This window comes from Pistacia vera, unplaced genomic scaffold, assembly GCF_008641045.1.
Source record: "Pistacia vera cultivar Batoury unplaced genomic scaffold, PisVer_v2 Contig342, whole genome shotgun sequence".
NCBI classification, from domain to species: Eukaryota; Viridiplantae; Streptophyta; class Magnoliopsida; order Sapindales; family Anacardiaceae; genus Pistacia; species Pistacia vera.
Window position 1 is genome coordinate 405,097 of NW_022196160.1, and position 69,889 is coordinate 474,985.

General features: G+C 37.2%; 8 protein-coding genes and 1 non-coding gene across 15 annotated transcripts; 4 read left to right on the top strand and 5 right to left on the bottom strand.

Annotated features, from left to right (window-relative positions):
- The first annotated feature begins 1,948 nt into the window (after positions 1–1,948).
- Positions 1,949–8,230, top strand: LOC116138553 (protein DETOXIFICATION 45, chloroplastic). 7 transcript variants are annotated; one of them, XR_004129310.1, is made up of 16 exons: positions 1,949–2,095; positions 2,603–2,953; positions 3,239–3,411; positions 3,646–3,789; positions 3,894–4,057; positions 4,324–4,459; positions 5,065–5,161; positions 5,258–5,358; positions 5,502–5,665; positions 5,894–5,965; positions 6,104–6,220; positions 6,350–6,445; positions 6,544–6,665; positions 6,802–6,859; positions 7,033–7,112; positions 7,981–8,230. XR_004129310.1 is itself a non-coding variant. In XM_031424268.1 (15 exons), the coding sequence occupies exons 2-15, from the start codon at positions 2,622–2,624 to the stop codon at positions 7,033–7,035; spliced, it is 1,779 nt and encodes a 592-aa protein (XP_031280128.1). In that variant the 5' UTR covers positions 1,949–2,095; positions 2,603–2,621; the 3' UTR covers positions 7,036–8,230. The 7 variants fall into 7 exon arrangements, 6 of the variants coding, with proteins under 6 accessions (XP_031280128.1, XP_031280127.1, XP_031280123.1 ...); XM_031424268.1 differs by having other exon boundaries at positions 7,033–8,230; XM_031424267.1 differs by lacking the exon at positions 7,033–7,112 and having other exon boundaries at positions 1,950–2,095.
- Positions 8,231–8,382: 152 nt separating this feature from the next.
- LOC116138555 (probable flavin-containing monooxygenase 1) lies at positions 8,383–10,536 on the bottom strand. The gene is given in 5 exon segments (XM_031424269.1): positions 8,383–8,824; positions 8,916–9,274; positions 9,363–9,538; positions 9,622–9,859; positions 10,024–10,536. Coding segments are annotated over 5 exon segments (1,578 nt in total). The 5' UTR covers positions 10,462–10,536; the 3' UTR covers positions 8,383–8,457.
- A 5,223-nt stretch (positions 10,537–15,759) lies between these two features.
- TRNAT-UGU lies at positions 15,760–15,831 on the top strand. Its single transcript has one exon. It is a non-coding gene; the product is annotated as a tRNA-Thr (tRNA).
- Positions 15,832–16,926: 1,095 nt separating this feature from the next.
- On the top strand, positions 16,927–19,567 carry LOC116138574 (CAX-interacting protein 4). Its single transcript, XM_031424289.1, has 3 exons — positions 16,927–17,013; positions 17,289–18,327; positions 19,229–19,567. Exon 2 carries the CDS (start codon positions 17,316–17,318, stop codon positions 18,309–18,311), a length of 996 nt encoding a protein of 331 aa, XP_031280149.1. The 5' UTR covers positions 16,927–17,013; positions 17,289–17,315; the 3' UTR covers positions 18,312–18,327; positions 19,229–19,567.
- Positions 19,568–20,699: 1,132 nt separating this feature from the next.
- Positions 20,700–22,661, bottom strand: LOC116138580 (mitochondrial import inner membrane translocase subunit TIM9). Its single transcript, XM_031424294.1, has 2 exons — positions 22,455–22,661; positions 20,700–21,149 (listed from the first exon to the last, which is right to left on the bottom strand). Exons 1-2 carry the CDS (start codon positions 22,547–22,549, stop codon positions 20,963–20,965), a joined length of 282 nt encoding a protein of 93 aa, XP_031280154.1. The 5' UTR covers positions 22,550–22,661; the 3' UTR covers positions 20,700–20,962.
- Positions 22,662–27,855: 5,194 nt separating this feature from the next.
- LOC116138577 (outer envelope pore protein 16, chloroplastic-like) lies at positions 27,856–29,336 on the top strand. Its single transcript, XM_031424291.1, has 6 exons — positions 27,856–28,124; positions 28,229–28,280; positions 28,362–28,393; positions 28,636–28,669; positions 28,811–28,878; positions 29,086–29,336. Exons 1-6 carry the CDS (start codon positions 28,011–28,013, stop codon positions 29,224–29,226), a joined length of 441 nt encoding a protein of 146 aa, XP_031280151.1. The 5' UTR covers positions 27,856–28,010; the 3' UTR covers positions 29,227–29,336.
- A 947-nt stretch (positions 29,337–30,283) lies between these two features.
- On the bottom strand, positions 30,284–32,240 carry LOC116138633 (pentatricopeptide repeat-containing protein At1g07590, mitochondrial-like). The gene is made up of 2 exons (XM_031424335.1): positions 31,899–32,240; positions 30,284–31,691 (listed from the first exon to the last, which is right to left on the bottom strand). Exons 1-2 carry the CDS (start codon positions 32,229–32,231, stop codon positions 30,435–30,437), a joined length of 1,590 nt encoding a protein of 529 aa, XP_031280195.1. The 5' UTR covers positions 32,232–32,240; the 3' UTR covers positions 30,284–30,434.
- Positions 32,241–34,522: 2,282 nt separating this feature from the next.
- On the bottom strand, positions 34,523–35,462 carry LOC116138561 (metallothionein-like protein type 2). Its single transcript, XM_031424277.1, has 3 exons — positions 35,346–35,462; positions 35,148–35,228; positions 34,523–35,048 (listed from the first exon to the last, which is right to left on the bottom strand). Exons 1-3 carry the CDS (start codon positions 35,408–35,410, stop codon positions 34,958–34,960), a joined length of 237 nt encoding a protein of 78 aa, XP_031280137.1. The 5' UTR covers positions 35,411–35,462; the 3' UTR covers positions 34,523–34,957.
- A 2,300-nt stretch (positions 35,463–37,762) lies between these two features.
- Positions 37,763–38,579, bottom strand: LOC116138562 (metallothionein-like protein 1). The gene is made up of 3 exons (XM_031424278.1): positions 38,445–38,579; positions 38,247–38,327; positions 37,763–38,144 (listed from the first exon to the last, which is right to left on the bottom strand). The coding sequence occupies exons 1-3, from the start codon at positions 38,495–38,497 to the stop codon at positions 38,054–38,056; spliced, it is 225 nt and encodes a 74-aa protein (XP_031280138.1). The 5' UTR covers positions 38,498–38,579; the 3' UTR covers positions 37,763–38,053.
- Between the last annotated feature and the right edge of the window lie 31,310 nt (positions 38,580–69,889).

Sequence of the window (69,889 nt, forward strand, 5' to 3'; positions counted from 1 at the left end):
TCTAGTAGTCAATCTTAGGGTGATCTCAAGCCTGCCTTCAAGTGGATACCATCAAACTCGATCCTACATTGGATCGATAGCGAAGTACTTGTGAACAGTATCAGTGAATAATACTCATGAATAGTACCCATGAAAAGTCCAGTGAACAGTTCCGATGAACAGTGCATGAACAATACTGAAAGTTATAATCTAAAGAAGGAGTCGCCAACAGGAGGTATAATCCTATCCTTGTATGGGTTAATTTATGTAGGTTAATATATCGAAATCGTGATCTTGGGTAATTGAATCATGGCATGGCGAGAATTTTTTTTTTTTTTTTTTNAAGTTTAATAGTTTAAATAAGAGTTGGAATCTTAGTAGGACACTAAGTCCTATTTTGGGAGATAATCCCTATCATGAAAGAGATATGATTTCTTGACCTTATCAGATCAAGTTTAATAGTTTGAGTAAGATTTGAAATCTTAGTAGAAGAGGAAATAGAATGAGATTCTGATTTCCTATTTATACTCTGTTGCAGGCTAATGGGCTGAAACCCAATTTAGCTTAACTTATAGGATAGCCCAACTCATAGAGTGGGTAGGTCGCAAGGTGATTTTAAACGTGGGCCCCATCGGGATTGGGTTGAGGCCTTGGGCCGTGACATGTTTATTTCCTTATTGGGCTCCGTCAAGCCCAAGACGATTTTTGGCCCTAACAGATACCATCAGACTCGATCCTACATTGGATCGATAGTGAAGTACTTGTGAACAGTACCAGTGAATAGTACTCATGAATAGTACCCCTATGAACAGTGCATGAACAATACTGAAAGTTATAATCTAAAGAAGGAGTCGCCAACAGGAGGTATAATCCTATCCTTGTATGGGTTAATTTATGTAGGTTAATATATCGAAATCGTGATCTTGGGTAATTGAATCATGGCATGGCAAGAAATTTTTTTTTTTTTTTTTTGTTATTATTCTACGCTTGCCACGACATGAAGTTCTGGATGCATGTCATGGGATGCATTCAGGCATCCAAAACTAACAAATGAAATATAAAATGTGATAACTGTAAAGAATCGATAAATAAAATGACAATTATAAATAGACGCGTCCATGAAGGCGGTATTTAACAATAATAAATAAATCTGACCATAAAGATGAAATTTAACAGTAATAAATATATCCGACTATAAAGGCAGATTTTAAAAGTAATAAATAAATCTAACCATGGAGGCGGAAATTAACAGTAATAAATAAATCCGACCATGGATGCGTAATTTAATAATAATAAATAAATCCGACTATGGAGGTGGAATCTAACAATAATAAATGAATCTAACTATAAAGGCGGAAACAAAGATTAAAGAACACATGTGAGATTGAAAATACGCGGAAGTTAATGATAATAAATAAATCCAGCCATAAAAGCAGAAACAGGGATTAAATAATATTTATAAGGTTGAAAATACATACTTTCAGTAGGCCTACACCGTTATAATTGATAAGCTAGTCGTGTTGATAACGTGTTATAGTTTAGTGATGCAATTCAGTAATAATTCAGGAAGGATAAAGTGGAGAAAATAAAATAAAAGGGATGAAAGTGAGAGTTGTGCGAGGTGTTTGCTTTAATCTTGGATGGAGTGAAGAATGAAAGGGATTGGAGGGGTATTTACAACCAATAGCCTTTAACCGACTCAAGGTTACCTCCACCACTAGGTAAATGGTGGAGGTTCACCTTTTTATAATAGTTGAAGATATTTATTTTTATATAATTAATCTAAAGTGTGTAAAGGGAATTATGGGAATGTAGTTAGGCTCAATCCAACTTGCGGCCCATTTACTTTACAACAAGACTAGACTGAGGCTGGGCCGTTCAGACTCGGTTTACTACTTACAACCTTAGCATGCAAGCCTATTAGGCCATAACCATAAATCTGCATAGCGAGTTAGCGACTGCCCAGACTCGGGAGTAGAAAACGCGAAGTTGCAAAACAGAAAACAAACCCCAGAGTTGAGTTCGGTTTCTCATATATGAAAACTTAAAAACTCACCATGTGCATCTCTTGAACTCAACGACCCAACCCGTGCTTTCTCTATTTCTTGGCATTCACGTAACGGGTTCTTCTTCCTCTTTCTTTGTATTTTGTTTCTATTTATCTTTTTTGTTTTTTTTTTTTTTTAGAATTGTAAACGTTACAGGTTTTTCTTTCCTTTTCTGGGTTTCTCTCATTTTTCAGGAGAAACAAACACTCTCCCTCGTTTATCAACTCTCTCGTTTTCGATAAAGTTCTTGTTTTTATCCATTTTAATTCTTGTTTGACTCTTTAAAAGTATCTTTTATTCTTTTATACTTGAGGTTTGTGATGCTTTTTAACTCTGTTTTCTGTTCTGTTTTGTTATGTTAACCCATTACAAAACCACAGTTTAATTCTTGTTTTACTATTTAGGTATCAACCTATTTGATGGCTATTGAGCAATCTTTTCTTTGTAATAACAAAAATATGGGCAAAGACTAGGGCTTTAATTAAGTTCATAACTGATTATTGATATGATTATGAACGGTTATGTTTCAGCTGCGGATTCTGATGTTTTGCTTTTGCATGTTTGTTGTGTTACAGTGTTAGAACATTTTAGATAATGATGATTACACAACTTAATGGTGGTAGACTTTCTAGTGGACTGAGAACTAGAAATAGACATCAGAATTCAGTGGCCAAAGCAATTACATCAAGGTTTCTATTGCAACAAGGTGGAGTTCGTGATTCTTGTGTAGCATTTGATAGGAATTGCCGCCTGTCCTTGGAGCATAGAAGTAGTGTGCCATTCTTGGTTACTCGTGGTAGAAATTCTAATTTTCTGGTGGCTTATGATCCGCTGAATTCTGATTTGAGTGTGGATTCTGCTGATGGTGAGGAGACGTTTTTTTTAGAAGATGACAGTGGTTTCAACTGTTTGTCCGGAAAATACCCGTAAGACTGAAAACACAACATTTGGTTGTTTTTTTTTTTTTTTTTTTTTTTTTTACTTTAGTTGCATTTTTTGTGTTTGGGTTGCATTGTGCATTTGTATGTGAATAACGTGCATGTAATTTTGTATTATATTTATGTTCCTATTCTGCTTGGTTGAATGAGTGTAGTTCTTACTATTCTTGAGTCAGTTCATTTGTATATGAAAAGATTATGATTGATTTTTGAATATTGCTTGGTGTTAGTGCATCTATGGCTGTGTCAATTTTTTTGTAATTTTGTCTGCAGCAAGTTAGAAAGGATACCTATCGGTGATTATCTAGATTCCAAAAGCGAGGTTGACACAGCACATTCTCTAGATATCAAGCGTGAGCTTACTATGCTTACTTTGCCTGCAATTGCGGGACAGGCCCTTGATCCCTTAGCACAGCTGATGGAGACTGCTTATATTGGTAGAATAGGTAGGTTTGATGATATATACATTTGTTTGATTTTCAATTTTTTGCTGGTATATATATATTTGTTGTTCAATTTTTTGCTGGTATTAAAACCTTTATTGCATTTGATCTATTAACACCAATTTTGTTTTATCTAAGACGTGCTTTGTTCTGATTCATTATATTAAAGCTGAGCTGGATTGCGGTTCTTTAGTTTTGCCTATTGTTTTCTTATGAAAGCTTAATTTGGTGCTGTAGGTTCTGTCGAGTTGGCTTCTGCAGGTGTTTCTATATCGATCTTTAATATTATCTCGAAGTTGTTTAATTTTCCTCTCCTCAGTGTTGCTACTTCTTATGTTGCTGAGGAAGTTTCAAGTAATGCAATTGAAGATTTAACATCAGGTCAATATAAACTGGCAATCTATTGCATGATGGTCTTTATTGAATTTTAGAAGATTCAACATTTTTACATTCACCACATCTAACTGGGTTTTATTCTTGTGTAGTAGGAGGCGGTGGTAATAGAACACGTTTAACTGAGACGAGCAAAAGAAAGCAGTTAGCCTCAGTGTCAACAGCTTTACTGTTGGCAGTTGGGATTGGCATCTTTGAGGCCTTAGCACTATTTTTGGGTTCTGGACCATTTCTAAACTTGATGGGTGTACCATTGTTAAGTCTACAGCACTAAGTTCATGTGTCATTGCTGATAATCTTATGCTTCTCTGTCTTGAAGTGTGTTTTAATTTATGCTTCTCTTTCTCTAATTTTGTCTTTTGTTATGCGTGTGTATATTATTATCTTCATATTCTTTCTCTTTGTTGGTTTAATCTTGCAGTTTGACTTATTACTTGATTTATTCTTGAAGGATTTCATTTGATTATCTTTCTCTACTAAGAAATTTGATATTCTATGCTCTTGCTATTTTTTTTTTAACAGGCATCTGAGATGTTTGCTCCAGCTCAAAGATTTCTCAAGCTCAGAGCCCTTGGAGCTCCAGCAGTAGTAGTTTCCTTGTCTCTTAATGGCATATTTCGTGGATTTAAAGATACAAAGACTCCTTTTATATGTCTAGGCAAGTATTTGCTTTAACTTTTGGATGCATAAAATGGTAAGGGTAGGCTGGCTTGAGTTTTGTTCCCTAAGCATTTCTGAATTTAGTGATCACATAATTTTATATATTAAAATCTTTGGTTTTCCTGTCACTTAGATCTCTATGTTTGGTCTTGTTATGTTTCAAACCTTTATATTATTCAGCGTTTTACAATGTTTTCTCAATGAAGAATTTGAAAAGCTCAGTATGTGTGCTCCTGTGAGCGTGCACGCATGCATGCAGGTTGTTGATTTCTGTTTTTGCAAAAGTTGGATGGTGTTGGGTGTGATTTTGTGTCTTAACCTTTTTTTTTTTTTTTTTTTTTTTTTTTTTTTTTTTTTTTTAAAACTCTTTGTTGTTGAATACATGGAAATTGGAACATTTGTATTTACTATGTTATCTACATTTATAAATTTTATTGAAGTGATTACTATTGTAAGATTGGTTGATTTATTTCCCTTTGTAGTTCATTAATTTTCTTCTTCAAATTCTTTTTAGTTTTCTTATGATAAAAAATTAAAATTTTACAAGCTCATGTTTATTTCTTTTCATTCTCTTCTGACTATTTTCAGCTGTTCCATATGCAGGTCTTGGTAACTTGTTAGCTGTATTCTTATTTCCCATATTTATCAATTACTGTCAGATGGGTATAACTGGAGCAGCAATATCGACTGTGATGTCTCAGTATGTGCCATATGAATTGGTTTTGTTCTTCCTTGAATATATTTATATATATCTTTTTATTTTAAAGAATACTTGTGATAAAACGTTATGTGTTAGGTACATTGTTGCTGCTGCAATGATCTGGTATTTGAACAAGAAAGTTGTGTTACTGCCTCCGAAGATGGGAGCTCTGAAATTTGGTGGCTATATAAAATCTGGTATTTTTCTTCTCTAGCTGTCTTTATTTTCATTTTAATATCTTTTCATTGTTCAAGAAATACCAGCTAATTGCTAGACGCAGTTATTGCTGCTGTTGTGGTAGTTGCTTATACACTTCTCTTACAATCATTTGCTTCTGCAGGTGGCTTTCTTTTGGGAAGAACTCTTGCTGTTCTAGTGACAATGACACTGGGGACATCAATGGCTGCTCGCCAAGGGCCAGATGCTATGGCTGCACATCAGATATGCATGCAAGTCTGGTTGGCTGTATCTCTTCTAACTGATGCACTAGCTACATCTGGTCAGGTACAAAAAAATTATTAATGCCAGTTACTTTTGCATGTTTGGTAGTGTTATTTATATCAACTTGTTTATCTTTATCGTTACATTTTATTCTCATAGACAATTTTATTGGAAGTCAAGTTGAACATTGTTTGAACACAGTTGATTGTTGAAAGTTTTACCAGTTCACGATGCTTTAACATGAGTTGCTGTTTTTATTGACAAAAAAAAAAAAAAAAATTCTAAATGTAGGTCTTGATTGCAAGTTACATATCTAAAGGTGACTTCAAGACTGTCAGAGAAGTTACCAATTTCGTGTTAAAGGTAAGCTTTCTGTATGATTTCTCATTTTGGTTTCTGGTGCTGAAACTATCAGGTTTTAGCCTAGATTTCTAGGTTCATGTGCTGGATGTGCAGGATTTTATATTTATTTTAAAACTTGATGTGCATTTCCTTTTTCAGATAGGAGTAGTGACAGGTGTTTCCTTGGCTGCAATTTTGGGGGTATCTTTTGGATCGTTGGCCACTTTGTTCACCAAAGATCCTAAAGTTTTAGGAATTGTTAGAACTGGAATACTGGTATGTATTAGAAATCGACACTCAGCTATTCTTTTCAACTTCATTTTCCTTTTCTTTGATTTCACTGTATGTATTTATAGGTGCCAATTTATATATATTGTTTAATGATTTCATCTAAATTTCTCACAGTTTATCAGTGCCACTCAACCTATTACTGCATTAGCTTTTATTTTTGATGGCCTCCATTATGGTGTTTCTGACTTTCCATATGCTGCTTGCTCTATGGTAAGCCACTCCATAAACTCGAAACTTCTGATAGATGTCTTTATTTTGATTGTGAAAACTTCACTTATGGCTTAATGTGTGTGTTATGTTACATGTAGATGTTAGTTGGGGCAATTTCATCTGCGTTTTTGCTATATGCTCCTCGAGATTTTGGTCTTCCTGGGGTTTGGTCAGGCTTGGCACTCTTTATGGCCTTGCGCATGGTGGCAGGATTTGTCAGGTACTTGGAAATAAACCATCTAGTGGGGTTCTTCACGTCCTAAATAGTGTTCTTCTGCTTATGCAGATTCAATCTTTGCATATTCTGTTGTGTGTTTTAACATATATATCTGCTGATAATTCTTTTATGTTTTCAGGTTACTATCAAAAACTGGTCCATGGTGGTTCCTCCACACTGACTTAGAGAAAGCCAAGGTTGGTAGATATTGATGATTCTGATTTTAGTTCATGGTTTGCTATTCTTTTACATGCATAACATTGATTTTACATTTTACCATATAGCATTATTCGATTGTTTGCTTATTATCAATTTAATGATATTTTATTTTTTGCCATTGGTTCCCATAAAAACTATGCTTCACATTCAGTAATTGATGCTAGTCTCTATTGACTCCAAGTGCTACCAATGATATGAGTTTTTATCTAATGGAACAAGACATTATTTACAGTAAGTGCTACTAATGATACGAGTTTTTTATCTAATCAAACAAGACATTTTTTACAGTAAGAAACTGTGATTAAAATTAATCAGTAATCTGTCTTTGTTTTTGTTTGCTCTTATAATTGTTCCTGATCTTTGTTTTGTGTTTGCAGTTACCTAGTAAATCAAATGCAATATCCTAGAACATGTTTTTCTTTCCTTTTGTTTGTTTCTTTATCATTTCGTTTATTTTGTGGTGGGGCTTCACTGTTAAGAGCAGTCAATGGAGGGAATATTCTTAGGAAAGCACTTGAAACTAAAAATTCTAGTAAGTGAAAGAAATTGAGCATGGAATTACTGAGGCAATGCTCGAATGGAAGTGAAGCTTAAGGGTGTTATGTGAGTCTTGAACTCTATGGCCTGTTGTTACTATAAAATAGAGAAAACCATTCCCTTATGATAGCAAAGTGAGAAGCAATGATTTATCTGTGAACATTACTATAATAGAGTCATTTTTCCACCAAAGGATAAGAAATTGACTACAAAATATTACTCCTCTAATCACACTTGAGATATTAGATCCAAAAATAGTTGTCTGCCAACCTTAACTGAATTCTTCTCCATAAAAAGAGGCTCTGATCACTAATTAGCATAAGTTGTAAGAATCTGTCATCTGGTAAAAGAAACATTGTTGTATTCAAGCAGTGTTGAGTAAGAATAGATTGGTGATTACAACCCCTTTATTTTACTGCAAATTTATTGCTTTATTGGTTTTTGTTTTCCTTTATTCTTCTCTTTGAGACGGGTACTGCTGATTCAATCAGGTTTATATCATATCATCATTTCCTCATTGGTTTTACCTTCTCGTTCGTTGTAGCGTTTATTTTCTTTTCAGATTTAATTGTTTGGTTCTAGAACTACTTAATCTGCTTCTTTTTCAGCTGGCCTGAAATCAGAGCAATCTTGAGGACACCGGTCACTGAGTTTGACTAATCTCGAAGAAATCTCAGTGGTTTTTATTTTTGGTTGATAAATTAATTACTTTGCAACATTGAATTCGTTGTAGCTTGTAGAAATGTTAGGAAACCTTAAACCACATGTTTATCTTATTGATTTATGTGAATGAACTAATTGCCTTTTGAATATGAGATTTGTCAACCCCGATCAGTACCTTCTTTCCTAATCCAGGTGCTTCAAATTGCATAATCTTCTGAAATAATATCAAATGTGGAGAGTTCGATTATGTTTGCATTGAAATTAAAAAAAAAAAAAAAAGGATTCAAATGTAAAAGGAGAATGAGTTGAAAGACACAAACTTTAACAATTCCAAATAGTCATCGTGCTGAAATTTTGAAAGTAAATACAGCAATATTCAAGACTCAATTGGTTTGCTTCGTGAAGATGAAACATAATCCATTGGTCCATATGGCTGAAACAATTCAGTAAAGAATCCTTTCTTTCTCTTTGGGTTCCATCCCATGTCCTTGCAGAGTTGATCATTGTACCATATTTGTTGGACAGCTAAACATGATCTCCTGTAGTAAGGGCCAGAGTATTGCTTAATGCATTTATCCCATTCCTTTGTATCCATATCCATTTCTTTTCTGCTTGGTAGCTTGAATGTGCCGTGAAGAAGCTCCGCTAGCCATCGAGATCCCATCTCTGAGACTAGCAAGTTTGAAAGACTTTCTGAGAATCCAATCACTGCTAATTGAGGAATTTGGGGATGAATCATTTCCCTGATCAAATGTGGAAAAGTATAAAAACATTAAATTACCTTGGTAAGTTTGAAGACTTGAGAATACATGAAACATAAAGCTTTTTATGTACCTGTAGAGCGGTAGTTTTTCATTTGGAGAGCCTGCTATGTAGTCTTGAAAAGTCTGGGACACAAAAATGTCTTTGAGCTTTTTATCACCTCTGAATCCTGTAGCCAATATGACCAAATCTGTCTTCAGAGGTGGAGTCTCTCCGTCAACCAAAATGCCATTTTCACAAAAACTAAAGCTTTGAGATTTCTTCAAAACGATGCTCCCCTCCTCAACTCTGTCATAGAACTTCTCAGGCACTATTGAGATCAAACATGAGCTTATATCTTGAAGGAAACTGTGTTTTGGCACCATTCCATACTTGCCCAACTGAAGCTTCTTCTAAATGTGACTTTCAACAAATTTTGCATATACCCATCTCTGTCATTTGTACAGTAAGTAAATTAGACAGGAGGAGAGATGTTTATTTTTTCTCAAATGCATTTAAAAAGGAATAAGTATATAATACCAGTGGCGAAAGCATTGTTGCCAAGAGATTTAGAAGGAATCCTTCTTCAGGTTTATGAAGCAAAAGTTCTGAGAATCTGTTCATGTAAAAGTATGCTAAAGACACCCCCCAGGGAAAGTAATCAGGAACATGCCAATGTTCAGTTTTGTATATAATTGTACATGGATGTTCCACTCCTGGAATTCAATGAAAATAATAAACATGCAGAAAATTTTTAATGATAGTTGAGGATGATGATGAAATATTTAAGTAGTCTCACCGTTTGCTGCTGTGCATTCCATTGCAATGTCCATTGCAGATTTCTGGAACCCAACAACAGTAACTCTTTTCCCTTTGACTAAGTTTGCAGCAACTTCATTATCCATGTTGGCATAGTCCATGGAGTGTATCACCTTGCCATGAAATGCTCCAGGACCCATGTCTGGAGGAAATTCTGGGAAGTGTGGAACATCGCTGAATCGCCCCACACAGAGAACTACAAAGTCAGCTTGGTGAACCTGCATATCAATTTAACTTTCAGATTGTGAGATACGTGGTGGACAATCTTGAGTAACCGACTATTTTTAACTTGCTTTCTTAGCCAAAACCCTGAAATTATCTCAAAAAAATTACAAAAAAAGTTTCTCTAGAAACTATCTTAGACTCTTTAAGTAATAAATACCTCAGTTGATTGTTTCTGTATGTCTTCTACTACAACCTTCCATTTCCCTTGAGAACTAAAGGGTTGACCATTGCCATTCCATAAACTCCAAGACTCGATCTCTTCATAGGATGCACCTTCATATTCAATGCCGACAACCTTGGTATTGAACTTGATGTGCTTAAGCAAGTCAAAGTGATGCGCATAAGATTGAAGATAATCAAGGACTTGATGTTGGTTGGGGAATAGATCAGTGACAGAAGATGGCCATGGAAAATCTGAGAATTGAAATGCTGGTGTAGGAGATTGTAGCTTAGTAGTCTCTATAGTTTTGGTCCAAACTCCTCCAACACTACTTTGAGCTTCAAAAACAATGGGATGGAAACCTTTTGACAGGACATACTTACAGGCAAGAAGGCCACTGATACCAGCTCCAACAATGGCTATTTGTTTCTCCATTGCCAATTAGGATTTCTTCCTCAAAGTACATCTGCCTAATATAATCCTTCACCCCTGCCAAAGGTTGGCATTGTATTTTCGTGTATCATATTTAAAATGTGATCTCAGATTTGTAACATTTAACAATATATTAATTAGAAAAAGCCTTTAGTTGGGGTCATTATTCAATTTGAATTGAAATTATTTATTCCTAACAAATCGTATGCTTACACTATTTCTGTATATGATATTCTCATGTAGGCCTCAACTCCTGAGGGAGTGATCTTATTGTAATCAAAGTTTAAAAATCCTGCCAGCTTTTGTCAGTGTCAACTAAAGCAATATTTTAAAGAGCATGATAAATAATATATCTTATTTAAATGCTAGATGTAACGTTTATATATAATTTATGCGAATCCCAGCCCCATTGTCGGTGGTTGGAGGATGAAAAAAGTATTTGCCCAAAGACAATCAACATTATTATCACATCAAAATTAATTTTATCGTGCTAAAGTCTCAATTAATGCATTCCCTAACTTTTTCAAAGTGTGATGTGAAGTGTCCCACTCTGATATTGCAATCAGCCTCAGGTCGTGTTCTCAACTCAAACCAAGATCAGTTCTTAGTTATAACGTTGCGGCCAGCTGCTAGCGTCAGAAAAAACGCATAAAAAACTTAAAATAACCCTGAAACATGTCGAAACGGTAGATTTTGGCCTCTAAAATGGTCCCAATTGGGTCCCCCAATTATCCACGAAGTAGAGCTTGGAACAAGCTTTCCGTGAATATCTTACGGGCTCCAAAACTCCTCCCGAATCAAAAGTTATGGCTGTTTTAAGTTGGCTTATCCGTTTAAGGCCTCCAAGCCGTGTGTTAGGGCTTCTGACATTAGCTTCCTCTAGGAATTTATCTACTGGACATTTCATGTCAGCTATTAGATTGTGCTCAGCTTCGGATCGCTCCAAGCTCTCAGATCACAGTTCTCGCTCTCAGCAACCGATCGCGCCAGGTATGGTTCGAGCTCTTCAGTTCGAGACTGCAGCCTATAGTGCGACATCCATTCAAATCAAATACCTAAGTTTTTGAAGCGCGCACGATTACGCACTCCAAAAATTGGGAGGCTTTTGTTATGCCTAAAAAGTCACGCTGATGTCAGCTCAATAAGTGCTTAAAAGACAAATTATACTTCCTGCAAGCCCATACCGCCTCAAAGATATCTTATACCAACCCCATCTTATTGTAAGAAAAGAACGGATGAGAGTTGTCCATGTGTCAAGGCAACTTGCAATACACTCGTCACATTGACTTCAGAGGTGTATAAATTGGCATTTCTCTTCACGAAAAAGAGGGGCTGGGCAGATGAGAGTTAGGCATAGATCTGAGCTTCATTTCATTATTTCTCTTTGTAATCAAAGCTTTTCTCCATCTTTGTATGCCTTACGGGCAATATCATAGAAATAGTCAGAGAATAATAAAATAACAGTAGACATAAGATTCGCTTTTCAGCATCCGAACCACTATAAAAACCCCTTCTTGCCAATCTTTTATTTATGTTTCTGCAGCATATATAACCTTAGCATCATATCCAAATCTCATGGATCCATCACGTGTAATTTCTAAGGCTCTCTTAGCATTTTGCACGTGCGAGTCATTGGCGTCCAAAATCAAGCGTCACCAAGTACCAAATTGAATAGGAAACTTACTGCGCCCAAATACTTACATCTTGCGGATTCGGACGCTAAACTTAAGTCTGATTTCCATTTTAGAAACGGTCAAATAATATATAGGTGGTTTGGAAGATTACTTGCAATCTGGTTAAAGCATATAACTCATGATTCATGAACACCTTCTTGTATTAGAAGTTATACAATATATAATGTAAGCTTTCAAAAACCCCTCATTATTAACCACTTACAAAAGAATTTAATGAATCGACTGAATACTAATACAACCATTACAAGAGTTTATCAGAAGACGTGCCTAATCCTTATTATGATATCAGAGTTTTCAGAACACATAGAGCCACGACAGAGAGGGCAAAATCTATGCTTGGATTTGGCCAGCCACTCATCGACGCAAGCTTTGTGATACACATGGTTGCAGTTTGAACGAACCTTACAGTCATCTCCATCTCTGAACTCCGTCAAGCATATAACACACTCGCTATGTAATGACTGCTTAATACTAGGATACTCATAGAAATACATCAGTAAAATACATGTATTGTGCTAAAACTAGTTGGGCCCGAAAATTTTCTTTTATTACATATAAACATTCTTTATACAAACTAGAATATCATTTACAAAATGCCATTAAAACAGTGGACAGTGTAGCTATTGCTCCTCACTTGCCGACGCCCATCCGACCGCGTTCTCACCTAAATCCTGCAACCACAAAGAAAAACAAGGGGGTGAGCACAAAATAATGCTCAGTAAGTAAATCCTTTACTCGACTGTACCCGTAACTCTTTCTCTTAATTCTTTCCTTACACTTTTTCTCATCTTATTTATTTTCTCTTTCACACAATTCTCTTTACTTAACTTCTGCTATATGTCACGACCTCATCTTACCGGAGGCACGGCCGGGTGAAGTTCACACAACATCAACCCACTCTTCGTGACTTTACTCGTTCTCTATTTGTTCTTTCTCATGTTTACTCATTCCTTCTCACTTGATGTCACGGCCTCATCTTACCAGAGGCACGGCCGGGTGGAGTTCACAAAGCACCAATCCGCTCTTAGTGACTACTAGGTAGAGATCACAAAGCACCAACCTGCTCTTAGTGACTACCGGGAGGAGATCACAAAGCACCAACCTGCCCTTATTGCTCTTCTCATTCTCTCTACTCTTAGAGTAGTTCATTCACACAGTTCTTTACTCTTTCTCAAGCCACTTCTCAATGCACAATTAATGTATATGGATGGTTCATCTCCACTAATGCACTCATGAAATGCCAACATGCAATGTTGCAAGAATTAAAGTTTACTACTCACGATTCTCTTAGGCATTTCATCAAACAACTGGTGTGCATACATAAACTCTACTTTATCTATAGTTCTATCCCTCTCTTGAACCATCCAAAATGGGAGAAAACTCCCTCACCAAGCTATAGTTCCTATCATAACATAACACTTCCAAAGAGATTTCTCAATCTCCTCCAATTTCATCTCAAACTACATTCTCATCACACATCACACTTCTCATAATTGAAGTGTATTTAACAACCACAAAGCAGTTATTCATCTCCATCTCAATTCTCAATAACATATCATCTAACATGCATACACAATTTCTATTAAATCTCTACTCAAAAGAGTTCTCAAATATCAACTTGGATTGGGATTTACTTACCTTGTAATGGAGAGATCTCACTAGCACTTTCCTTTCCTTTAGATTGCTTGTCTCTTCTCTACCCTTTAAACAATAACACCTTCAGACTTCAATATACAAATATATGCAAAACTTCACATCTAAAGCAAGAATCCTTACCTTAGGATGCCCTAGATTAATTTTCTATCCCAAACTACTCAAAAAGCCCTCTAAAATTCTTGAAAGGTTGAAGGACAAGTTGAGAGAAAACGGAAAATGGAAGAGGCGGTGGAAGATGAAGAATGAAGGGTTTACTAAGCTTAACCCCTTTTTAGCTCAAAATATCTTCATTCATTCCCATATTGCCCTTGCTCTTTCTTGAAATTCCATCCTTGTCTTTTGATTCATTACAATCACACCCCCACTCTAACATATTCTCCATAAAAGTTTCTTACAATTCACTCCCCACTTTTCTTGCTAATTAGGGATAGAATGGTCATTTTGCCCCTATGGAAAAATATCTTCATCAAACTTTTCAGCCAGCCCATCGCCACGGCGAAAAACTTTCCGTCGCCCCGACGAAGAATTACAGAACCGACACCGCAAATTACAAAGCCGACGTCGCCATTGCGAAGACTATTCTTCGCCCCGGCGAAGACCGAAATTCCAAAATTCGCTAAAACTCAACCAAAATCAAGGCAAACACTCAACCAAGGGTCAACCAACCAAAATAATAACATGCAAGCTCAAAAGAGAACACAACAATAAACATTCAAGCAATACAACACAATTTATCTACGTACCTCAAGTGGGGCGTTACACGCTGTTTTCGTTGTTTTCTTCTTTATGATAGCAGATATCCTAAAAGTCTGGGCCGGCTGTTCTTCCCATCTCATGGCAGCTCCTTGTTCCATATCATAAAAGAGAGGAATTGTATAACCTACAATTCTTGTTTGTTTACGAAGATAAATATATACCATAATGCTCTTTTTATTGCAACTTTAAACTCATAATATATGAAGTTAAATATGTGACTCTAATTGATCATCACCAGATAATTTGATGGTAAAAGAGTAAAGGAGAATCTAAGTTTATCCGGTCTCTCGAATTTGAGTCCCCATAGTCACTGGAGCTCTTACACTGCTGCTAATTCTAAGGTCTCGAAAGATTAGTTAAGGTGCGCGTAAACTAACCCGTAAACCAATATTTATTTATCAAATCTGAAAAATTAGGTTGTCCATCATTGACATTAGGCCTCAAGAACCATGACTTCATATAAGTTCCCTGTTTTAACTCCATACTTTTAACAAACACTATCAATTACATGCATGGTATCGACCAGACCACCGCAATTGGGGAGGCCTTGTATTTTATCAGACATAGATTTTATTTAGGCAATTTCTGTTTCAGGGAAAGGCCACTGCAGGTGCTGAAGCCCCCTTTTTTCTGAGGCCTCCACAAAACAACAGGTCACTTGAGAGACAGTTGAGTGGTGTAGCCCCCATGAATCACCAATAATCGTCGTTAGTGAGTCGCCAGAGCCCGGTTAGTAAAACCGGTTTCGGTTTCCATATTCTCCCAAACTAGTAATCGAACCGAAAATTTGGTTTTTTATTTTCTTTGAACTGAAACCGAACTAGTTTTTCTAATAACCGAAAATTCAGTTCGGTTAGCGGTTCAGTTCGGTTTTTGAATTTTTTTAAACACTTCTAATTATAACAATTAATCGTAACCAACTACCATTCTCTGTTTTCGACTAAGTTGAGTTTAATCGCAACATTTGTTCCTTTACCACTCATTTTATAATTACAGATTGTTCCTTCAACATATTATAACCAAAGTTGTAAATAAGTATCTGTTAAATCATTTATGAATCTTATTACGCATAAAGCAATCCCTTGTTTTGGTTCATGTTTACTGTACATTTTGAAGCCCAGGCAGGATTCATAGGAACTACTTTCAAAACATAGATTATTTTATAATACAAGATGAAAAGGTTGGAGAAATACGAGCCCCTATAGCTCAGTGGTAGAGCGCCAGTCTTGTAAACTGGAGGTCTGTAGTTCGATCCTGCATGGAGGCATTTGATATAATTTTTCGTCTGAGGAATAATTTTTATGAACCAATTCATGTGAGCAATAAGTAAATTTTGCAAGCCATTACTGTTGTTAAAGCCTACAGCAGTTGGTTAAACTTATTAACAGAAGATTCAAAGTGGTTTTATCTCCCATGCTAAAAGAATATTTTGATTAATTAAGAAGAAAATAAAATGAATATGTATTTGATTTGCTTATAAAAATCATTAACAAAGAAAATTGTACAAGTTAAACCATCCTAGAGGAAATTATTTAATCTATTGTTCTGTGTAAGGAAAGGAAAGGTTTGAGAGTAGTCAAGTTCAAGCCCGGTCAGTCGGTCACCCAAAAAAAAAAAAAAAAAAAAAGGTTCAAGCCCTGGAGATTAATATAATTATTAAAAAAAATTGTATTCATTATGAATAAAATGTGTAATAATTTTATATTACAAAATTATTCTTCCTTAAATTGCATTTTATTTTTCTTTAAAAAAAATCAAATTTCTAAATTTAAATTTAATCCGCACTGTTGAAAGTGACGTCATGACAAACAGTTGGGGATACTACATGCATGCAACCAACTTCACACAAATTAAAAGTCAATAACAAATATTTATTGAAAAATAATATTCATTTTTTAACAAAAATAAATATTCGAAAGAACGACAAAACTCACCGCCGCACGCACTAAAAAACCGGAGCTCATTTTTCTCATTATATTTTCTTCTTCATTGTAAAAAACCAAGCATAAGCGACACCGTTCTCTCCTTTTCCGTTCTTCTTCCAGCTCCTCTGTATCACCGCCGGTCCGCACCATTTACAGGTAATTTTTTTGTTTTTTATTCTCTTTGAATTTTGTCTTCCTTGTTCCAAAACCTTAAGTTAATTCGTCTCCTTCAAATTCAAATTAGTTTTGTTTTTTTCTTTTTTTTCAGTTCCAACAATCCTTCTTTATCCCCACTTTCTTTGCTGTTATTTTTAGAGTTGATAAATTACGTAGCTTTTGAGAAACAATAATTACATACGGTGTCGTTTTTGTTTTTGAAACAAAAACGGCACCGTTTTTGCCTGGCTGCACCGACTTTTGTTTTGGTTTCTTATAAAGTTGCCCAATCGGATAAATGTCATTACTTTTTGAAAACAAAACTCTGTAGCTCTTGTTTTAGGGATTTTGAATCTATCGCGACACAGGTAAGTTCGTCTTCATGCCAATGCTTTTTCTATTTAATTAAGTTGAGACCCTTAATTCTTTATAAAATTTCCTTTTTCGCGGTTAAATTTGAATTTCATTGAACGAGAGATGTCTGATTTAGTTCTATTTTGTTTCATTATTAGTTGACATGAAATTGAAATCAAGTTGATATATAAGTAAAAACCCTAATTTGAAACTTTGCGTTGATATAGATTTTTGAAATTGTTTACTTAATTTTAAAATCCTAATTGGTAATAAAATTTTCTCTATGCAGGGTTTGATATCAATATATATCTACAAGATGCCGGCCACCGCTGGACGAGTTCGCATGCCGGCGAACAATAGGGTGCATAGTAGTGCGGCCCTGCAAACTCACGGCATATGGCAGAGTGCAATTGGGTATGATCCATATGCGCCCAACAAAGATGAATCCAAGAACACCTCACAGCCCAAACCATCAAATGACGAACCTGATGCTGAGAATCCATACAATAGCTACCAGGGTCTTTTAGCTCTTGCCCGCATAACTAATACCAATGCTGATGAGGCCCGTGGTGCTTGCAAGAAGTGTGGCCGTGTTGGGCATTTGACTTTTCAGTGTAGAAACTTCTTGAGTGTTAAGGATGATATTAAGGAAAAAGACTCAGAAGCAATTCAGGCTGCAGTTTTATCTGAGTTGGATAAATTGAAGGGGAAAGTGGGGAAGTTGAATGGGAAAGGTAAGGCTGAGATTGAGGGGGCAAGCGAGGAAGAAGAAGAAGAGGAGAGTGACAGTTCAGATTCAGATGCAGATCCTGAGATTGAGAGGATTATTGCGGAGAGAAATGGGAAGAAGATTAGTAGTAGAGGCAGATCTTCCAGGAAGAAAAAAACCGATGTGTCAGATGAAGATGGAACAGACTCAAATTCTGATTCAGGAAAGAGGAAGAGAGGGAGGTCCAAGAAGAGGAGGATTGGGAAGAGGGAAAATAGTGACTCAGAGGATGAGGATGAAGGTGGAAGGAAGAGGAGGATGGAAAAGAGGAGGAAGAGGGATCGGTCCTCAGATGAAGAAGATGAGTATCGACACCGTAAGAGGAAGAGTAGGAAGGAAAAGAGGAGGAGAAGAAGTCATAGACATTCAGATGATTCTAATTCAGATGTGTCTGAAGATTCTAGTGGACATTATGAAAGGAAGGGCAGAAAGTCCAGATTGCCATCTGACTCTGATGAAAGTGGTTCAGATGATTCCCGTGGAAGGCGCACAAAGAGGTCTAAGAAAAAGAGCAGGAAACGCCATCATGAAAGGGATGAATAGAGGCATTGCTAGGAAGGTAACACATCACTTATTCTACAAAGTTCTTTATATTCTTGTAGTTTATGTGGTATGCTGCACTTTGTTTGATTTTGATTATGCATGCTGTTATTTAGATTACTTAATCTGCTTGTTGGGGCTTTGATTATAGGCTTGAATGTGGTGATGCTGTTTTATTATGCTTGGTATCAACCAAATTTATTTTGAGGAGGAAATATAATTTGCACGTGAAACATATATGGGTTATGTTGCCTTTGCAAATCATTTTACATGCTAACTACTAATAATAACTTCTTGGTTCTTTTTGTTGTTTTTCATTGTTCAGTTATGCTTACAGTTTTTATTTCTTTATTTATTTTGTTTTCTATTAACTTCCATCATGGTTCCTTCTTGGGGTGACATTATTGGTTAAGTAAATGTGTATCTTTTGTTTTCTCCTTTCTTCTGCATTAGTATGTATTAAGACTGAATAAAATGACATTCTTTTTCATCGATTATTTTGTTTAGAATCTTGGTTTTTCGGTGGATCCTGTCTTTTCAATTATTCTTCACGCCCATGAAGAATCAAAGGGCGATCTAGATAGTGGGCTGGCTGTTGTTGCATTAATTTGCTACTCTTGAAAAGAAATGCATCATCTCTTTCAGGATTCTCTTGATGCTATTGACATGTTTTTTATCGCATTTGATACAAAAACATAATCAATTTTATGCAAGTTATTCTGAAATTAAAATTTTGAATCTATTTATTTATAAACAAATGCATTATACTATTTGCTTATCTCTTACTGTTTCTATCCTTAGTAAATAAATTTAATCGCAACTAGGAAACTCTGGATGGTATCAATCCTGAATTCCATATCTCACCTTTGGAGAATTCTTACAAGTCATTTGCTTATAGTTAATTTTTGTTGGCTTTGCAGGCTTGCAGACAAGTGGATTGTAATGATTGTCCCCAAGATTCTTACATATTAACTATCATATTAGGCGAGCTTCAAAAAAAAAAAAAAGTTGCTGTTGATTTGTGTGCTTCAATTTAATCTTTGTTCTCCAAAAGGAAAAAAAAAAAAAAAATTGTAGGATATAAGAAAATTTGGCGGTAGTGTCTTTGTGTTGTGTTTAGACGACCTGTGAATAAGTTGACTTGATCAATCTTCCTACTGGTTGATGTTCCAAGTTTACCTGTTGTAACTTTCTTTTTCTTTATCTCTTTGTATTTGCTACTGGATCCGGCATTAATATATCTTCTGAGTTTGGGCAAATATCATGTCAAGTTTTGCAATCGTTAGCTTAGTGTGTTTACTCCATTTAGTTGCTGAAGTTATGGTAGACATGTGAATACCTCTGCATAATACTTTATAATTGGGTTTCTGGAGGCTGTTGCTACATGTTCCATATTAGTATCTGACAAATTTTAATTCAACACAGTACAGTAATTTGTAGTTAAAGTACGGTATAACTTTCACGTTGGAAGAAAGGTAATGTTTTAAAATCCAGCCTGGCCTGGCCAGTTTAATTGGGACCCGGAAGCTTTAACAGGTTAGGTTTATATTTTTTCTATTCACCCAAAACCTTAGGATTTGAGAGGATGATCTGTAAACAATTAACGGTCGGGATGTTGAAGCTTTTAAAGAGAAAGTGTCGGTGAATGCAATAGTGGTAACGGAGTTGATTTTCGGTGAGTAAATCAACCGGAAATTGAACAGAACTGGCGGCGGCAACAATTGGTTTTTGCCTGTGATTGACAAGGTTAACGAGGGTGGGGTCAAGTGGGTTTTGGTCGGGAGGAAGAGGAGAGTAATTTCTGGGTGATGGGAAGGGTTGTCAACGTCGACGTCGATGAAATCTAGTTTGGAATGTCGACATCGGCGTTGGTGAAATCTGGTCGAAATTGAACCTATTTTGGCCAGATCTTGGATATATTTTAAGGGGAATGAGTTCAAGGGATAATTGGGGTTGCATCTGAGGAGTCTCTGCTGCTAATCAGTTGTCAGCCGATTTGTATTTGGGATGTGTTTGCTAAATTTTAAATCTATAGGGACTTAACAGAATTTTAAGGTGTATTTGTAAATTTTAAAAGTTTTTGTCCACTGGGATACAGCAACTTTGTCGGGTTTCTACCTCAGGTTGGGTTTTAAAACATTGTAAAAGGGTTTAAGAAGAAACTTGTAGTTTAGGTGCCCTTCTATCTTCTTGTGTATCAAAGTCGTTTCAAATTTTTGCATAAATTAATTTTGTGTCCAAAGCAGCGTTGGTCCCTACCCCTGCTAATTAGAGACCATAAAAAGCTGAATGAGATGTGTTCGGCTTAATTAAGAAAACGTTGGCATATCTTAGATACATTCCTCGATCCAAGAAGAAGCTATGAACTTGGCCTCGAAATTCTCTGACATCAACAACCAGAGGCAGTAGGCCAGTAACCAGTAATGCATATTTATCAATTCAATTATTCAATTTCTAGAGAGCATAAATGTGTTGCGATTCTTCTTCAGAAAACAATGAAGATCATTAATCCTGCCGCAACTTGGGGGGTTTTCCTTTTAGAGGCAAATGCAGAAAAATAAAAATAAAGAAACCCTACTTTTATCCAAAAAGGAAATTCTACATGAATAAACAAAATGGTTTCTTGACCCCGTTTATGGTTTTTCCTTTTGGGACTATTCTTGTGTGGGTGCTTGTGAGTTGAGCTCTGCAAACCTCATGCCAACACGCATTGAATGCTTCAAAAACTTCTCAGCACATCGCATGACGCAGGTCTCCTCTTGTTTCTGTAGATTTTTGCGTGTGAAGTTATCCACACAGTCGTTGAAGCATCTCTCCACAAGGGAATTGTACATCCTCAAACTACACTTCCAATTCATGTAAACAAATAATAAGGACACTTGACAGAAATAATTATCAACAGGGTAGCATTAAGGAAACAAACGTAGATGCTTCTAAAATAATTCATATTACTAAACCACTTGCAGAGGAAAAAACTATGGAAGGAATCATGACAGAAGTAATAAGAGAAACAAACCAGTTAGAACACACATTTAGCATCCCAACAAATGTGTAGCCTCGCTACTAGACATGTGGCTCGGCCTACAGGCATGCCATGCATCTGGACCAGGTGTTCTTGCAGTTTAGTTTAATTGTTTATGAAGTGAAATTTTAGGATGGATGCTCAAGAAGTAACCCTCTTTTTCCTCACAGAAATTTGAAAGAAAAAACTACTGGAAGGAGAAAAAGTACAACAAAGTAAATTTTGTTCCCAAAACGTCCAAATACCGCATAACAAATGCTGCATTGGTTTTAAGGAGAACTACTTCTCGCTTCACTTAAAAAATGTCACAGATGTTAAAACCAATCGTGCAACCATCATTAAGAAGTGAAGCCATTGGAGAAAAGAAAAAAGAAAAAAATGGGCATAATGACTTAGCATAATAATATCTAAACCCTTAAAAGCACACTTAATACATTCAGCTAACAGCCAAAGATCAATATGTGAGCAAAGAAAACACAACATTTAATTGCTTAACCAAACCTATTCAGCTCTGACAATTTATTCAGAAACTATTCAGCCCTGAAACGACCCCAAAAAGTACAACACAATGACACTTTCAAGCTATAAGCTCATGGGCACATCACCGCAAAATAAAACGTAACACAAATTAACTTAGCATATGCATTCATAAAGCTAAGATGTATAACTTGAATTAGGCATACTAAAGATCTACCTTCTATGAAAATGAAAATCAATGTAAAATATTAAAAAAAATACTAAGCTGGTGTTCCCAAAACGTCCACTTGCAACACAAACGCTACATTGGTTTTAAGAAGAACATCAATTTACTTTAGCTTCACTTCCATCAACCAAGCCACAAGTTCACAAATTCGACCTACAACTTGCATTGCACAAATTTGAAAGCGAAGCCACAAGTGGAAACAAAAAACTCAAACCCACTTAAAAAGAAATCTTAAATGATGATTAGAGTTACAGCTTGATAGTTTCACATTAGTGTCCCAAATTACTTAAAATGAAGCAAAAACAAATAAAGGTAAGCATCCTAGTTGAAAAGTTAATAGAGGTTTGATCTGATACTGATGAACAAGAAGCAGAGAATTCGAAATAAGCGAATCTAAAGGGAACAAAAATGTAAAAAAAACCTGTCGCGCAGTTGAAGATGATCAATCATAGAAGTCATTCGGGCCTTGTCTTGCTCAGGAAGACCCTCGAGTCCTGCTAACATGTTCTTGTCCATACTGGATCCTGTGTCCTCCGCTAATCACCTCTCTATTTCTTCTTCTTGCTCTTGTTTCGGTGAACCAAAGGTAGAAGTAGGGTTTATTGAAATGGGGCTTTACGCTTATATTTTATACTTCACTTGCTAAAGAGCCGCCGTGTGGTCTTCTTCCTTTAAAAGGCCTATTCGAGACATACAGGGCCGTGAACTGGGCCTAATCACAGAAATTGAAAAATTACTATTTCACCCAAATCATTTACGTTATTTATGCTATTAGTTTGATATCTTTATCTTGTTTTTATTTACTCCATGATAATTTGAACTAATCTTATACTCCCTCTATTTTCAAATAAATGTCGTTTTAAATTTATTATTTTTTTCCCAAATAAATATTGTTTGACCAAAAAGTTGAGCAACCCTCTCTCTCTCTTTCTCGTTTTATGGTCATTGTCTCCTCTCTTTCTCGTTTTATGGTCCTTGTCTCCTCTCTTTCTCTAGCCTTCGTCTCCTCTCTCTCTCTCTCTCTCTGGCCCCTCGTCTCCTCTCTCTCTTTCTCTTTCAAACACCATTTAACTCTTCACATTTCTCTCTAATTTCAGATCTGGGACACTGCTGATCAAGAGAGGTTCAAAACTGTTACTTTTGCTTGTTATAAAGGTGTTGTTGGTGTACTCGTTGTTTATGACATTACTAGAAGAAGTAGTTTTGATAGCATTAACGTTGGCTTTAATAGTTCACTAGTAAGTAGCTTTGATAGCATTTAATTGTCTTGCCTCCACTTCTACTATGACATTGTTCAGCCCTGGTGAGTAGTGAAAAAACAGAGATGATAGAGTAATACACTTTAACACTTTTACATAGGCGGGAAAACTAAAAACCACACTTTGACAGGGAAGAGTAAATAAGAGATGGAGTATGAGAGGGAAAAATTGTTTACATTAAAAAAGTTTAGTACATTAAAAAGTGTGCAATTTGCTAAAATGACATATTTTGAAATGGAGGGAGTATAAAACCATAATTAACTATATGTATGAAATATGATCAAGAGTATAAACCCTAAGGGGGCGTTTGGTTGAGGGTTATATAGGATTACTAGGGTTATGTCATCTTATATTACTTGATTACCATATTTGGTTGTCAAGTAATATTACTTGATTACCATATTTGGTTGTCAAGTAATATAAAATTTCGGTAATTTTTTAATACCAATAGTAGTTACTGTTGGTAATATTGGAGGTAATCTGATGGAGTATAAGGGGGGAAAATTGTTTACATTAAAAAAGTTAGTATATTAAAAACTGTGCAATTTCCTAAAATGACATATTTTGAAATGGAGGGAGTATAAAACTATAATTAACTACATGTATCAAATATGATCAAGAGTATAAACCCTAAGGGGGCGTTTGGTTGAGGGTTATATAGAAAAACTAGGATTATGTCATCTTATCTTACTTGATTACCACGTTTGGTTGTCAAGTAATATAAAATTTCAGTAATTTTTCAATACCAATAGTAATTACTGTTGGTAATATTGGAGGTAATCTGATAACATCTATTTTCTTAAGTATTGTAAGATTACCAAGGTAATTTTATTTTTGTTACAATTCTATCCCTTATTAATAAAATTTTAGAACAATAATACCCTGATTTTTAAATTAATTTACATGAATTTGGCTTTTACTATTTCACCCCAATTAATTAACTTTATGGACAAAATTACCCTTGAATTTAAAACAAATTGCAGCCCACCTAAACCACCACCCCCACCCCCACCCCCACCCACCTACTGCTGTTGGAAGTCGCCAAGAGTCATTGAGAGACTCCAATATGGCCATTTCATATCGAAGTAGATTTGGTCGAAAATGGCCAGAATAGTTATAGCCATTTTGGGCCAGATCTACTCCGATATGACATTTTTTTGCCATCAATATGGCCAGAAACGACCATATCGGAGCCTCTCGGTGGCTCTCGGCTACTCACGACGATGTCTAATGACTTTTGGCGACTTTCGGCTGTAGGTGGCGAGCAGTGGCTTGGGGTGGTGGGGGTGATTTTATTATAAATTAAAGTTTTATATAAGTATGGGTGTTTTAGCTAAATTTGAAATGCTGGGGGTTAAAAAATTTATTTAAAAATCAATAATAAAAATAATATTATATTAATATTTAAAAAAAAAAACAGTTTAATAATTTAAATAGCAGAACTATCAATTTATTCCTCCAAACTAAACATATTAATATAATATCTCCACTAATTTATTCTAACTAATTAAACATATTTTCTTAAAAATTTCAAATAATTTTAAAGACTATTAATATAACATTTTGAGTAATCTAAATACATTTTTTTCCGTAAAGTATTATGAAAAATGATAGAGTTACCGAAAGTTACACATCGAATTTGTACACCGAATAACGTGACAAAATCCTGACCGTTAATTAATATTAACTTATAATAAATTAACGATTAAGATTTTGTTACGTTATTCGATGCACATCTTTCGATAACTATAACATTACTCAAGTATTATATACCCCGACATCAGTTAAAAGTGCATCGAGTCTGTTGTTCTGACTATTGAATTTGTCCAGAACTCTTTGTGATTCTATTATACCCTTCACATGTTAAATTTAACGGAAATTTGATTAGCAAACAGCTGTACTGCTTGTACTGGGTGAATAAAATTAAGCCCGTAAAAAATCTAAACAAATAGAGCTACTTTTATTCCTAGAATCTCTACTAAATCCATTCACGGTTAAATACCAAAAGCCCTGATTTCATATCTCTTCTTTATCTCCAAAAATCTTGATTTCTGTAACCCAATGTGGTACCTAAGTAGAACACCTCATGTCTCTTCCAATACAGAACCGAATGATCTTTCCATTTTCACTTTAAATAATTCTATTTTTCCAGTATCAGACAGTGGCATTTTTCAAAACATTTCAATCGTTCAAGTCCCGAAAGAGCTTCAACAAAATGATGATCAAAAGCAACAACACAGGTGTTGGTGCAACTCATGGGAGTGGTTTGCATATCTATGTTCTCCCATGCAATTCCACTCTGTGGCAGTCCCTCGAAATCCATTGTTTAGAATTCAAGTTATTGCGGTACTGTCTGAGCAAATTTTGTGCGCCAAGCTGCCTCTTGGTATTCATCTTCATGCTACATTATGTAGTTATTCGTTTGAAGGCAATATGTTAACAGATGTCCCCAAAATGCAGTGCGGGGATCGGAATCTAATTGGTGCTTCTGGTGCCATTTTTGATGGGTGGTTCTACCTAGCAGGCGGGTTTAAGGGGAGCCCTTCCGGTAAGTGTATACTTGATTTCATGTGTATATATTTTTTAAGACTGGCCCTTTATGATAAAGATTACTGTAATACTTAGTATTTTGGGCAGAGCCATTGATGAATTAACAAGTCCATCATTGATGAAGATCTCTTAATTCAAATCAGTTTACATCAGGGGTAGCCTGCAAAGAACTTTCTATTCAATTTTCATAGCATTGCAAAAAAATTTCCTTTATGTTATACCCAAAATAGTTTCATTGAAACCTGAATAAATTCAGTATTTCATAATATGATTACTTAGTCCTTTAATATGAAGATTTTTAGTCTTTCAATTTCGCCATAAATTAATGTATACTAAAATTTGGAAAAAACCATAATTTCGCTAACTCTTTTTCAAGGTGAATTTCCATCATCGAGGTCAAGTCTAAGCACCTTTTTATTTCATTGGTTTCTACAGATGTTGAACCTGCAGAGTATCTAAATTTGGCGGAGAAGTTGAACCTGAAGACGTGGGAATGGCAAGCACTACCACCAATGCATATACCAAGGGCTTTTGGAACAGGCCTTGCTCTCAATAACAAGTTCTGCATCGTGGGTGGTGGCACAACCCTCAAACGCTCAGCTGAAATTTACGATCCCAGCAAAAACTCATGGCAGTTGTTGGAATCATTTGTTCCTAAGGAGGCTGATGGGTTTGCTGTGGCATCATTGAACTCCCGTTTGTTACTGCTCACTTGGTCAAATTGGCTAGGAGTGAAACTCTGGATGTGGAATAAATTGATTAATCTGAACATTGGAGGGTGGAGACTGATTAGTTTCTTTCCGAACCAACAAGTCGAGAGGTTAAGGGTGAGGCAATATGGAGCAAGAATGGTGAGAGTTGGGAAGGAGGTATGGGTTTTAGTTGGAGAAAATGAAAGTGTTCGTCAAGTGGATGGAGGCAGTGCTTGGCCAGTGTTTCCGGCGCCCATGTTCAGGCCTGATAATGGGCATGAAATTGTGCAGAAGGGCCATATCTATGCATTCCACTTCACGGCTGGTGGAAGAATTAGTTGGAGACAAATACCCGTTTACTCAATTTGAGCTGCATTTATTTCATGGATGCAATCTCTTGCTCTGTAAGAATTTACTGCATAATTTATGGCAGCTGAGTTGATTTAGATTGTTCCTCCAATGTCAGAAATCTTTCATTGAATCTAAGAACAAAAATCATAAGACTGACTAGAAATTTTATAGTACTCAAAACAGAGTAAAAAGTAACACAAGCATCAAGATTGCATTAACATGATCAAAGCTGAGCCTGTAATGAACCATCTTCATTTCATTTCAGAATGAATTATAATATCATGAAAAATGCTACGGCTACAATACAATCTTACAATCCCAACGTGATAATAGTTTAACACTATTACATCAGCTCCCACCACATCAAAACACTAGCAAAAACAGATGTTTATTCCTTTATAGGGAATTGCTATTCTTTAAGAAACAACCAAAGAAATGGTTAGGAATAATCACCTCTTTCATAAGGAATAACTGTTAATGGTTGGACGATTATTCTTTTTACGAGGAACAACCGTTCCTTATGAATTCTTTAATCTAGTCAAAATCATTTTATTAATATAACAATATTAACTCACGTTAAGATTATGAAAAAAAAATTGTGGGCATATCATTACTCTAATATCATTAATCAAGGATGTAATGATCTTATATTACAAATGTCATATAAATTTAGAACTTGCTATAAGAAGCCAAAATGCTTTATCGCATCAATTGATAAAGCAGGGTATAAAAAAGGTTAAATGGATGTGACAACAAAAGCTCATACAAACCGATGAAAATTATACAGAGGATCCAGGTCCCAGACAAAGCTATCATTTACCACCTGAATCAAATAATTTCAACGATCATGTTCAGTTCCCACTTTATCGTCTATCGGGATTCAAAACAAAAATTCAATTTTTAAATGATATTTCTGAATGCTTTATCAGATATTACAAAAGGGTTTATATTGAAGAAAAAATTCAAAGAAAATACCGTGACAAATGTAGCGTCCTAATAACAACCACGTTTCAACACCGTCCTTTATAAGCAAACAAACATGGTATTAGTAGGATCAGGTTAACATTCAGAAGAGAAAAATATCAGAGCAAAGTGAAAGTGTGAGTGAAGAAAAGAACAAGAAAGATGCCGAGCAGCAGGTTTTCAGGTTCTTTATCAGCCCCGAAAGTTGATGTGGCTATAGACATGGGCAATCCATTTCTCAATGTCACCGTCGATGGTTTCTTGAAGGCTGGAACTGTAATCTTTCAGTTATTTTCTTCTATTTCTTGTTTATTTTTCTTTTAATCTTCATTCATTGTATCTTTTAAATTAATCCATCGATCGGTGTTTGGTGTTTTCAGGTGGCAGCTGCAAGATCAGCCGCAGAGGATGCATTTCACATCGTCAAAAGCGGTAATCTTTTCTCTCCTTTTGCTTTAAACAAGGACATTTTAACATTCTTGAGACTCATCAGTTATTTTCGGCTATTTTCAGGGAGTTTTTCGAGTCACAATTTGGAGAAAAGTGTGAGTATTGATATTTTGAGATTATATTTTTGCTTCGAAGGAATTCTAGAGATTATTCAGAATAGTTGATTGTTAAATCCATGGATTGCCTTGTTTGATCCCATCTCACCGCTCGAAAATACTTTCCTTTTTAATCAAAAGTGTTCATTAGTTTTTTGACACAATAGAAACAGTATTGACATCGGAAAAGCATAAAAAAAAAATATATATTATAGTTCTAATGGAAAATGCTGTTATTGCAGTTGAAGAAGATGTGTAAAGAAGGTGCATATTGGGGTAAGGGTATTGTATATATCGTATTGTCACATATAAAAATATGTTCTGTCAAAGATTTTGTAACGTTCCTGGACAAATTCTTGGCATTCTTTATTTTAAGAAATGAGGAAAGCTTTAATATCTTAATCTGTGCAACAACAGGAACTGTAGCTGGAGTTTATGTGGGAATGGAGTATGGAGCAGAAAGGCTTCGTGGAACCAAAGACTGGGTATGTTCACTGTATTTGGCTGAACTGTATTTCTTCGTCGCTGTTAGTTATAAGAATGTTCAATCTCCCGTTGTTTAATTGTTGTGAAATGTGAAGCATTGGTTAATCATAAGTACTTGCAAATTTATTTGATGGATTTCTCTCTATATCTATTTCAACTAATAATTCTAACTCCCTCTATTTTCTGTGTCTTTGGATAAATTGCAGAAGAATGCCATGGTTGGGGGTGCTTTGACCGGGGCTCTGATCTCAGCAGCTACCAACAAAAGCAAAGACAAGGTTGTGATAGATGCCATCACAGGAGGAGCCATTGCAACTGCTGCAGAATTCCTCAGTTACCTCACCTGAAACGGGGAATTGAAGTTCTTTCTTTATCTCGAGTAGTTATTTTATGTTTATGTTTCTCTCATCTCTTCATAAGAACCATAATAATGTCAAAATAACGAAGACATTTCTCATCTGGTTGTAAAAGTCTTTGCTTAAAGGACAGAGATGGTCTGCTGAGTTGAAAAAACCAGCAGTGACATATTTTTTTTTTTTTTAAAATTAGAATTTTTTACCTTGGTTAAATAATATCGTTTTATTATGATGAAGGGTTATAATAACTTTCTGAAGCAATAAAAAATACAGTTCAATAGAAGGTTATCATGCCACTGGTAAAGGACAGGGACCTGAAAAAATTATCACACTGATGTTTATGAGCAGTAAGGTGCATCATAATAGTTCTCATTTACTAAGGCTCATGCCATTGTTGTTCACATTCTTTGAGCAAGAGGTTTTAGAAATGCGCTTGAATGTTATTTAGACCACCCCGTGGAGCACAAAAATACTGAAATCCGAGACTAAAAGTGAAAAGGCTAATTGCTATCATATAGGAGATCAGAATTGTCTTCTTCAAAACCAGTTTTTTCCAGTAAATTATTTAATGGTTCTATTCTTCACACTTCTACCTGTTTCCTCAAAAGCTGGCTACTTAAAAGAATAGAAACTGCATCGATCATGAAGAAACTGGCTATACTAAAGTTAGAACTGCATCGATCATGCACCATCCGAAAGTTTAATTGATTGCCATATACTCATAAACTTAGCAGATGCGAATGTTATCAGAAAATCAAAGCTGCAGGCTCCCTTATTTCCACAGCTTCATGGAATATCCATGCATGCCGAAATCCCACCTACCCACCCATAATGTAAACCCATGTTCGGATAACAAGTAATTGTCACTGCAAGTAGCCAGTAAGGGCCCATGATTTAAGAAGTTTTCAATTCTCATAGATAGCTGCAACTGAAAGGGTTCCGCAAGGAGTTTTACCCTGTTTTACTCTCAGCAGTCAGCTCTGAAGGGAAAACCAACTTAGCAAGTAGCAGACATACATTCAACAAAAATTTCAAGACCATCTTTCCCCATATTTAACACGATAATGCTACCAAACTTTTTCCATCTTGTTTATCATATTTTCTTCAACTACAACAATAATACATTAAAAAAATCTATGATATTTCTACAAGAAGAATCAGTCAATAAAGAATAAATAAAATTTATCAGTCATACAAGTTTATCTTCTGATTTGAAACTGTTCAGCAAGTTTCAATAAGCTATAGGTTTCAGAATCAGGCCTCGCCCCTCCTAGAATCATCCTTCTCAAAATATTTGGGTCATAAATTTTGGCCTTCACGTAAGCCTTTATCAAAGTATTGTACACAAAAGTATACCTGGTATAATTAGCTTTCTTAAGTTCATCAAATAACTTCTCAGCATTCCCAACATCACCCCTCTCTGCAAAAATCTCAATTATTGAAAGAGTGGTCTCCAACCATGGAGTTGAATTCCTGACCTTTTTGCTTGTTGTCAATTCCATTCCCAATCCCAGAGTCTTCATCCCTTCCTTGAATATATCTACTTTGAAGCAACCCAAAGCAAGATGTCGATAAGTTATGGAATTTGGCTTGCACCCATTCAACTCAATTTCCTTGAGAAGCCCATAGGCTTTATCTACTAACCCATGTTTGCAATATACTGATATCATGGAATTGAACTGCTCAGTTGCTTTCAACTTTTTCATTGTCTTCATTTCTAACCAAAGCTCTTCAGCCCGATTTAGCTGTGCCATTCTACCAAATGCTTCAATTGCCAATATGTAACTTTTAGACCGAACATTAGGGAGTTCTCTCACAATGCCCCAAATCCTCTCTAGATCCTCTCCTTTCCCCATATATCCGTACAATATGATAAGAACATCCAGGGTTGACCAATTATTCCCTGTCATAGACTTCTCCACTGCTTCAATATAGGCTTCAGCCACAGTGTACAACCTTGCCACTGCATGTGCAGTAGCCAATATGCAATAAGATACTTCACTTGGTTCAACCTTTTTATGCTTCATATCACCAAAAACCTTCACCAACCCTTCAATATTATGGTCATTAGCTTCAATTTTCATTAGAATGTTGTAGGTGGACACATGTGGCAACACCTTATCAGCCTTCATTTGCGTGAGAATTTTCGGGATGGTTTTCCTCCGGCCTGGAGATGAGTGGAGGATTATTAGACGGTTGAAGACCAAATATGATATGGAATAACCCAATTCCCTCATTTTCTTCATGTATGCAAGAGACAGCTTTATCACGCCTTTGTCCAAGCAAGCGATAACAAGATTGTTATAAAGCAACTCATTCTGAAAATCCGACGGTACACAGCAAAAGAGCTTCTCACCCTGTGATATCCCGTGAAGTTTAATAGTGAATTCCAACAGATAAGAGTAGTCTAATTCTTTAGGCATATAGGGTCTCTCTCTGATCACCCATTCCATCACCTGTCGAAGTAATAAAACACTTAACATACATTTTATTTTATAAAAATTCCATCAAATTTATGACAGTTTTTGAAAATAAATAATCCAAATAACGTATCTATGCACCTAAAAGAATTCAGTCAAACATTTAAACAAACATGTTCATTGCTTTATAAGTTTCCGCACAAATATATTCAAAAGCAAGCAAAACTGATTAAAACAGAGTACCTCAAGAGCCCGTTTGTTCAGTTTAAGCTTTCTCAGACGATTAATAGCGTGAAAAATGTCCCCTCTGTGTATGGGAAAACCCTCACCCATCCAGCTTTGAAATGCGGACCCAATTGGTTCGCCTCTTGGTAGCCTTTCAATTCTTAAAGACAAGCACTTGGTTTGTTGTTGTTGTTTTTCCTCAAAACTTTTCTCCGGGACGTCATTGGTTGGTTGGGTGCAAAGAAAATTGAAACCAGTAGCTGTTTGGTTGGAAAATGAAGAGGTGATTGAAATTGTTCGACGTATTGCCTGAATGAATCTTCGTTGGCCCAAAAGGCCGAATGTTTGCATGCTTTTCCTCTTTTGATCAGTTAAAGAAACTTAATTTTGATTCAATCAATTTAGAAGGACAGAGAAATCAATCCAAATATTTGGCTTTGGGACAAAGACAAAGGCAAACTACGAGAAGTAATATTTCATGTTCACTGACTTGTAATATATACCCTTTATCTATTATCATATTGAAAACATAATAAATCACTCCTTCCAAACGATCTCAAATTTATATTTTAAAATGAGTAAACGACATTTTCCCACCCAAGGTTTGCCTTAATGACAGTTTCCCACCCAAAGAGTTTCAAAATACCAATTTACTACCTAAAGTTTATATTTTGGCCAATCACCGGCCAATTCCGGCACCGTTACGACCGCACACCATCACCATTCTCTTCCTCAATCATCACTCAACAAAACCCTTCAAATCTTGCTCCCACTAACAGGGGCGGATTCAGCCCCTTTGAGGGTAAAACTTTTAAGACTGAAATTGTTGAAGCTTTCACTATTCAAGATGTCACAATTAGCTCTGTTTTCTATTTTATCAATTTTATGTATGTGTATTGCTCATTTCAATTTGGTTTATTTTAGGGTTGAATCGTGCATTTTTTTTTTTTTTTGAGGTTTTTTATTCTAATTTGAGGGGAAAAGACATGGATCTTGTGAGTTTATTTTGTATTTTGTGTCTAAGAATGAACTTGTTTCCCCAAATTAAAACCTTAATTATATTTTAAAAGACGTTATTCTTCACCCTTTACCCATCACTTTTCTACATTTCAAACATCACCATCCTACTACTCAAAATAAATAAAGAAATTTGAGTTACTATCTATGTTTATATCAAGATTTTTTTTATTTATTAATTCATATTAAAAGTCAATGCAATGTTGACTTGATTTAAATTTTGGTTGACTTTAGCTTAGGTTATGTTTGGTCAAAGTTATGATAATTTATATTATAATCTTTGGAAATAAAAAAAATAAATAAATAAATTTAAAAGAAGGTTTTGCTCAAGGTTTATTTAACACATTTACTCAAATTTTTGCTTCTCATAAATTTATTCAAATAGGAAAGTATTGCGTTGTTACATTCTTTTTTCTCAGGTTCTTGATATTGTATTATTTTCTTTGCTTAAGGTTTCATGATTTTTTTTAAGTTTTTACTAGTTATTTAGTAAATAATGACGGAGCCACGGAGGCCCCTCCTCGACAAAAATTCTGGATCTGTCACTGTCCACTAACCCTGCTAATTGTCAAAAATTGAGCGATTTGTGGAACGCACAACCACTCCTCCCAAGTCAGATTCTGATCAGTTTCTACTATCAAAATTTAATCTATTACCACCAAAAGACTCAATAACATCTTCTTTTCAAAAGCCTCAACAACCTAGATAGAGTTTATTTGAGAAAATGTATTCTAAGTAGTAATCAAAATATAAACTTTATATAATAAATTTATATTTTAAAATCTTTTAGATGAAAAAGTGTCATTAACGCAATCCTCGGTGGAAAAAAGTCGTGTACTCTTTTAAAAATAAGATGATGACACTTAATAATTGCTTTCGTGTAATTAAAGATATAAAAATCAGACTATAAACTTAAAAACATAAAAACATTCAAGGTAATAATTATAATAATAATCTAAATGAAGAATAAAAAAATATTAACCACCAATTATAGAATCTGCTTACAGAGTTTTCTAAGTTATTCTTGACGTTACGAAGAATTTGATTGACTTCATAATATGATAAAACAGACAATTAACTGGATTTGATGGATGGAAACCTCACTGTCAGTCCTTGCTGGAGCCTGGAGGCTAAAATGGAAGGGATACCAATCTGCTGCCCCATCAGGGCTCCCTGTAAGAAATTCAGACCCCAATTAATTATTAACTTTTGAAATTTATTATCCTTTGTTAACACTTTTCTACACAAATCCATAAAAGATATCGAATACCAAAAGACACTTCTTATCGACAAAAGGAAATCTGCGGTGGATTTGGTGCCTTCGCTCTCTAACTCGCGTGTGTATACTTGTATTTCTGGGGTCTTCGCTCCCTTCAGTGTTCTGTGTACTTCTGTTAGGGATTTGTGCCCGCAGAAATATCAGTGCCACATTCATTTTCTGAGATTAGAAAGTTCTGCAATAATTACTCGTTGGTTTCTCAGTTTACAAATTTAGATCGCTTTCAAGTTACAATACCATGCAGGTCCTCTGCAAGATTTTGCGATTAATCTGCGTAAATATGACATTTCTTTTCTTCTATGATTGAAAAAGGTTAAAAGTAGAAAGAAGACAAACTCTTGTCATCTTTAGCAGGAAATTTAGAATATCTATACATAAAAATTAAAAAACATACACGTCTCCCAAGAAGATAAGAAGATTAGGTCAGAAAGGATTTTCAGATCCACCTAACTTCAAATTATGAAAACAACATGACACAAATTCAGAGAAACAAAAGTATAGCAATAGTACAGCATAATTATTGAAAGGAGATGCATTACTCTATTGATTTTCACAGATCCACCCACTCCTTTCAGAAATACAAATACATGGAACTCCCAATATTAAAAGCAGCGGCAACGCAAACCTTACAAAGACACCGACTAGCCAAGGCTCTACAACAAAATCCAGCAGAGGATTTTTGTATTAGCCTTGGCTTTCTTATTTACAGCAAAGAGACCTAAGTTTTCTTCTTATTTAACTTTAGATAACCATAGCTGCTTTATCTGGGTACGTTCATATTTCACTTCCCACATTTGCAGGGGTTGCAGGAGCAGTTGGCTCCGCAGCCGCAGTTCTCAGCTCCATAGTTCATCTCAGATCCCTCAGAGAACCTACAACATCAGCAAAATTCCAGATTATTATCATGAAAAAAAATTAAAGTTTGAAACTTTCTCAATGAATTTGTTACTATTTGCATAATGTTTACATACATCTTCACAGGAGCAACCCCAACGATGAGGGTCTCAGTGGTTGTGGTCTCCGAGAGAGACAAGTCAGGGTACATGCCACATCTGCATGCATGTCAAAGAGAAAGATCAGAAACTAATTAACAAGTAAAATCAAACTAAATTCACAAAAATTAGAACATCTAAAAAAAGTAAAAAATAAAAATATAATGGACTATATACCCGCCGCATCCGCTGCCGCACTTGCAGCCGGCACCACAGCCACAGTTTCCACCACAGCAAGACATTTTCTTAGTGAAAAGGAGAAGACCTGCAAAGACGTACTGAACTGGGGATTTGAGATCACTGAAAGACTCGGTGTGTGGGATGAGATGTGGAAATGCGCCCTTGCAATGCTATTTATAATGCAGGAGATGTGAAAGAGATTAATCTTAACCGTCCATTTGGCAGAATCTTATATCAGTTGTGTCTTGATGTGTTACGATACTTCTTGTCATTAATCATTATACTCACTCCTCGTAACGTGTAATAAAATTTATACTTACCTCTCACTGTTAACAAGAAGTAAAACTGGTTTTATTTTTTTTATTTTTTTATAATCAAGGTAGTCAGGCCAAATGGCCAATCTTGGATGATAAACGTGATAGATGATAATTTTGTAAAACTCCAACAAGACTTTTAGATGATTGATTTAAATAACTAAAGTCTTTTTCTCCAGATAAAAATTAGTGGGGAGAGAGATTTAAAATGTATTAATATAATTATGATATGATATGATGTGATGTATATTATCTGTGATGTCAGAGTGGTAGAAAAGGAGAGATGGAGAATTAAAACAAAGCATTGAGATTCTTTAAATCCATTTAAGTAAACGAGAATATTAATCATGAAAATTGACCAAGTAAACGAAGGCCAATTTTTTTAATAGAAAAATCTTAGCCATCCACTGTGGGAATATCGAAATCCCGCAGGCGGTTGGGTAGGACCCTCTAGAAATTATATTAATTCAATCAATATCAACAAAAAAATATATATTAATAAATTAAGGAGTAACTATCTTATTGATAAGTGTTAAAAAAGGTTTGATAAGATTAAATAAATCTAAGTCTTGAATCAAATACGTACGTATGACGGTATGAGTATGAACTATAATAAAACTTAAATTCTTTAAATTATATGTACCGTTCTACTCGATGTCGATTGAGGGTTGAAGGCCTTGAGGCTCTTCTATAACCTTCTCTTCATTAGAGTAGACGTTTCTTCGCAGTTAAGTTTTGTCTGAATGACATTTTTTTTAATCTAAAATATTTTAAAATACTATTTTTTCAGCAAAATTTATTTGAAAATGGCATTTTCCTACACAAAGTTTGGCGAAGCAACACTTTCCCACTTATCAAGTTTTAAAATGACATTTTCTCATTCTTTATCAGGTTCTGTTAATGTTTTATTGAAAAGAATACTTTTAAATAGTTTATTAAAAATTAAAAATTAATTAAGTCAAAGTTTTTACTTGATTATTTATTAGTTCAAGTGTAAAAATATCATTTTTCTTTTGTTTATTTAATTAATTAAGAATATTGATTTTCTATATTAATTAGTAAAAATGAAAAATATTATATTATGAAAAATATTATAAATTTAATAAATTATTTAACGATAGTGATGAGTTATTTATGATATTATAAATAAATAAATATTAAGACCATTTAACTTTAATCAATTTCATAGCATTATTCTAAACTTTTTAGGTGAGACTAACTATTTTTTCTTTTTTTCTTTTTAATATTTAACTTTTTAACTAATTAAAAGTTAAATATTTAAATATATTTTCATCTTTTCAGTAAAATATTAACATATTAACGGAAAATATAATAGAATCTAACGAAAGGTGGGAATGTGTCATTTTGAAACTTGAAGGGTGTAAAAGTGTCGTTTTACCAAACTTTGGGTGGAAAAATGTTATTCTCCCCTGTATTAGTTGGTGTTATGCAAGTTAGCAGGAGCCAAGTAGAATATGTTTTATCAAAAATATATTTCACTTTCTTGCGAGTTACCAAGAGCAAGGTAAAATGTGTTTTGTAGAACAGGGACAGATAGATCCAACGACAGTGATTGATTAAATATTTGACATCAAAATCAGTCGAAAATTAACTAAAAGCAAAAACTCTAGCTTTATAATGACCAAACAAAAAATCAGATGTCGAGTAAAAAGAATTTTGTAAAAAAGAAACCGGAGATTCAAATAATGATGACGAAGAAGCTGTCCGAATCAACCAAAATTAGCTTTTAGAAAATAATACAGTCACCGAGTGCACCGAATTTATACACCCAATGATATAATAAAATCTTGACGTTGATTAATTTTAACAGTTCAGGATTTTTCCATATTATTTGGTGTACAAATTCAGTGACTTAAGCCTGAGTGTAGTATTGCTCTTAGCTTTTTGGGTGGTAAACTGTCATTAAAACCTTGGGTGGGAAAAAGTCGTTTACTCTCTTCATTATCACATTTTCAAGTGACACCAATGTATTTGAACCACTAAATTTGACTTCCAAACCAATATGACAAAATTAGACTAGAAATCGGGGGAGTATAAAATATAATAATAGAAAATTAGAAACCGAGAGAAGCAAGATTATAGTAGACATAACTGAAAGGAGATGTATTAAACTATAAGTTACTCATTGATTTCACAGAATTCACCAATTCCTTTCACAAATACATTGAACTCCCATGTTAAAAGCAGCCATAACACAAACCTTACAAAGACACAGACTATAGCCAATGAGCTACAACAAAACAAATCCAACAAAGGATATATTTGATGTAGCCTTTGGCTTTCTTATTTACATCAAAGACCTAAGGGGTTTCTTCTTATTTAAATAACATAACATAAACTATAGCTGCTTTATCCGGGTATGTTCATATTTCACTTCCCACATTTGCAGGGGTTGCAGGAGCAGTTAGCTCCGCAACCGCAGTTCTCAGCTCCATGGTTCATCTCAGATCCCTCAGAGAACCTACAACATCAGTAAAATTCCAGATTATTATCATGAAGAAAAATAATTAAAGTTTGAAACTTTTTCAATGAATTGGTTACTATTTGCATAATCTTTACATACATCTTCACAGGAGCAACCCCAACGATGAGGGTCTCGGTGGTGTTCATCTCCGAGAAAGACGGGTCAGAGTACTTGCCACACCTGCATACATGTCAAACACCAAGATCAGAAACAAATTAACTGGTTAAATTAAACTATATTCACAAAATTAAATAAGTACTAAAGGAAGTAAAAGTGAAAATATATTATGTTACATACTTGCAGTCGCTGCCGCACGAGCAGCTAGAGCCACAGTTGCATCCAGAAGACATGTTCTTGGTGAAAAAGAGAAGATCTACAAAGACTAAACTGGGGATTTGAGTTCAGAGGGAAGATTCAGATTCAGAGTATGAGACGAGTTGTTGAGAAGCGACCTTGACTTGCATTTATAGTACAGTTGATGTGAAATGGGGTGGATCTTTACCGTCCATTTGGCACAATCTTATATAGATTGCGTGTTCATGCGTTACTATATTAGCCATCTTTACACCCACCCCACGTAACGCTTAATAAGCTCTCACTGTCTTTGACAGGTAAGCACCGCCCAATCAAATTAAACAACGTTCTGGTTTATTAATCTATGTCATAGTCCAAGAGGTAAAACAAGTAAAATTCTATGTGGTTTTAGATGATTGCAATGAAACCGATCCAAAGAAATCTTGAAATGTATCGATTACAATTAAACGACTATTTCCCACCTAAGGTTGCCTTAAAAGATAATTTCATCTAAAATGTTTCAAAATACCACTCTTTTATTCAAAGTTTAATTTTGTTAATACTCAAAACCGATTCCAGCAAATCTGGTAGCAAAAAGTATTTACATCGTATCATTTAAACATCAGCTTCTCTCTCACAAAACCCTTCCAGTGGAAAATAAAGATTAAAGAAATTGCACAGATAGAATATTGAAGGAAATCCACTGAATATGAACAAATTTGGCTGTTAAATAGCCTTACAGAGAACTGAAATAAAAAAACTGAACGCAATAAAATAGCCTACGTTTCAACTGCTATGACGTGATAGAAAGACTAAGTCAACAAGAACATACGTGATAGAAAGACTAAATCAACAAGCAACATAAATCACATTTCCTCCCTTAAACTGAATGCTGCAAGCTTCAGTTTACATCAGTTTCAGAACAGATTCAAATGTTCTCGGAGCTTGACAAAAGTGTTTCGCTTGAGTGGTTTTGTCATTATGTCAGCCAACTGGTCCTGTGTATCACAGTGTATCAATTCCACAATTCCATCTTTTGTAAGATCTCGAAGAAAATGAAAACGCACATCAATGTGTTTGCTTCGACCATGCATCACTGGATTCTTTGAGAGCTTGATGGCAGAGCTGCATCACACTGAATAATACATGTCTTGCCTTGATTTGATCCAGCTTTCTTAGCACCCTTTTTAACCAAAACTGCCTGACATGCACATGAGGGTGCAGCGATGAACTCTGCCTGTGGTGGATAAACTACTACAGGTTGTTTTGGATGACCAAGAAATTGCCCTGAACTCAATAGGAAGACAACCTGAAGTGCTCTTTCGATCTTCTAAATCTCCAGCATAATCACTGTCAGTATAGCCAATAAGTTCATCATCTCCTCTCTTCCTTAGAAGATCCCAAAATCAAAAGTTCCTCTTAGATATCGCATCACTCTTTTTGCTGTCTGCATGTGTAATTCAGTAGGATTCTCCATATACATAATCATACTTCTACAAACATTAATCTGGTCGGTGTAGCTGTGAGATACATGAGACTCCCTATAATCTGCTTATAGTAAGTCTTATCAACTTTAACTCCTTCTTCATCTCCCAAGTTTACAGCCAGGAACAATAGGATTGAAACAGAATTGCTCTTACCATCCCAAACCTGTGCAGTACTTCCAAAGCATATTTTTTTGACTAATAAAAATACCATAGACTTTTGCAACACCTCAAGGCCAAGGAAATACTCATCTTGCCAAGATCAGTCATATCAAACTCAGCTTCATGGAATGTTTAACCTTTCAACATTGATTCATCATTTCCAGTAAAGATTAGATCATCCACATACAAGCTTACAATCAAGACTTACCTTTTGTTGACTTTGATGAACAGAGTGTGCTCATAATCACATTTCTCAAAGACTTCTTTCATGAAGTAAGCTTCTCGACATGTTACCAAGCACGGGGTGCTTGTTTAAGTCCATAAAGTGCTTTCCTTAGCTTGTAAACTTTTGCTCACTTCCTTCTGACATAAACCGCAAGGGTTCTACAAAAACTTCTTCATTCAATTCACCATGTAAAAAGGCAGATTTCACATCCAGTTGATAAATGGACCACCCTCTTTGAGCTGCAAGTGCTATACCAAACGAATTGTCTCCCTTGTGCCACAGGTGCAAAAACTTCAGGGTAGTCTACTCATATTGCTGTGCATATCCCTTTGCGACAAGCGAGCTTGTGCTTTTCTATTCCCATTTTCATTCAACTTGTCTATACACCCACTTTACTCAATTGTTTTTCTCCCTTAGGTAGTTCTGTTAATTCCCAAGTCCCATTTCTGTTTATTGCTTCCATTTCAACATCCATGGCTGTTCTCCATTTTTCACTCTTTACAGCTTCATCAAAATGAATGGGATCAGCAGCAGCAGCGCAGCTGTAAACATGGCAAGTTCCCCTTCATTTTCTTCACAGAAAGTCCCTCTCTGTTCATAATTTCTCATCCAAACAGGTGCTCTTCGATTTCTGGTTGCACTTGAGTTTTGAGGGCTGTCGTGTGTGAGGGCTGTCTGTGTTCTGAATTAAAAAACCTGTCCAGGAACTTCAGCATTAACATCGACTGCACTGTCTGCTGAATTGCCTTTATATCAGGATCAGAATAGTTCACTTCTTTCCTCTTCCCGGTTACTTCTTCTTCACAATCACCCCATTCTAAATCACATGTAGTGACTTCCTCATACTTTTATCCCAGTCCCAGTTCTTGTCTTCCTCAAATACAACATCTCGACTGATTATGATTTTGTGAAACAGGATCATACAATCTATAAGCCTTTGATCTTCACTAACTCCAATAAAACACAACTGAAACTCTTATCATCTAGTTTAGTTCTTTTATTGTCAGGTACATGGACATGAGAAATACATCCAAACCACCGAAAATAATCAACTGAAGGCTTAATTTTACTCAAGCTTCTTCTGGAGTCTTGTTTAACACTGCAAGAGTGGGACTCGATTCAAAACATTACAGTCCAGTTAACTGCTTCAGGCCAGAAGGACTTCGAATTTTCTTTGCTGAAAACATACTCGAACCATGTTCATAATTGTTCTATTCTCCGTTCCGCAACTCCATTCTGTTGTGGCGTATATGCAGCTGTTAACTGTCTCCGTATACCATTTATCACAAAAATTGGCAAATTCTTGGGATGTAAACTCGCCTCCTCGATCAGTGCGTAGACTTCTCAGAAAACAGTTTGTTTCTTTCTCAAAATGGGTCTTAAAACTTTTGAAAAACCCAAAAGCTTCTGATTTTTCCACCAAAAAATAAACCCATGTTTTTCTACTAAAATCATCAGTGAAGTGAGAGGTACCTTTTCTTGCTGTTAGAAGAGGCTTAATTGGACCACAAATGTCGCATGCACCAATTGAAGAATTTCTGCAGCTCTCCAGGTGGCTCTTAGGAAATGAGTTCCTATGTTGTTTCCCTGTCAGACAATCTTTGCACAGCTTTGAAGGAGGTTTGAAATTCGGCAAGCCATTCACCATTTCCTTTGTTGAAGAGTCTTAATCCTGTAAAACTAAGTGTCCATATCGACAGTGCCAAAGTTGTCAAGTCTGCAGTGTTTGTATTAAAACAAGTGGATGCTATAGGTTGGGATATAGCATGTAGAACAAACATTCTATTGGAAGTCATTTTTGTATCCATAATCAAACCTTTTGGGAATGAAACACTTTACATTTGCCATGCTGAAACAAATAGTAAGTCTTTTCTTGCAACTGTCCAATACTTAGCAAATTATTTTTCAATTCAGGTACATAAACACACCTGTAATGATCTGTATTAGGCCATTTACTTGCAGTTACATTGCCCTTTCCCAACACAGCCATGCTTGTGTTGTTGCCAAGCTTCACAGAGTCTCGAAAATACCATCAAAGTCTGAGAAATAATCTTTGTGTCACACATGTGATTGCTGCAACCAGAATCAAGAAAACCTGTCTTCTCGACTGACTTTGTTGGTATCCAATATGCCATCAACAACATTTCTTCCTGATTCTCTACATAATTTGCTTCTGTGTTCTTGTTGGACATTCCCATGCAGTGTCCTAGCTTGTGACAGTTGTAACACTCGACTGTGGCCTTATCAAAAGACTGTGTGTGCGTCCTCTTCCTCTTCCTCTGTAGTTTCCAGACACGACCTCTTCCTCTGAGAAATCTCCATGGTGATCTTCAAAGCCTGCTCTTCTTCAACATGTGAACTCATGCGCTGTTCATGCACAATCAGACTACTCTGCAACTCATCAATAGTTAAAGTATCGATATCTTTAGACTCCTCAATAACAGACAACATAATCAATTTTGAAGTCATGGATCTTAAAATCTTTTCAACAACAGCAGTACTTCCCTATTCTTCTCCATTTGCTTTCTTCTGTTGGCTATGGTAAGAGTGCGAGCGAAATATTCATTCACAGTTTCTCCAGCCTTCATGTGAAGAACTTCAAATTCTTTTCTAAGAGCTTGCAAGTTTCCACGTTTCACTCGTGTTGTACCTTGATGTTTCTGCTTCATGGAATCCCAGATATCCTTTGCAGATTTCTTGTTGAGAATTGTCTCCAGAATAGAACGATCTAATGCCTGAAATAGATAATTCTTAGCTTTCAAATCTTTCAACTGTTGATCTTCAAAGTGCTTTTTCTGTGCCTCAGTGAGAACAACACCTTCTGCTGCTGCAGGAACACCATTTTCCACTAAGCCCCAATACTCCTTTGAGCACAGGAAATTTTCCATGAGCATTGCCCAGTGATCATAATACCCATCAAACTTTGGAACTGCTGGTTGTACAAACGAACCTTCTGTCGTCATCCTTCAACCAAAAAATACTCGTAGAAGAATGCTGCTTCTAAATAATCAGGCCCCTGTGATGGGGCTCTGATACCAATTGTAGAAAAATAAAGATTAAAGAAATTGCACAGATAGAATATTGAAGGAAATCCACTGAATATTGAATAACAAATTTGGCTGTTAAATAGCCTTACAGAGAACTGAAATAAAAAACTGAACGCAATAAAATAGCCTACGTTTCATAACTGCTATGACGTGATAGAAAGACTAAGTCAACAAGCAACATAACGTGATAGAAAGACTAAATCAACAAGCAACATAAATCAACATTCATAAATCCATATTTCACATTCTAATATATATATTGTTGTGTGTGATTTTTCCACCAAGCTCGGACTATCGTGAGGATATAGTTCGACCCAGAACCAGCTCGGCAACAATGTTTGATCGACCCAACATACAGCTCGACCTAGCGAAGCTAATCGAGCTGTAGCTCAACCCAGCAGAAGCTAGTCGCGAAAAATCCGAACAATTGTTCAATCAATTCCCGAATTATCTCAAATCCTAGATATTGCAGAAAAGATTAGATCAACAATAATTTATGCGCAATGCCAACGCCCAATCACGAGAATATTGGAATTACATTTCAAATCAATTGTAATCCCTTTATTTTCACTTTTTCGTTCCTACAAATCTTGTATATAAACTCCCTCAAATTATGAAAAAGGGGTACAAAATTTTCATAGAATTTACATTGTAAACTCTCACCGCAAATAAAAAACAGTGGACATAGGCTTCAGAGTTTACCTCGCCGAACCACTTTAAAAACTCTATCTTTATACCTTCATCACTGATTATCTTTAATCACGCTCACATCCATTCCAGCTCTAACAGGGTCAATCAGAATTATCTGGTTGGTGCAGATTTCTGTATCAACATTTTAGCGCTAGAAGGAGGGCTCTGTCAACATCTTAGGTATTCCGATGAACAATCACAGCAACCAACCCAATCCGGGCCCATAATGGTGTACACAAGGTCAAAGACTAGCATCGGAAACCTTGAAAATGTGGAAACCACCCACAAGGAAGTGCAACAAGATATCGTTGGACGCCGACTGCCCGTCCCACCAACTCAACATGTCACAAACCACTAGGGGGCAAGGACGTCAAACCTCGAGAACGGCCAGCTGGTGGAGATGATCAGAACAATGGTTGCATAGGTGCCCAGAATCTCAACCAGCCATGCTTCACCAACGCTACCCCAATAGGTGTGAATTTCGCAGGTGGACGATCTGCTTCGTCAGCACAAAAAGGCGACCAACACCCCTAACATCGCAAATTGCAATCTGTTCACGAGCACAAATCCTGCGGGTAGACTAACCCTGGAAGGCTACTAGGGAAGCAACCGCTAGGGGAAAGCAAAGACAACAGACACCCCTAAGATGCTCGACGATATCCCCAGCGTCAGCATGTCGGTATTAACCCACGCCCAAGACAAGATTGATCTTTGCAAGCTCGCAAGACGAGCCAAGTGCGTTAATTTGGCAATGACTAACGTTCTGGTTATAATCGATGTCGCAAGCAACATACTAACGAGCACGATAGCACTTATCAGCCTAGCCATCATGACTCGACCTCGCGCATCAACGTGCACATTGGAAGGAGCTCGCAAGTGGCAGATTTACGAACCCATTTGCTCGAAGTGAGGCTGAACAGAGCCAACCAGGGCAACCACAACGAAGACTTAGATCACATGTTGAAAATGCTTAACAATTTGAGAGCTCCCTAGAATGGCACGGTGGACGAAATAGTAAGTTCCCCCTTCACAGAGGAAGTTCGCTAGCCTTACTTCCACAAGGATTCAGGGCACCAGAGAGCAAGTTTGACGGGAGAGGGGACCCCAGAGACCACCTCGACAATTTCAATGACCTGATGGAGCTACACCATGTTAGGAAACGATAAAGTCATGGCAGTGGAAAACAAAAATTATAAACAACATAGATCGTTCCTTAGAACCAAGATCAGTGCACAAATTTACAGTTTATATAATAATTAGAATCTGCAGAAAATTCATTCTAAAGTTAAGAAATCATACGCACGTTTAGAGGCTCCTCCAACTTGTCTCTGAAACAGGTTTCGCTACTGACCCAAGAGTAGGATCGAACCAATGTAGTTCACACGAAGATAACCCCAAGGAACTAAAGAGGGTCTAGCAAGACCCTCTTTAGCCTTAAGAACCAATAAGAAATCAAATAATATTTTATTCAACCAAAAGGCAAACTGGCGTGGAAGAGAGAAAAAAGGGCTAGAATTTTAGTCTAAATGATTGAATGAAACAAAATTCTTTTTAATTCACAAAGTGTTGCACTCATACAGTGCACACTTTGCCCTATTCCATCATGGAATGGGCTAGGGCACCAACCCAAACACCCCTTGTATCCAAACAGCCCCATTTAGATATTTTAATTTTAATTATCATTATCTCAATTAAATTAAATTAATATATATATAATATATTAACATTTAACAATAATGATAATTTATTTAAATATATGCGAACACATATTTAAATGTAATCTCACTTATTTAATTTTAATATCAAATTAAATAAAGGCTACGACCTCAGCAAATTTAATTGCACTGTGAGATTACCAAAATACCTTTTTCCCTAAAAAGACGAAAACGCCTTTCTTATAAACTGGTTCTTAAATTATCTTCTATGTGTGTGACTCGTAGGCTCCTTATCATACCGGTAGTGTGTAGTATCGCGATTAACATCAATTTATCATCTCACTACACACAGACCAAGATTGGCTAGCAAGGCATCATGGCCACTCAATAGATTCGGATTCAGCGAAGCAGCTACCTGTCAACGATATGGTTACCGTACAATCCAATCCTTTCATCATCTATTATCCCAACAAGATTGTGGTATAGAAATAGTGTCAACCTCAGTTACTCTAGATATATTTGTATTTAGTTACTAGACCAATGACCAGAATAATGAATTGGATTGAGCAACAACTCAATTCCACTGTGATCACAGATTTACTGTCATCGTCATTAACTGAATTGCGCCATGAGATAACTTCTCCTGTACCCAAGAGTGATGAATCTTATGTCGATCCACCATAGTCTTGATACACTCTTCGATGCAGCCAATCACTACCGTATTAATAGCTCTAAATAGAACTGCTTTGGGCTAGTGTCAAACTACACCAATCGGTGCACAAGGCGCTCCAGTGATCTCAAGTCTAAGGATCATATGCACCACCATTCGTTAAAGGATTTGTTCCATAGATACTGGGGTTACCATCCATATGGAATCCTCTAGTGGGTCAATCCAGTGAACTTGCCTAAAGCAAACACCCATGTGTTGCACCAGGTTGTCACCAAATAACCTTGGCAAGTGAGATTAGTCACTGCCTTTCGACAGGGTCGTTCAACACTATGATAGCCTTACGACATTATTTGTGCTCTTACTTCAGAATAATACTGGGGCTACGGACGTTTCTAGAATGGCCACCATATGTGCTCATATGGTTCTCACTATCAAGATTTGAAGCACTTGATACCCTCGTCACAGTTCTACCATTCTAAGGACATATATCAATACATACAATGATGATTTACGTGATATAGAATAAAGTGCCCTTTTATTGATCAATGAACATTATTACAAAGAGTCAATTCTACAATAATTGATTGGCTTTAGGGCACCCACTCTAACACACCAGGTCTGTGACTTGGCTAAATGTCGATGCTTCGCAGTCACATTAGTAGGGGAAGCCAAGAGGTATTATGAGAGGCTTAAGGCGAACTCTATCAACTCTTGGCAATAATTCTCCTCACTATACTTATAGCAATTTCAAGCAGGGAGGCAGTTCGCGATGCTGCTTAGCTACTTGAGCAACATTCATCAGGAGAGAGATGAAACATTGACCTCGTACCTAACGAGGTTTCAGAACGAACAAGCAAAGGTCATGGATGCGCTCGAGGAGTTCATCTGAACTTTGTTAATTGTAGGGACCAGACCGAACACGGAGCTATGGAAAGTGCTCCAAAGTGAAGATCACATCAGCTTGACCCAGTTCTATTAGATGGCTACAAAATACTAGAGGATAGAAAGTTCACTGGCAACATTAGACAGAAGCTCTGCACAAGGAACCCTGGACAGGGGACAAGATCACCCATCAAATAAGTGCAGGAGCCAAGACTACAACGATAGGGACCGCAATAGGTTCCAAAAAAGACAGAGAACAAATAATAGCGGAGACAGGCAACTTTTCCCGCGGTATGCAAAATAAACCCCCCTCACTCAAGACATCGCCCACATATACGAAGTCTCCTGCGAGGCGAAGAGACTGCCCACTCCAGAGAGAATGAGGGGAGCACCGAGCAGAAGAGATCGGTAAAAGTACTACCGGTACCAGAAGAATGTCGGACACAACACAAATGAGTGTCGAGCTTTGAAGGACTCCATTGAGGACCTAATAAGAAGGGGCCACCTAAAGGAATTTGTTAAGGCAACACCAGCTCGTGAAAATACTGGTGAGCAAAATAACTAGGTCCAGAGCCAGGTTTAGAACTAGGTCCAGCAAGCTCCGCTGAACCCCCATGACATCTTGGTGGGCATGATTTATGATAAGAGCTTGAAAATACATATTTTCTTAGTGATTTAATTGGATTATTTGTGGGAAAATGTGTTTTTAATGTGAAATTTGAGTTAATTATTTCATAAATACCTTTTATCGGATCATGGGTGTATTTTAAGTATTTTCAGGTTAAAAATGATATTTGAATGAAGAAGAATGATGTCAATGGATTCATGATGAGTAGGAACAAACGGTGCAAGAATTGGAATTGAAACGAGAAAGTTAGGATGTGTTAAAGATACGACGTAAAACCTAGAAATCCTTCAAGATGAGCATACTTTGATGTTTCGATCATAACTTGAGCAGTAGAAATTGGACTTCAATGATTCTTATGGAGTTGGAAAGCTTATTCATAGAGTGACAAAATTTGTGTTGATTACTTTTCCAAATTATGAAGATTTCATACTCGTGGGATAGAAGGAATGATCACCGCAGCGACCATTTTTTATCACCACAGTGATGGATCATGGGCCTGTTTGGGTTATTGTATTCTCCTAGTCCGAATCTGAATTGTTTAAGGCATTTAATTATTTCCTAATTAACCTCCAAACCCTAGCACTATAAATAAGGGTCTTTAATTAGTTTTTTAAGAGATTAGAGAAAGAGAAAGGGCGGCTACTATTTTGGAGATCAGAATTCTTGCAGTTCTCGTTCGCCAATTAGAGAAGTTTTTCTATTTTTCTTTCTTGAACTCATGTTATTGAATACAATGGTTATTTTTATTATTGCAATTATGAACTAAACTCCTTTTCTAGGGCTAAAGATGTAGCCCAATTTATGAATATGTGTTGATGTTATTGTTGTTAATTTTAATTGAGCTTTAATTCTAAGTTTTATTATTGTGTGTAATGCTTTCAATTCTTTTGGATCCGAGAGGTGAATGATATCATGGGTTGGGTTGAGATCGAGAGATGAAACCTAATTAGTCTAAGGTAATAAAACTATAGATTGAGCAAATGCTAAAGATATGTTACCGCGATCTATGAGACTCTGGTAAATTCCATAGAACTTAATGATCTCTTAGCTTCTAAGTCCAACTTAGAGATATTTTGGGTTGTTGCTTAAGGGTTAATTCACTAATTGTTCGAGAGAAAGTTAGTGGAATATTAGGGAGTTTGGCCTTTAGAATAAGCTTAATTAGGTTAGCAATAATTGTTAATGTATAGGATTAAATTGGTGTGAAATCCGTGCCCTAGGTTGAGTCATATTGATCTTTTTACCAAAGTATTAATACAATTTTGCTTTTGTTTACTTTTTAGTTTGTTTTGTTTTTTTATTAATTCATTCTTAAAATCCTGTTTCATCAAATAGCAATAAAATAGACTAGTTTGGTACTTGGTAGGTAGTTCTTTTGGGATTCGACACTCGTTTACTCAAGCTTTACTACTTGCGCAATTTTGTACACTTGCGAATAGCCTGTCAATTTACAGGGGGCCCCACATAGCAGGGAGCTCAAGGTGTGCCTACGATCAATATGCTCAAGAGGCCATAACAGACTCGGTCCCTCGAATAATAAGCTGCGAACAGAAGTCACCCTAGCAGCCCAAACAAGATAGCGAGGTAGTGGGATTCACAATCGAAGAATGCGAAGAATCCCCTCACCACAACCATGATGTGATCGTGATTGCAGCTAGAATCGGCAACACTCGAGTGTTAAGGGTAATGGTCGATAATGGGAGTGCAGCGAACATTATTGTTCTAGCAGCTTTCTAAGGAATGAGGTTCACAGAGAGAGACTTGAGGGCGTGCTCTTCGCCACTCTATGGGTTTACTGGGGACAGCCTGGTTCCCAAAGGAATGATCGACCTTCCCATGACTCTAAGGGTAAAACCCAAGATCAGGACGGTGATGGCCGAATTCCTAGTGGTAGATGATAATCATATTTTATACTATGATTTTGCATTGAATTTTGATAGGATTTAGGATACTTTTCATACAATTTGGGCCATAATTGCTACCTAATTCTATTAATTTGTCTTTGTAGACCTAAACGATGATTTTTAGCATAAATGACAGTTTTGAGCGTAAATTGTGTAACTTGAGCTTGGAAACTCGGAATGACCTGAATTTAGAAGCTTTGAAAAGCTAAGAAGAAGAGCTACAACGTTCATGTTTTGGGTTTTTCCTAATTCTGACTGGACAATGGTGAAACCTTGGCTTGAAGTTGTTAAAAGTACGATGGGAACTGAAGAAAAACGTCTTTGGACGTGCTTCAGTAATTCTACCATAACTTGAGCTGTAGACCTCATATTGTGCTGATTTTTGAACGACCAGAAAGATAATTTAAAGGGATAAAATTCATATGTTTAACACTTTTCCAGATTCAGACTCTATAAGGCTCAAATTTGGCCCGAAACTCTTTTCCGCGGCGAGGAAAAATCTTCGCCGCGGTGAAACCTGCATCAGATGTAAAAATAAAACGACGCGTTTTGGCTTGCTAGGGCTTCGTCCTTAAGTGAGAGAGGTATAAATTAGAGCGAAAAGGAAGCAGCTCATGGAAGGAGAAGATTATTGAAGATTTGGGCTTCAAATTAGAGAAGATTTCTCCATCTTTTGCTTGTTTTTCAATGATAAATCTTTATTCAGTTTGTTTTTGTAATTTTATTTCATTTTTAAGTATGAACTGAGTTGTTTAGCTAGGATTTGATGTAATCTTGATATAATGATTCAAATTTATATGAATTGATTTACTCTGAGTTTTAATTTCATGATTGAGTGTTTATCTCTCTGCTTAATGACTTTTGGATGCTTGATCACCATTTAAATGTGTGTTGTTCACAATGAGACTGAGAAGTGATTTGTGATTGTGCCTCTTGGGATAAATACCATAGATTAGCAAACGCTAGAGATAGGTTTTGCGATCTATGAAATCTAGATAGAATTCCACAAAGCTTAAAATTCTTTGAACTATTAATCTTCATTTTGTTGGGTGCGGAAGCTTAATAGGGATAAGTAGGGAAATGTAGCATGAGAATGTATGTTTTACAACTTAGGGAATTCGATTTTCAATCAAGGAATTAGAACTTGGGTAATAGATTCTATGATTTGGGTTAGCGTATTTAGGTGAATTCAACACCCTAGCATTTGTTTTAACATTGTTTAATTATTTAAGCTGTTGGGTTTTGCATTTGTATTTAGTTGCTAATTTTCCATCAATCCAATTTATTATTGCTTCAATTAGGACTTTAACTACAAAAATCGGTACTTAGTAACTCTATCCTCGTGGGAACGATACTCACTCATCACTTTATTACTTTATGCGACTAGTATACTTGCTACATTTGCATGTTGTAGGAAGCACGCATCAGTAGACTACCCGACCGCATACAATGTCATTCTCGGAAGACCAATCTTGGATGACTTGAGTGTAGTTACATTAGTGCATTGCCAGGCAATGAGGTTTCCGACTCTTGGGGGAGTCACGATGATCAGAAGCTGCAGAAAGGAATCTAGGGAATGTTACAACCTGGCCATACATACAACAAAAAAATTGCCGCTACCGAGAACAATGGTCATAGTAGAATCCAAGCCTAACCCCGGACCAGTCAAGGATACTATAGATCCTCGCATCCATAGAGAAGAGCCTGTGGTAGGGTTGACCAAAGAGCTGTGAGACATAAGTGTTAGTGAGGAAGACCCAACTCGCGTATTGAAAATCGGCAGCAGTTTGACCAGAGAAATGGTCAGAAATCTGGTAGGGTTCCTGAAGAAGAACCTCGATGTGTTTGCGTGGGTACACACGGATATGGTTGGGATCAACCCCGAGATAATGTGCCACAGGTTGAACCTTGACCCTTAAGCTCAGCCTATAAGGCAAAAAAAGAAGGGTTATGGTTGCAGAGCGCTTTCAAGCGCTCAAGGATGAAGTTGACAAACTCCTAAAAATCAATTTCATCAGGGAAGTCAAGTACTCAGACTGGCATGCCAACACAGTCCTGGTCAAGAAGTCGAATGGCAAATGGTAGACTTGCGTCGACTTCACAGATTTGAAAAAAGCCTGTCCGAAAGACAGCTTTCCACTACCACGAATCCACCAGCTAGTAGATGTGACAGTAGGAAATGCACTACTCAGCTTCATGGATGCGTACTTGGGATATAACCAAACCTCGATGAAGAACATACTTCTTTTATTATTGACCATGGAATTCATTGTTACAAGGTTATGCCATTTGGCCTCAAGAACACTGGGGCGACCTACTAGCGCTTGGTGAACAAGATGTTCCCCAACCAAATTGGCCATACCATGGAGGTATACATCGATGACATGCTTGTCAAATCAAAGGTCGTCAAAAGTCACGTTGAGCACCTGGGGGAAATTTTTGACATCCTCAGAAAGTATCGAATAAAGCTCAATCCTTTGAAATGTACTTTCGGGGTGAGCACGGGGAAATTTTTGGGCTTTCTCGTAAACCAACGGGGTGTAGAAGCCAACCCAAAGAAGATTCAGGCTCTACTCGACATGAAAAGCCCGACCAGCATAAGATAGGTGCAGAGCTGACAGGATGTGTGGCCGCACTTAGTAGATTCGTTTCCCAAGACAAGGACAGATGTTTGTTGTTCTTTTAAACCGTGAAGGGGAATAAAGGTTTCAAGTGGACAAAGGAGTGTGAAAGAGCCTTTTAGGAGCTGAAGAAACATGTGGGACAACCTCCTTTACTGTCAAAGCCCATCTAGGGGGAGCCGTTGCTACTATATTTGTCAATATCAAAGTCCACTGCAGCGCGACATTGGTACGCGAAGAGCGAGGAGTACAATGGCCGGTATACTATATAGGCAAGAGACTACTCGATGCGGAGACGAGGTACTCAAAGATGGAGAAGCTCACCTTCGCCATTATCATTGTTGCTAGAAAGCTGTGACCCTATTTCCAAGCACACTCGTTAGAGTCATGAAAGTGACTCTACTTTGGTGACAAAAAGACCCTTTGTGTTATTGAATTGAAGTTATATTGAGACAATTAAGAGAAATTAGATTTATGTTTAAAAATCATATTTTGAGTTTTTCTTACTAATTTGGCATGTTTGGATTGAAATTTGAGATTCTGTAAGTTGATATTAGGATGTGATTTATTTTTTAGGGTTGATGTTGTCTCATTTATGCCATTCAGGGGTCAAATTGTCAAATCTGGGGTTGATTTTATCTTTAATATGCAGGGACCAAATGGAATTTGCTGCAATGGGTATAAACTTCCAGGTGACCATCGTGAAAAGGGAGACGCGCGAGAAACCAACCCAAAACTAGCCTCCCACCAGAATCTGGTCGCCGGCCGGCGACGTTTCATCTTCCAGGCCGGCGACCCTTCATCTTCCGCCGGCGTGCCCACACAAGCCACCACCGTGAAACACGCGTGCCGCGACGCTTCGCCTTCCCACCACCGCGTCGTTTGTCTTCCGGCCAGTTTTGGCCGTTTTCCAGCGACGTTCCAGCTCCCCAATGGTAGATCTTCATTCCCCACGGTGGATCTACACTTCCCTAGTCTTAGCGCCGCGAAAACCGCCGGAATCAGCGATTTAGCCGCTGCGACTCTTCATCTTCCAGGCCAGATCCTGCTCATTCGACGAATTCTCACCTCCCAGGACCTGATCTGAACCCCATCACCAGAGCTTCCATCGGTACCTTCGGATCCCATTTCCGCCACCGTTTTCTAGAGACCCGCCGAAAAAATAACGTTTTCCAGCGAACCGCGGCTATTTGTATTTCGGGCTGTCGTTGGTCGTTTCGGCCCTTCTTCGCATCATACGCTGTCGGTTACGTCCTCTTCGCCATGATCAGCTCCGTTTCCACTATTCAGCCTCCGTCATCACCACATGAGCGGCTAAGTTCCCGGTTGTCCGTTACGGTGTAGGCAAGATCGAGTTGACTCACTGATCTCCTCATCAGCTCTCGACTGTTGGATGAGCCCGAATGTGGATATTTGGTTAACTTTCTTGTATTCAGATTATATTTGTTTTCGTTTCAGTTTGTTTGTGATACTTTATATTTATTTGATACTCGACGTGTTGAATTGATATGTCCATTGAAACGTTTATTGATATATAAATTTTCGCATAATTGAATGTCGGTTTGAGATTATGAATGTTGATTATGACTTTAAATTGCTCGGTACTGATTGCAATCAAGTTGTAGTAGTGTTATATCATTTCTATAGGAATGCATTTATTGTGTAATTAGTTGATTGGATGATACAGGTTGATGGTTGTACTTGTTAACGTTGTACCAACTAGTGGTATTTAAGCGTTTTTTCGGTTAGTCGATGATAGTCTTTAACCAATCGATCTGTAACTAAGACGACAGGGAGACAGGATAGATTATACCTAGAGTGCCGAGAGATATTTTTATTGATTTGCCTAGCCTTGTGGTTTAGGAAATTGAAAAGCGAGGAGAGGAATGTGGGAGTGGTGCTTGAGCAAACCGAACCCGTAGCGGCAACGCTTTTAATATTGTGTTTTAGTTAGCAATTTATTTAATGCTTTTTAATTTCCTGCAAGTAATTAGTTTCCTTAATTTTAATCAATCATTCTGCCAATTTCTCTTTCGTTAACTCAAATATACATTAGGTCATTAGTCTTGCTCTCTGTGGATTCGACCCTGCTTACCGCTAACTACGGTATTTAGGTTTAATTTTGTGACCGTGACAACCGGTCTAACAACTCCATCCATATGCTAACAAATTTCCCACCAAAGAAAATAATATAGAAGCCCGAGACATCGGGTAGACTAATCTAGTGGACCATGGAGATGAGTTAGCACGACATCAAATACATCCCGAGGACAGCAATCAAAGGTCAAGCCTTGGTGGATTTTATATCTAAATTCTCCTATCAGCCAAAAGCTGAGTCAATCCTCCGGGGGGCAGATACCTTTAGAGAGATCGAGCAATAGAAGTTGAAGTTTGATGAATTATGCAAATGGACTCTGTATATAGATGGCTCCCTGAATGAGAAAGGAATAGGAGAGGGGCTCTTGCTCAAGAGTCTAGAGGGAAACCTGATCAAAGCCATAGTAAGATTTGGGTTTGCCGCTTCCAACAATGAGGCTGAGTATGAGACATTGCTCGCAGGGATCCATCTCACCAGGGAATTGGGGCCAAAGTCCATTAAGATTTATAGTGACTCACAACTCGTGGTCCATCAAATTACCAAGGAATACCAGGTGAGGGAAGACAGGATGGTGTTCTACCTCTAACTAGCGAAGGCCGAGCTCAAGCAGTTCAGATCCTTCACAATCCTCCAAATCCCAAGGGAGAAAAACTTGCAAGCAGATGCATTAGCCCACTTAGCTTCTGCAATGAATCAGGAAAAAGCCAATTCTATCCCAGTTAAGTTCCTCTCGGGACCAAGCATCTCCACTTCACAAGGTTTGATTTTAACTATGAGTCAGAGATACAGTTTGATGGACGCAATCACCGTCTATCTAAAGGACGTTATACTACTAGAGAAGAGAACCAAAGCCAGAACACTCTACACTAAGGCAGCTCTGTATACACTCATCAATGATAAACTATACAAGCGCGGGTTCAATGTATCATTGTTCTGATGTATTGACCATGAGGACGCACATTATATTTTGAGGGAGATCCATGAGGGAATTTGTGGAAATCACGCAGGAGGTAGATCTCTAGCATACAAAGTACTTTGCCAAGGATATTATTGGCCAACAGTTTTCGACGATGCAACGAACAATGTTCGCAGATGTGATAGATGTTAGAGATTTGCAGATATTTCGCGAGCCCCACCAGAAGAATTGATCACTTTGACAAACCCTTGGCCATTTTCAGTCTTGGGCATCGACCTTATCGGCCCTTTGCCTCAAGGAAAAGGGGGCGTTAAGTTCGCAGTAGTTGCTGTAGACTATTTCACCAAGTGGGCAGAGGTCGAGCCCCTCGCAACAATAATGTCAAACAAGCTGAAGGACTTCATCTTTAAAAACATTATTTGTTGGTTTAGGATTCCCCACACAATAATAACCAACAATAGGAAACAGTGTGACAGTGAAGAATTCAAGACCTTCTGCAAGCAACTTGGCATCAAGAAGAGTTTCGTCGCTATTTACTGGCCTCAAGCCAATGGACAAGTGGAGGCTGTGAACAAGGTCATCAAACACACTATTAAAAAAAAGATCGACGCTCTGAAGGGGAAGTGGGCCGATGAACTGCCCGAAACTTTGTGGTCCTATAGGACGACAGCCAGAAGTTCGACAAGTGAAACCCTATTCTCTCTGTCAGAGTGTGAAGCAATGGCCTCGGTTGAAGTGGGGATCAGCTCATTCCGAAGAGAAGTTTTTGACGAGGAAACAAATAAAGATCTTCTCCGCCTGAGGTTGTACCTAATCGAAGAACACCGAGCCAAGTCCTAGCTAAGGCTCACCTCATATCAACAACGAGCCAAATGATACTTTAATACCAAAGTAAAAAACAAAGACTTTGAAGTGGGCGATCTGGTTCTCAGGATTGTAGTCCAGAGTACCCAAAACTTGAACTTAGGGGCACTTAGATCCAAATGGGAAGGTCCTTTTAGGATCTCGGAGAAGCTCACGCCAAGATCTTTCCACCTAGAACGCCTCAACTGCGAAGCAATAATGTGAGCTTGGAACGCCGAGCACTTGCGAAGTTAATGTCTTTAATCCATCAATGTTTATTTACTGACCTGTAAATCGCGATCTCAACGATGATATTTCAAAGGAGAACTCAGAGTCAAGAGTCCTAGAAAGGCAGCTTATCTCAGAAAAGCCACGCCAAAATCTAACTCTTTAAGGATGAAATATCCTAAATCGACGAAGTAAAACTTGAAAAAATTCAAGGAAAAAACATGTCGAAGGAAATCGGCCCTAAGTCGGCAATCAAAACTCAAAAAGGACGATAAGTTCGAAAATCAAAGTTACTCGTCGCATAAGATTTCCTTGCATAAATCAAGATGAAAAATCCTAAATCGACGAAGTTAAACTTCAAAAAATTCAAGGAAAAACACGTCGAAAGAAATCAGCCCTAAGCCGGCAACCAAAACTTGAAAAGGATGATAAGTCCGAAAATCGAAGTTACTCTTCGCATAAGATTTCCTTGCATAAATCAGGATGGAAAATCCTAAATCGATGAAGTTAAACTTGAAAAAATTCAAGGAAAAAATATGTTAAAGGAAATCGACCTCAAGCCAACGACCAAAAACTCGAAAAGAACAATAAGTTCGAAATCAAAGTTAATCGAAGCATAAGATTTCCTCGCATAAATTTGAAAAGCTCTTCGAGAAACGAGCTACACATGACTTATAGCAAATTCAGATATTATATTACAAGTCCAACTAGGACCGACAAAATGACTCTGTAGAAATATAATAGCCATTGCTCGAAAAGGAAATGATGAAAAATTTTCTTATATTAATTAAGCTCAATTACATTGTTTCAACAAAGAAAAAAAAAAAGTAAACAATCTCTCAGGCTGTTAGAGGAGTAAGGGGTCATCCTTGACTGATCTAAGGAGCTCGCCATCAAGGAGAAGAGACGGTCCTTCGACATGAGGGATGGTAGCAGTGTCTCCAAGGTTGGAAACCTCACTAGAGGGAAGTGTGGTCCAGGGAACTGGATCCTCAACTTCCAGCTTGAGCTCGATCTCTTCTCTGTCTTCCTCGGCCTCTTCCTAGCCCTCGCCATCATCCTCGGAGTCATCTGAATACACGTAAGTCATTCCCTGGGCTTCGACCTTCATCATGTTGACTTCCTTTTGATAAGCTCGTGAGCCTCCCATAGCTTCTGCACAAGGAAGACCGACGTCTGCCAGGACCGAGTAGTGATGGCCTCGTTCAGCTCTTCATTTGAATCCTGAGTTGCTCGACCTCGGTTTCAACCTCCTGTCAACCTACCACCTCTTGGGCAAGGTTGAGTGAGGACCGCTTGAACTTGGCCTCCAACTCGTGGCAACCTTTTGAGATGAGAAGAGCTGAGAATTCAGCTTGTTGTTGGCACTTCACTACTGTGCCAAATTCTTCTCAGCTTCTGCAAACTTAGCTTCAACCTTCACTCGAGCAGCCCTGCTCACATTAAGCTTTTCAAGGAACTCCCTTTCCTTGACCCCAAAGGCTGCCACTTCCTCCTTGAGCCGTTCGAGCTCAGCCTGCTAAGCTCTTTCTCTTTCTTTGCAACCTCAACCCTGGCCAAAACATCTTCCTTCATTGTCTCTACTAGCATCCACCCCTTGTGAATGCCTTCTAAAGTGGCATTGCACTCCTTGTATAGAAGCCTGCTCACCATGGAAATCTAAAAAGATAAGATGACAAGTCAGCAAAAGGTAGGGATAGCATGCAAATAAAAGAGGGGCGAACTACTAGTACCTTCGCCGCATAGCTGGACATTAAAGCCAACATCTAGGTGGGAGGCGAGTCTTTGATGGCCGCAAAGGTTTGCGGGGTGACACAGTCCTTGGCCACTACGACCCCGACACCGATATGGTTGGGGAGTTGGTCGATCAACACGTCGACCGTAACTTGGGTCGCGTCATCTTCTTTCTTACTCTTCGGCTGGGATGAGCCAGGTTTACTCCTCTCAGTAGCGCCTGCCTCACCTATAGATGCGGACTTCTTCTTGGTCAAGTCCTTTGTTACTGTTTTCTGAAGGCTGCCAGCCTGCATGGCAACCTCTTTGCCTGAGCCAATCTACTGCTCAACCGCCTTCGGTTTGTTGAGCCCTTTCTGAGGCCTAGCTACTTTCTTCTTTCCCAAGCCATCGTGTTGCTCGGATCTTTTTGGTTCCTCGAGCTCCCAGTCAACTCGACTGTTTTCTTCACTAGCCCTTTTTGGGGTCGAGAACGCTCTTCCAGTCAACTGTATTAGAGGCAATCACGAGCCTCTTCGCGCTTGGGCCTTCCCCAAGCTCGCCACCAGCGCGTTTTATACTGACGGTGTCCATGAGTATCTTTATCATCGAAGCAATCGGTGCCTTCTTGGCAGCTGTCGAGGCCATTGTTTTCTTCTTGAGGTCTTGGGTTTCTTGGCCCACATCTCTATAAGAAAAGAAACAAATGAACAAGCGACCTATTTGCACGAGAAAGTAAATGCGAGCAAGTGACAATTTAAACCTTTCTCCAAAATTGTAAGGAATTTGCCGTTGTCCCAACAAAAGTTGTATGCTTTCAGGTGAGGAAGCTTGAGAAGCTCATTGACGTTATGCTGATAGTCGAGAAGGTCGATAAAATGCTACAGCCTTTGCAAGCTCACGGTTGGAAGATAGTTCTGCTCGATGTTAACTGCAAAACAAAGCAACTTAGTTAGCTTAGATACAATGCTTGAAATCGACCCTTACACACGTGGGGAATCAATGTCTTACTCGCATCCGAAGCAAAGGCACTGATCTCCTGAGTTTTATAGACGAAAAACTGAGAATCCCAGTGCGAGACCTTTTTTGGGACGTCGACTAACCCGTTGAAATGTACCTTTCTTACCTTGGAAAGGTAGTATGTTCGGTCTTGCCCTTTCTTGAGCCTATACAAATGGACAAGCTCACCCAACTCTGCGATCATTTATGCAATGTACAGACCGATGAGAATGACATATGAATTTGCGGACAGTTGGAGAGGAACTATGTTAAACCGCTTCAGCACGTTATCGATAAAACGATGAAAGGAAATGGATACCCCGCACCTCAAGAAGGTTTCAAAGATCGCCACCCATTCAAGCGGGGGGTTCTTCCAAGAATGTTCCCCTGGGACCATCAAGTTAAGTTGTAGCACATAGACCACTCTTATGCATTCGAGATCCCCGACGGTAATCAAGGATTGTGGTTCTTTGCGCTGGGAACAGCTAGGAATGAGCCAACTGAATCGAAGCATAATCGAACAAGCCCGCAGCATCGGGGTTTGAACTTCTTGTGACGAATTCTTCAGAAACATCAGGTGTCGTGTCCCCAAGAACTACTAAGCCCATGGGTGAATCGAACATATGATTTACGGTATGACTGCTGGAGGAAGACATGGCTATAGCTCACTTCTAGGTAACTAAAAAAGTAGCGAATAAGTGTCAAAGCTCGAGCAACTTGGCAATATTTCCACACTCGCTTCTAGTTTAGGCACCTGAGATAGCTCGTGCAATATGACGAACATATGTGACCTACTAGGATACCGGCAGCCATTGGGTTAAACCTATGTAAAGCTTGAGACCGTCAGAGATGCACCCAAAAACCCTACTAAAACCCTAAAACATACAATGTGGCCACTACGGTTGCCACCCTTTGACGCAAAAGTTAGGAAAATGGAAAGAGAAAAGAAAAGAACCTTACTAGAATAAGAAGTGCATAAAACTCACCGGAAAGAGTGTAGCGATAAAGGTAAAATAGTAGCGGAATGCACAAGAGCTCCATAGAACTTTCATGGATTGAATGAGGATTCTGACAACTTTGCCACCTTTTATAGTAGCTTGCATGGGAGACAAAAGGGCGAGATTTAATCGCAGCCGTCGAGTTGCATTGAATCTCGACCCCTCATTTGTTGAGCAACCTTAGCCTTTAGACGCGGCCACGTGTTGACCATCTGTTGGGGCCATCGTCAGACTGTTACACTGATAACCGTCGTTGCACGTCGCTTTAGCTTCGCACGTAGGCAGCTGTAGTCTCCCACACGTGACGAAACGTGACTGAAAAAGGCTGCCCCATTTAATGCGACACGACCACACAGAAATTACATGTTTGCCCTAACTTTTTATATTCTGAGTTTTGTCAGGCATTGCAGGAAATAAAGACGCAAGTGTGGAGTACGTCGGCTAGACATAAGGTTTACCACCGAAGCTCGATCGAGCCTACACCTGGAGGCCTACTGATAAGACCGAGCTTGACATCAAATGGAGCAATAGTCTTCGAAGCCCAAAACGAGCATCAAACACTAGGGGGCAGATGTTGTGTGTGATTTTTTCATCAAGCTCGGGCTATTGTGAGGATATAGCTTGACCCAGAACAGCTCAGTAACGATGTTTGATTGACCCAGTAGAAGCTAGTCGCAAAAAATATGAGCAATCATTCAATCAATTGCTGGATTATCTCAAATCCCAGATATTGCAAAATAATTAGATCAATAGTAATTTCTGCGCAATCCCAGAGCCCAATCGTGAGAATATCGAAATTACATTTCAGATCAATTGTAATCCCTTTGTTTTCGCTCTTTCCTTCCTACAAATCTTGTATATAAACCCTTAAATTATGAAAAAGGGGTTACAAAATTTTCATAGAATTTACATTGTAAACTCTCACCGCAAATACAAAAAAGTGCACGTATGCTTTAGAGTTTACTTACTTTGCCCTTTTAAATGTTTCAAGGACTCGTGATCAATATGGATGATGAACTCTTTGGGCCACAAGTAATGTTGCCAAATTTCCAATTCCCTCACCAATACGTCAAGTTCCTTGTCATACGTAGGGTAATTCAAGGCTGCTTCATTCAATTTTTCATTGAAATACGCCACAGGTCTCCTTTCCTGCATAAGAACAGCTCTAATGCCTATACCTGATGCATCGCACTCAATTTCAAAAGCTTAAGTAAAATCAAGTAAAGCAAGTAAAGGCACAGAACTCAACCTATCCTTAATCATTCTATATGCACGCTCTTGTTCTTCACCCCACTTAAACCCTACGGACTTCTTAATGACTTCCTTTAATGACGCAGCTAGTGTACTAAAATCTCTCACAAATCGCCTATAAAAACTAGCAAAACCATGAAAACTACTAACCTCGGTGATGGAGGTCGGTGTCGGCCACTCCCGAATAGCCATTACCTTTTCCTCATCCACCTTAACAAACCCTAGGAATATAACCTAGTCTATGCAAAAGAAACACTTCTTAAGATTAGTGTAAAGCTTCTCTAGTCTCAAAACACTCAACACATCATGCAAATGTCTTAGATGCTCATCTAAACTCTTACTGTACACTAAGATATCATCAAAGTAGACAACTACAAATTTTTCAATGAATGCACGCAAAACATGATTCATGAGTCTCATAAACATACTAAGTTTGTTAGTCAAACCAAAAGGCATAACTAACCATTCATATAAACCATGTTTTGTTTTAAAAGCAGTTTTCTACTCATCTCCTTCTTTCATGCGAATTTGATGATATCCGCTCTTAAGATCAATTTTAGATAATAAATAAGATCCATGCAACTCATCCAACATATCATCTAACCTAGGAATTGGATAGCGATACTTTACAATGATTTTATTGACTGCTCGACAATCAATGCACATCCTCCACGTCCCATCCTCTTTTGGCACAAGTATGATTGGAACTGCACACAGATTCATGCTCTCTCGTACATATCCCTTCTTCATCAAGTCTTCAACTTGCCTTTGAAGCTCATTCGTTTCCTCAGGATTGCTTATATAGGCTGGTCGATTAGGGATTGATGCGCCAGGAATGAAGTCAATTTGATGCTCGATTCCTCGAATGGGTGGTAATCCATCTGGTATCTCCTCTGGGAATATGTCATCAAATTCTTGGGAAAGAGAAACAACCACTCTAGGCAAAGAAAGGTTAGCATCAAAATATGATAAAAATAACTCCTTGTAAACAAACATCAACAAGTGTTGTTCAGTCACAAGAGCAACCCTCACATTGTTCTCTATTGCGTAGAAGCTCATCTTTTTCTTCTCTCTGTTTGCTCTCTCACTTTTGCACTCTTGGACACTCAGCCCTCTCTCTTTTCTATATATATCTCTCTCTCTGTCTCACCTCTCTTTTTCTCTCTATTATTTTCGCTCATCAATTTTTTTTTCACTCTCATTTTCGGCCTTACTCTTTTTCTCACTTTCATTCAATTTCTTTCTCAATTGATCCTCATACACTTGTTTTGGGGTTAAAGGTACAAGTGTAGTTTGGGTGTTGTTCATGACAAAGGAATATCTATTCTTAAATTTGTCGTGAACTACATATCTATTGTACTGCCACGACCTTCCTAATAGTATGTGCCCGGCATGCATCAGAGCCACATCACACATAACTTCATCCTTGTACTTCCCTATGGAGAATGACACTAACACCTGTTTGGTAACTCTAATCTCACCACAATCATTTAACCACTATAGCTTATAAGGCCTAGGTTGTTTGAGTGTAAGTAAGCTAAGCTTCTCAACAAGTTCCGTGCTAGCAACATTAGTACAACTACCACCATGTATGATTATGGTACACACTTTATTCTTCACATGGCAACAAGTATGGAAAATATTCTCTCATTGTTCCTAATTCTCCTCGCTAATTTGCACCCTCAAAGCTCTCCTAGACACTAGTATCTATCCCTCGACAGGAAACTCTAACTCTACATCACTAGCATCCTCTGATAGTGACATAGAATCATCATCAGACTCCTCCTCCGTCTCATACTCTCCATCCTCCCTCAATACCATGACTCTTTTATTTGGACACTGAGAAGCTATGTGACCTCTACCTAAACATTTAAAGCACTTTATCTCACTACTTCTCTTGGGTGGTTTGGGTTTACTAAACTTTGAATCACCGTTGGACTCATCTTTCTTAAGCTTGGGACTCTCGATTTTGGGCTTGTAGGTGGTTCCCTCATCTTGTTTAGACCCACTCGACCTAAAAGTATTACTATAAGATCCTAAGTCTCATTGGCCCTTACGTTGCAACTGCCGCTCAACTTTCATGGCCATATGGACCATGTCCTCTAACTCAACATAGTGTTGCAACTCTACCACATTCGATATCTCCAACATAGTGTTGCAACTCTACCACATTCGATATCTCTCGATTTAACCCATTCAAGAACCTAGCCATAGTGGCTTCTCTATCCTCCTCTATATTTGCCCTAATCATAGCCATCTCCATCTCCTTATGATAATCTTCTACGCTCTTATTCCCTTGCCTAAGCCTTTGTAACCTCTGGAACAAATCTCTATAATAATAGCTCAAAATGAATCGCTGCCTCATCACACTCTTCATATCTTCCCATGAATTTATAGGTCTACCCATGTTTCTACGCCTATTCCTAACTAATTGGTCCCACCATATACTGGCATAATCAGTAAACTCCACGGCCGCTAATTTCACTTTCTTCTCTTCCGAGTAACAATGGATACCAAAGACTTGTTCTACCTTTCTCTCCCACTCCAAATAAGCCTCCGGATCATTCCTACCTTGAAAAGGTGGAATCTTCATCTTAATACTACCCAAGTTTCTATCTTCCCAAATCGAGTTCCTACTTGCTCTAAGTATTTCCCACCGTTCTTTCTAACCTGCCCATCTGCACTTATTATGGTCATCTCATCATCACTACGCTCATTCTCACTATCGGTTACTATCCTATCATGAGCTCGCATGGATAGTGCTTTCTTCTTATTTCCTCTTTCTTCCCCTTCTTCCATTCTTTCCATCATACTCTCAAAACTACTCATAACATTCATCATACATTCTAATTGTTGCTGCATAGCTTTCATTGTGAAAGCTTCGGATTTCTTCGATTCTTTTGCAATGTCTTTTTCAAGATTTTCTGTGACGGTGCACCTGTAGAAAATGTTAGAAAATTCCTCACAAACACTCCCTCACATGTTTACAATTAACTATTTAAGCCACTCACACTAGCATTTAGAACGCTCTTTTGAATCTCACGATTTGAATTTTTTTTTTTTGGTACAACAAAAGGCAATAATTATCAAATTTTCAGATGTGACGCTCAAAATCACCTACTAAGAATTAAAAGAATAGATCCGAATCAATCACGAAGACAATAGAACACCCAGAATTCAAAGGAGTGTTCACGGCAATAATAAAAAAAAATCAACACCAAGAATATGAAACTAACAAAACTTCAATCAAGATCGAATCTTTGGAAGGACAATCGTAAAAGATTAGATTGTAACAAATCAGACCAAGATTCAAGATTAACAAGATTTGGCCGCGACTTTTCATTCTTCTTCTTCTTTATATATATATATATATATATAATCAAGATCTGAACATGAATAGTAGATTCAAATCTGATATATGTTGCAATTTTATTTTTTTAACTTGGCCAACTTTTGTTAAATCAAATTTGATTTGTTTTAAATTTCATTTGTAATCAAGAAAAGATGCTAACAAGATTCAATTAATTACAGATCAAGACCCAAACAAAATAACATGGATTTAACACAAGATTAGATTACGAAACACAGGATTAGATTCAAAGACCCCTAATGACTTGAACTAAACTAAATCAAAACCCTAATTTGGTGCATGAATTGATCAAGATAGCCCCCAAGATGTTCAAATAACCAAGAAATCACACCAAATTCAATAGTATGACGATCAGTTTATTCAAGATATTTAGCAAGACTCGACCAAGACAAATTGAATACGACAAAACAAGAATAAAGACTCGAAAAGAAAATAAAAAAATAACAAGGAATCTGATTTGAACCTGGCTCTAATACCAACTAATGCGAACTCCTTCGATTTGTGAAGAAACCCAATGATGAAGAGCGTAAAGATCTAGGAACAATCAGAATTCGAAGAGTAGCAACTCGAAACGAATCTATCATCAGAACCTAGGTATAGATAATCTGAAACGCCACAATCTTGATTTAGATTGATAAGTTTTATAAAAGAACGCCACAAGAATTGATGATTCTTGATAAGATATAGAGATAGAGATGCAATCTTGAAAATATATATATATAATTATTCCTCCGAAAAGTTTGCAACTAAAACAGCCCACAACTATATATAACTAACTAATTAGCCCAAAGTAAGGCTAACAACCCATTAATAGGTCTTAACCTAAGTAAGGCTAACAACCCATTAATAGGTCTTAACCCTTATAACTAACCTAAACCCAACTAATAAAATAATTAAAAGACTTGGGCTTTAGTAAATAAATATCTCTAGCCCACCCAACTAATAAAAATAATAAAAGACTTGGGCTTTAGTAAATAAATAGCTCTAGCCCATTACACCAAAATAAGTCTTAAAATAACTTAAAATAGCTCACATAAAATAACAATTATTAAGCCCCATGAACAAAGGCTTGGACGCCAACTTGGGCCCAATTAGGGCTAGCAAGAATCGGTCTTTAATTCCTCAAACTTGGACTTGGGCTTCAATCTTGTTAACAATCTTTTTAGATCCCTCTAAGGCATACTCAGCCTCATGCATTGCTCCCTTGGCTTCAAGTTCTTCAATTATGCTTGACAAGGCACGTTGCATCTTTTTAGCTCGACTCCTCATAATCAGACCCACCGGAATGTGAAGAGGATCTTGTGTCAGCCTTATGATAACAGGTTGCTCGGTCATGTCCCAATCACAATCAAAGTCAAGGTAACTTGAGGGATTTTTTTTTTTTTAAGGAGTAATTATAATTTTTTTTCCTAGGTTAATTTGGAGTAGTAATACACCAATTTAATTAATCAAAATTGACTTTAGTTAATAACTGAAACTCAATCAAAGTCAAGGTATCTTGATATTATTGAGATAAAGAAGAAGAAGATAATCTAGTTTACAAGAAGATATTGAGATACAAAAGAAGAAGATAGTCCAATTTATAGGAAGACATTGAGATAAAGAGTACACTAGCATAAGGTTTTAGTTTTGTAAAAGCACTAAGCTAGAGTATTAAAACGGCAGTGTTTTGGTTTATCAAAACTGTATAAATGTGTTGTACTAACTGATTTGTTAGTTAATGAAAATCCATATTTCTCCACACATCTCTTCACTGATTCTTTTTCTCTTTAGCTCAGTTTAGTTTCTTTTTCATAGCTAGAAAACTTCATGGTATTAGAGCCAAAGACAAGCGTCAATGGCTAGCTCGAATCCTAAATCTTCAATCTGTCTCAAAACCCAATACAGAGCAATGCGGCACCAATATCACATAAGGCTTAACAGTTCACTTAGGGCTGTTCAACGAGGCGAGCCGCTCGCAAGCTAGCTTAGCACAATTCGGCTTGAGTACAACTCGTTAACAGCTCGTCTCGTGTGGAATCAAACTGGCTCGGCTCAATTCGTGAAAGAGTACGAACCGAGTTCAAGCCTGCCTCGGCTTGGTTCATTGGGCTTGTGAGCCAAGCCAGACTCAAATTATTAGGGGTGTTTTAGGGGTTTTATAAAGTATGGGGGATTAAACTAAAATTTTCAAAACAAAAAGTTTGCAAAAATGACAAAGAACCCCCATATTAAAATCCCTAACAACTAAAGGAAGATAAACAAAGCCATTAGAGAAAGAGAAAAGAAGAGAAAGCAAATGAGTAATAAGTAACAAAAAGAGAAGAGGAAGATAGGTTAAAAAGAAATGAAAGGGGCTTGGGGAAAGTTAAAAAAAAAAAAGTTGAATTTTCTTTTCAATTTAGAACATGGGTTTGGTTACCAAGAGAGAGATCAAGAAGCAGAAGGAAATAAAAAACCCTAAATCAAAAGGGCAGTGAGAATACCTTTAGACTTGGTGGAGAGAGCAAGGGAAAAAGGAGAAACAAAGAAACAAAGAAAGATAAATGAGAGCCACTAGAGAGAGAGAAAAGAAGAGAGCAAATGACTAATAAATGAGAGAGAGAGAGAGAGAGAGAGAGAAATGAAGAGAAAGCAGTAATGAATTAGAGAAAGAGAAAAGAAGAGAAAGGAAATGAGTAATAAATGTGTGAGAGAGAGAGAGAGAGAGAGAAGAAATGAAAGGAAAGGAAAGGTATAATAAATTGGAGAGAGAAGAATCTACTCTAGATTTTCAAAAAAAAAAATTGCATTTTTTTATTTTATTGGCTCGCGAGCCAGACTCAAAATTCTCTCCTCTCTTCACAAGCCAATCCAAGCCAGAAAATCAGCAGCTCGGTTTGAACTTGAATTCTTCTTCCTTTTCATAGGTCGAGCTTGTTAAGCTAAAAACTCGACTTGAAAACAGCTCTAAGTTCACTCGTCTCTACCGAACCTTATTGTCAAATTGGGTGATAAGAACTACAATTATTGGCGATTGTAGGTACTTCCTACCCTAGTTTCTCACAACCTGGATGGTCTCATTACAGGTACAAACACTTGTCCTCCCATCCTTGTAATGGAAAAGGTCGAAGGAATTGAACAATTATTTAAGAAATCAAACCCTAAGTACTTTAGATGGAAGAAGACTGATCAATTCATTGTCAATTTCAGAGTCCATGTTTAGACTTGTTTCGAAGTGTAGTAATTCGCATGAAATTTGGAATACACTTGAACTCCATTTTCAATCTTTCTCTAAAGCTAGAACACTACACTTATATAAAATGTTACAAACAATGAAAAAGGATTCTCAAAGTGTGAACGAATATGTGTTGCGTATGAAGGAATTGGGGGATGAACTTAATGCAAGTGGTGTTCATATAGTGATGAAGAGTTGTTGATGAATATCTTAGATGGCCTAGGTACTGAATATGATGCGGTGGTTGCCAATATTGTTTCAAATAGTAGTAATATTACATTTCAAGGGCTCAGTTCTTACTTCACAAGCATGAGATGCAGCTGGAAAAACAACAGAATGCTTTATTGAATTTTCATGAAATGTCTTCTATATTATTTGCATCTAAGACACAGCAAGTTGTGCATACTTCTAGAGTAATGATTAATCAGCCTTCAAACACATTAAGTCCAACTATGAATATCTATCACGATCCTGGACTGGTGTCTTCACAATCACAACAAGCTCATAACGCTAACTTTGGTAATGCTGGTTATCCACAATTTCCACATGAACACTCAATGCTTAGACAAATTGGCAACTTCAGGCCAAGTATTAATAGAGTATCGTATAACTTTCATCCCTGAGGTCGAGGACGAGGTAGAGGATATGGTAAACCAAGGCTGATGTGCCAAGTTTGTGGGAAACCAGACCACTCAGCGTTGCATTGTTACCATAGATTTGATCAAGACTATCAAGGTTTTGTAGTAGCACCCTCAAATAACTTAGTTAGCCTCTATCATATCAGGTTATTCCAACTGGTTCTAGCTCATCCTTATTTCCAGCAACCTCTACTGATCTTGCTCAAGCACAAGCATTGTTTATTGAAAAAAATATACCAGCTCAAGCATTCAACACTAGTATGACTGGTTTTCATGATTTGTCTGCTCATAGAGGCTTTCCTTTGCACCAGATTACTTCAGGTCCTCTCTATGGATCATAGAGCATTGTCTGCAATCAATTAACGGATGGTGGTGCATGTGATCCTTAAACTTGAGATCACCGGAGTTCCATGTGCACCAATTAGTGTAGTTTGACACTAGTCCAACGTAGTTCTATTCAAAGCTATCAATTTAGTAGTGATTGGCTACATTGAGAAGTATATCGAGACTATGGTGGATAAACAAAGGATTCATTACTCTTAGGTACGAGAGAAGTTATCTCACTGGGTAATTCACTAAATGGCAATGACACTAAATCTGAGGCCACAGTGGGATTGAGTTGATGCTCAATCCAATTCATTATTCTGGTCATTGGTCCATTAACTGAATACAAACATGTCGAGGATATCTGAGGTTGACAGCATTTCTATACCTCAATCTCGATGAGATAATAAATGATGAAAAGGATTGGATTGCACAGTAACCATACCGTTGACAAGATGTAGTTTCACTGAATTCAAATCTATCGGGTGGCCATGATGCCTTGCTAGGGGCCAATCTTGGTCTATGTGCAGTGAGACGATTAATCGGTGTTAATCGCGATACTACATATTGCCGATATGATGAGGAGCCTATGGGTCACACACTTAGAAGATAATTTAAGAATCAATTTATGAGAAGGGTATTTTTCATCTTTCAAGACGAAATGGTATTTTGGTAATCTCACAGTACAATTAAATTTGCTAAGCTTTTTACCTGTATTTAATTTTAATATTAAAATTAAATTAGTGAGATTATATTTAAATATATCTATGTATATATTTAAATGAATTATTATTATTAATTAAATGTTAATATATTATTATATATTAATTGATTTTAATTATAATAATTAATTAATTAATTAAAATACCATAAAGGGTGTGTTTGGTTGCAAGGGTGAACTAGGA

Bases quoted from the DNA above. Each gene is read 5' to 3' on its own strand.
- LOC116138553 (XM_031424263.1), top strand. From the start codon at position 2,622: ATGATGATTACACAACTTAATGGTGGTAGACTTTCTAGTGGACTGAGA. The intron at 3,790-3,893 runs GTCAATATAAAC...ATTCTTGTGTAG, and splicing joins AATTGAAGATTTAACATCAG to TAGGAGGCGGTGGTAATAGA. The intron at 4,058-4,323 runs TTAAGTCTACAG...TTTTTTTAACAG, and splicing joins ACTTGATGGGTGTACCATTG to GCATCTGAGATGTTTGCTCC.
- LOC116138574 (XM_031424289.1), top strand. From the start codon at position 17,316: ATGCCGGCCACCGCTGGACGAGTTCGCATGCCGGCGAACAATAGGGTG.
- LOC116138580 (XM_031424294.1), bottom strand. From the start codon at position 22,549: ATGGACAAGAACATGTTAGCAGGACTCGAGGGTCTTCCTGAGCAAGAC. The intron at 21,150-22,454 runs GTTTTTTTTACA...TTGGAAGTGTAG, and splicing joins CATCTTCAACTGCGCGACAG to TTTGAGGATGTACAATTCCC.
- LOC116138577 (XM_031424291.1), top strand. From the start codon at position 28,011: ATGCCGAGCAGCAGGTTTTCAGGTTCTTTATCAGCCCCGAAAGTTGAT. The intron at 28,670-28,810 runs GTAAGGGTATTG...GTGCAACAACAG, and splicing joins TAAAGAAGGTGCATATTGGG to GAACTGTAGCTGGAGTTTAT. The intron at 28,879-29,085 runs GTATGTTCACTG...GATAAATTGCAG, and splicing joins TTCGTGGAACCAAAGACTGG to AAGAATGCCATGGTTGGGGG.
- LOC116138633 (XM_031424335.1), bottom strand. From the start codon at position 32,231: ATGCAAACATTCGGCCTTTTGGGCCAACGAAGATTCATTCAGGCAATA. The intron at 31,692-31,898 runs GTACTCTGTTTT...TTACTTCGACAG, and splicing joins TGAACAAACGGGCTCTTGAG to GTGATGGAATGGGTGATCAG.
- LOC116138561 (XM_031424277.1), bottom strand. From the start codon at position 35,410: ATGTCTTGCTGTGGTGGAAACTGTGGCTGTGGTGCCGGCTGCAAGTGC. The intron at 35,229-35,345 runs GTATATAGTCCA...ACATGCATGCAG, and splicing joins TGCGGCAGCGGATGCGGCGG to ATGTGGCATGTACCCTGACT. The intron at 35,049-35,147 runs GTATGTAAACAT...CTGATGTTGTAG, and splicing joins GGGGTTGCTCCTGTGAAGAT to GTTCTCTGAGGGATCTGAGA.
- LOC116138562 (XM_031424278.1), bottom strand. From the start codon at position 38,497: ATGTCTTCTGGATGCAACTGTGGCTCTAGCTGCTCGTGCGGCAGCGAC. The intron at 38,328-38,444 runs GTATGTAACATA...ACATGTATGCAG, and splicing joins TCGTGCGGCAGCGACTGCAA to GTGTGGCAAGTACTCTGACC. The intron at 38,145-38,246 runs GTATGTAAAGAT...CTGATGTTGTAG, and splicing joins GGGGTTGCTCCTGTGAAGAT to GTTCTCTGAGGGATCTGAGA.